At 32.4% G+C, this 72,089-nt stretch overlaps 3 protein-coding genes and 1 pseudogene across 12 annotated transcripts; 3 read left to right on the top strand and 1 right to left on the bottom strand.

Annotated features, from left to right (window-relative positions):
- The first annotated feature begins 11,717 nt into the window (after positions 1-11,717).
- On the top strand, positions 11,718-51,652 carry LOC134280981 (coronin-2B-like). 10 transcript variants are annotated; one of them, XM_062763432.1, is made up of 19 exons: positions 11,718-11,983; positions 23,385-23,490; positions 24,639-24,755; positions 32,878-32,937; positions 34,694-34,888; positions 35,915-36,031; positions 36,286-36,435; positions 38,097-38,261; positions 38,727-38,852; positions 39,288-39,392; positions 39,511-39,607; positions 39,926-40,038; positions 40,249-40,362; positions 40,638-40,694; positions 41,074-41,261; positions 41,856-41,982; positions 43,506-43,610; positions 45,940-46,029; positions 48,038-51,652. In XM_062763432.1, the coding sequence occupies exons 4-19, from the start codon at positions 32,890-32,892 to the stop codon at positions 48,194-48,196; spliced, it is 1,956 nt and encodes a 651-aa protein (XP_062619416.1). In that variant the 5' UTR covers positions 11,718-11,983; positions 23,385-23,490; positions 24,639-24,755; positions 32,878-32,889; the 3' UTR covers positions 48,197-51,652. The 10 variants fall into 10 exon arrangements, with proteins under 10 accessions (XP_062619416.1, XP_062619415.1, XP_062619418.1 ...); XM_062763431.1 differs by having other exon boundaries at positions 23,385-23,510; XM_062763434.1 differs by lacking the exon at positions 32,878-32,937 and having other exon boundaries at positions 23,385-23,510.
- Positions 51,653-55,475: 3,823 nt separating this feature from the next.
- Positions 55,476-57,556, bottom strand: LOC134280970 (E3 ubiquitin-protein ligase TRIM45-like). The gene has a single exon (XM_062763418.1). It carries the CDS (start codon positions 57,453-57,455, stop codon positions 55,587-55,589), a length of 1,869 nt encoding a protein of 622 aa, XP_062619402.1. The 5' UTR covers positions 57,456-57,556; the 3' UTR covers positions 55,476-55,586.
- Positions 57,557-58,301: 745 nt separating this feature from the next.
- On the top strand, positions 58,302-60,271 carry LOC134280969 (probable E3 ubiquitin-protein ligase MID2). The gene has a single exon (XM_062763416.1). The coding sequence runs from the start codon at positions 58,302-58,304 to the stop codon at positions 60,180-60,182; it is 1,881 nt and encodes a 626-aa protein (XP_062619400.1). The 3' UTR covers positions 60,183-60,271.
- Positions 60,272-62,093: 1,822 nt separating this feature from the next.
- On the top strand, positions 62,094-64,244 carry LOC134280975 (probable E3 ubiquitin-protein ligase MID2; annotated as a pseudogene).
- Positions 64,245-72,089: the final 7,845 nt, after the last annotated feature.

Raw genomic sequence — 72,089 nt, 5'->3', positions numbered from 1 at the left:
CAGAAGACATACTCTGCCACTGTCGCCCAGAGAAATCTTTAGATAACCGATTTGTAATTTTTCATAGCAGTTAACATAATCCAAAAATTAAAGAGGGCGACGGTGGCTAAAGGAAAATCAGCAAAGAATTGAGTCATTTTGAAGCTTTTCTGCATTAAACTTAAAAGTGTACCAAATTAATGACGTCATATATCCTGAACGACCCACCTTCGTGTCATATTCTTTAACGATCTATCATATTCATCTACTCAATGATTGTTAAAGCCAATTTCACAACTTTTTAAGAACATTAAATTTTTAGGGCACAATAAAGCTCAAACCGTACTTTCTTATAAGATCAGTGAAATGACATTGTAACAAGGTCTTGTTATTAGAGATTAGATTCCCTAGTTTCTCCTCTTGTTTAAAGAGAAAATCCTTATGTTTGGTACATGTATTAACAAAAATCCTTAGATACTCTGTGACAATTTTGACAAAAAATGACAAAAGGTTCTTAAAATAATATGACTATCAAAAAAAAAAATGCAGACCACAGAAACTGCCATATAGAATACGCTCTTTGAGTCTTCGTCTAAAAAATTAAAAGTCTTTGGACAAAATAAACTTGTAGATGAAAATACAGGTACATTGTCAAAGACTAGAATTAGGACAATCAGGAATTATTTTACAGAACAATTGAAAAGATTTTTAAAGTTTTCCTATAAATGACCTAAATATCTATATTTCGCCATTTGATACTAAAAATAGAATTGGGAAACCCCCTCAACCATTGTCCACACCGACTAATGGTGTCCAGCTTTTGTCATCTCAAATTTTAAAAAATACTTCCTAACTATGCAGCTATGACATCTAAAAAGTGCCAGAAAAAGTGCAATAATGTACATTTTCTCGATTATCCCAGGAGTCTATTTTTAGACCATTGTTGCTTTAAAAAGAAACAAGAGTTCATCCTCAATAGTGTAGCAATTATTGTACAAACAAGTGTTCATTCTGTTGGCATCTTGTAGAAAGCATTATATTTATAAAGACATTTTGTACAAAGATTCAAATTAGCATAAAACTGCAATTTTCCCTAATATTAAGAGTACTTCATATCTATATTACGCCAAGTGATACTAAAAATAGAAATGGGAAACCCCCTCAATCATTATCCACACCTGCTAAATGTTGTCATTAAAATCTAAAATTTTACAATATACCTCCTAAGTAATCAGCAATGACATCTATAAAGTGCTTAAAAAGGTGCAGTAATCTACATTTTCTCCATTATTCGAATAATCTACTTTTAGACCACTGTTGATATGAAACAAAAGTTCATCCTCAATATTGTGGCAATTATTGTACAAACACATGTACATTCTGAAAACATGTTGTAGAAAGCTTTATATTTGTTAGGACTTTTTATATGAAGCTTCCAATTAGAACAAAAATGCCATTTTTCCTAATATTCAGAGACATATCTATATTTAGCAACCTGATACTAAAAATATAAAAGAGTAATTCCCCTCAACAATTATCCAAACCAGACAGTGGTATCCAGATCTTGTCATTAACATCTAAAATTTTACAAAATAATTCCTAATTATGCAGCAACTACATCTAAAATGTGCCTGAAAGGGTGCAATAATCTACATTTTCTCAAATTATTCGAGTAATCTATTTTTAGACCATTGTTGCCATAATTAAAACAAGAATCCATCCTCAATATTGTAGCAATTTTAGTGCAAACACATGTACATTCTGAAAGCATATTGTAGAAAGCTTTATATTTGTTAGGACTTTTTATATGAAGCTTCCAATTAGAACAAAAATGCCATTTTTCCTAATATTCAGAGATATCTCTATATTTAGCCACTGATACTAAAAATAGAAATGGGAATTCCCCTCATCAATTATCCATATCTGCTAGTGGTATCCAGATCCTGTCATTTACATCTAAAATTTTACAAAATATTTCCTAATTATGCAGCAACTACATCTAAAAATTGCCTGAGAAGGTGCAATAACCTGCATTGTCTTAATTATTCGAGTAATCTATTTTTAGACCGTTGTTGCCATTAAATGAAACAAGAGTCCATCCTCAATACTGAAGCAATTTTTGAACAAACACATGTACATTCTGAAAGCATTTTGTAGAAAGCTTTATATTTGTTAGGACTTTTTATATGAAGCTTCAAATTAGAACAAAAATGCCATTTTTCCTAATATTCAGAGACATATCTATATATAGCCACCTGTTACTTTAAATAGAAATGGGAATTCCCCTCAACCGCTCTCCATACCAGCTAGTGGTGTCCAGCTCTAGTCATTAAAATTTTGAATTTTATAACATACGTTCTAATTATGCATTAATGACAATTTAAACTTTGCCAAAATTTGATTTTTCACATTTTTCTAAAATATATCTATTTATAGATACATGTTACTAAAAATAGGAGCAAAAGCCCACTTATGTTTTTTCATGAAGTGACACTACTTATTCCCAAGTATAATAACACATATAAGATTTGGGAAATTTCCGCGGACAATTTTTCTTATTTAGCCTCAAAGATCTCAAAAAATTCCAATTTCCCCATTTTTCAAAATTTAGAAACCATGTCAGTTTGCATGACCTTTTTCTTACAGGAAGAATATTTCTAGAATAAACGATTATATGCTCTGTGTACCTTAAAATGTCATGTTATCATATGATCTAATGATTTTTGTCTGAGTGTATTAGATACCGATAAATATTCATTCACATTTCATCAATTTTCATGTTTTCATTTAGTCAAAATGGGCCAAAAATGACCGAATTCAATGGATCCGTCTCCATGGCAACCAAGTGCACGTGTGGAGCTTCCAACACCATATTTACTAGTTTTATACCAAGACACACCTATGGTAAAAATTTCATCAAAATCCGAGACAGGTCGTTTCCAAGCCCTATAGTAAATTCGTTGGTGCTTACAGAGAATGTGTGTTAATAGATAAAACATTTTAATATTAAGTGGAGACAAATTAATTTCTAATAGAAATTTGTACAAACACAAATTTTTGAGGGATTAAATTTCGTTTATTAGTTTTCAGAAACAGTTTCGTGGGCACAAAATTTCGTCGTTCAAAAAATAATGCTATTCAATGCTTTTGCAGTATTTCTGTCTATCTTTTAATTTTTTTTTTTTTTTTTTGGCTTATAGAGATTTTTTTTTTTGAAAGAAGAAGGTATGGTTTTAGCTTTATTGTGCCCTAAAAATTTAACGTTTTCAAAAAGTTCTGAAACTGGCTTAAATATTAGTTGAGTTGATCAAGAAAGAATATGACATGAAGGAGTACCATTCTGGAAATATGACGTCATTAATTTGATGCATTTCTCTATTTCAAACAGAAAAGAGTCTCAAAATGAAACATTTCAAGGGGGATTTTTCCTTAGAAAACGGTGTCCACAACCGTCGCCCACTTTAATATTTGGATATGTTGTGCAAAATCCAATGAAAAATCACATATTTCAAATTCTTTGTGGGCGATGCCTGTGGACAATATTTTCTGAAACAAAATTCCATTTAAAATTGGTGTCTTCTGCAACTTTTTTACGAAAAAACGAGAAAATGCACATGTTTATGACGTCACAAAAAGCATTTAGAAATGCATGTGATAAAAATGATTTGTATAATTTTCATGCATGTAATATCATTGATTCAGAATACATGAGTTTTCATATTTCACATCAGTTTCATTTTTAGGAAAATCACATGGCAAGATTTGTATTGAAACTGAACCTTCTTCTTTTATTTTCTAATAATTGATTCCTAACAATATACGCAAATGGAAATACATTTTGAAGTTATTGAATATACGATGTATTTATGGTTAAAATATGATCTGGAGTTAGTTCATTTTATACTCTATATTTGAAAATGTGCAACTTTAAACAATATTCGGTACACAATTTACTGTAAAACACATGGATAGTGCGATATCACGGATGGAAAGACATATGTACAAATATCAACCTCGCATTGCCTGGGATCCTGAGTCAACGTCAACACGATGCCAATCAAGGTGTTGAGTCAGTGCCCCTGGCATTCCGAGGATGGTTCATACTGATAGAGACCCTTTGCTGTTTCAAATTTGATGTTGTCACTATTATACTGTCTGTGGCCTTTCTGTACGTACAGGGTTTTGATATATCCTATCATTCACACTTTTTTAGATAAGGGTTTGACATTTGCGACTTTTTGTGTCGCATGTGTGCACAATATCTTCTGATATTGACATATTGATTAAGTATGTAATAGACCTTAGTTTATCTTTATAATAGGTGAAGCATCTTTCAAAAATCGTGAGTATACCAAGTCCTTTACTTTTTAATTATTGATGACCAAGGTTAAACTCTAAGCTCAAGGTCAAAAAATATTTATACCCATTGAACGGTTTTATTAGTATCACAATGAATATAAGTAGGTCGAAACGTAAGGGCCCAGGGTCACGGGTCAAAAATCATGTATTGAGAAAGGATTTATCATACGTAATATACATTTTAAGTGTTAAAACCATATCTCTTCTTATTTAAAAGTTATGACCAAGGTTAAATTTTCTGAAAAAGTAGGTCAAACTTCAAGGCCAAGGTCACTAGGCCAAAAACATATCGTATTTAGAAAGACCTTGTCACAAGTAATACACCTGTATAATATGAAAGCCCTATCTCTTTTATTGAAAAAATTAAAGTGTATTTGACAGACGACAGCTACATGTATTTAGACAGATTTACAGACGAATCAGATTTAATGTCCTCTCGATTTTGCAAAAGTGGGGAACAATAATCTTTCTCAGTATCAATTGCCAAGGAGAGTTTTAAAAAGGATATGTTTATCTGTAGAACGTCTTTTGAATAAAGATAAGACTTCCCCAGAAATTTCTTGACAAGCAAAAAAAAAAAAAAGAGAAAAAAAAACTTAAACTCACCCAAACGTTAAAAACCTATTGATTCGTGGTGTTGTTGTTGTTGGTGGAGGGGGGGGGGGTGTAGTCGTTGACTTCTAATAATCCAAACCTCCGACTGTTCATTCCAATTTAACACAATTTCGCGTTTTCCAATTTAACACAATTTCGCGTTTTCCAGGGGGGGGGGGGTCTGCGTTTTCCAGAGGGGGTCCAAGATCACTTTTTACTTGCTTTAGCATATGCATTTATAACCTTGCAAATTCCAGGGGGGGGGGGGGTCCAGACCGGATAACTTCAAACTAGACTGTTGGTATTCTTGTTTCATCAGCTTCTTTGTCAATACGACGTCGGTTGATCTAAATGTCAAGTTAAAGGCCACAGCAAGTGCATGTTTTCCTGTTTCCATGTGTAGGATTTTTAACAAATTCTGCTTCATATGAATACAAAAAATAGGTCTGTTTATAACGGGGAGCTTATAATGGGAATTCCAATGGATGGTTTGACGACTTAATCTCCGAAACTCACTTAAGGAATAACTGTCTTATTTTTCGAATTCATGAAGTGATCAATGGATTGGCTTGTGTGATAATTTGCATAAACGCCGAAGGCGTTTATGCATAAAATTATCACACAAGCCAATCCATTGATCATCTTCATGAATTTGAAAAATCTGACAGTTATTCCTTATATTTACATGCTTTGATTCCGCCAATCCACGGGCTCCAAGCCTGCTTCTCTCTAGGTGTTGTCCCGCCCTGCACGTGGTTTTTTTGGAACCGCGCCAAAACATTCATGAGGAAATCAATTACATTTACAATTGGTAATTTTATCTCAGACAAAGACATTGGAAATGTAAATATATAGACATCAATCTGTAACGAAAGCATCATTTAAGGAATCACTGTCTAGTTCGCCCGTTATGCAAATTGTCTTTCACTAATTAACAATTTTCAATTGCCAATGAGTACATAATTATTAGTCATGTACTCATTGGCAATTGAAAATTATTAATTAGTGAAAGACAAAATTATCCCATGTTTCCCACTATCGTTGATGTCCCTGGCATACTATACGAACTAGACAGTGATTCCTTATATTTCCGTTTCACTGTGAAATAAAATTGTAGATTTATATTCTTAAAATGTAGACATAGACTTAAATTATATGAAGACTCCCTTGCCAATTTCCATAGCCCTCTCCCACTGACGCCAAACACAAAGGCAGTCGTACGAGATTTTCATGCATATTTGGCATTCTTAGCGTCAGACACAAAGATAAATGCGCACGAGATTTGCATGCATATTAGGCCTCCATAGCTCCTGACCTATCAACCTGTCTAATTTACATTCCGGGAAGTTTATCAAGAATTTAACTCCGCTAAGTTTCAAAGAGTTATCACAGAGACAAAATAAGAAATGGAAATATTAATCGTTAATTCCGTCCGTCTGTACGTCCGTCCGTCTAGCTGTTACGCTTTGAGGTACCCATCTCTTATCCGCAACTCCTCTCATACCACTGAAGGAAATTTAATGAAACTTTCACAGAATCTTTATTGCATATTGCCATTGTGCACCTCCTATTTTGCTTTTTGATCTGACATATATTTTGAATTTTCCAGAGCAAAACATGGGTACTGCCATTATATTCATATGGGAGGCGGGGGGTATTATTTAGTGAGCTCATTTCTCACAGTACCTCTAGTTTTAGCTTGAGTTGAAGATTAATACAAAAAAGGAACTGTTTGTTATATTGTCACATTATAATGCTAATATAAGTGATTGTTATTGTACACTTCTCCTTAACCAAGTTTGAAGAAACAAAATATCTGTGTTTAATAATTTTTGCATATCAGTATTTTTCGTAGACATCGTTGACAACTGCTTTTTCCTTAAAAATGGAACTCATAAACTTTCTTACATGTACTTTTTCGCTGGTCATTTGTAAAATTACTTTGTGAAAGAAAATCTGATTGTACACACGAGTTTAATCTAAAGTTGATATCAAAATATTTCCATTTTTAATTTTTTTTCTCTGTGATTACTGTTTGAAAGTTGGGAGAATTCATTTCTTGATAATTCTGCCGGAATGTAAATTAGTCAGGTCGATAAGTCAGCAGCTAAGGAGGCCTAATACGCATGCAAATCTCGTGCGCATCTGTCTCTGTGTCTGACGCTAAGGAGGCCAAATATGCATGAAATTCTCGTGCGGCTGCCTTTGTGTTTGACGTCAGTGTGCGATGTGGCAACTCACTTTGAAAAAATTACGCACTTTGAAAATTTTTTTCAAAGAACGTTAAAATTGGGACAAAATCAACGCACTTTGAAAAAAATTTTCAAAGTGCGTTAAATTTGGGACCAACTCAGCGCACTTTGAAATTTTTTTTCAAAGTGCGTTAAGAGTCTACATCAATATAATTTACCATGGAGACACTTGACGCACTTTGAATAAAAAAAAAAAAATCATTTTTTAGTCATGGAAAGATTTTATTTGTTATTTATCTTTCAAAAAACAAAGCCTAACCCTAACCTCAAAAATGAATTGATTTTACTCCCGTCGAAAAGAGGAGAAGACGGGTATAAGACCCCTAAGTCCAAATCTTTATCTTTTCAATACATAAGTGTCGGTAACAAACGGGGAGGGGAGCAATAAACCTGAAAAGGGTACGCTGCATTTTCAATGCTAATACGATGTATATATCTTTCCAAAATAATTGGGGGGCTTAGCCCCCCATCCCCTCCCCTGGCCCTTCGCCCAGTCTCGATGTCTATTCTATACTCAAAGCATTCATATAATTATGTATTTATCTAACTGCTATGACGTTGAAAACTTTCAATAATAAATGAGTTAATTGAAACAGAGGAAAACTAGAAATTTTTAAGTACAGTGAAAAGTATGAGAGAGAAAGAATTTTCAAAGTTTTGAACAATCAAATTGGCCCCTTTTTATTATGATAAATGCTAAGTTGCTTGAAGCTGTTGTCATGTTGTAAATTTTGAATTTACCGGGTGGCAGTAAATACAAAATTTACAACATGACAAAGTTGTCATGTTGTAAATTTTGTATTTACTGCCACCCGGTAAATTCAAAATTTACAACATGACACTGTCCTCTGTTAGTGCACCCTATACACCTTTACATCTACTTATCAAAGACTAGAATTAAAAAAATAAATAGAAGAAGAAACGAATTTATGAACTTAAACAATCGTCACTCTTTTTTTCAAGACCCTTTCATTTTCCCTTTATTTTATCAAAACCTTAAATATTTAAAACGTCAATATCTCAGGTCCTACAGTGACTTTATCATAAAAAAGTTATCAAACCAGAATCTGCTATTTATCATACCGATTATTTGAAGGAATATTGATCAATCTTTACATTTTTTTCAAAGTGCGTTAATATGGTCGATATTAACGCACTTTGAAAAAAATTTTTTTTTCAAAGTGCGTTAGCTTGGTCCCAAATGTTAACGCACTTTGAAAATTTTTTTCAAAGTGCGTAATTTTTAAAAATGCGTTGTAACAGTGCGAGGTCTATTGAAATTAGCATGGAAGTCCTCGTGTAATTTAAATCTATATGTCTACATTTTTAATGTCTAAGTCTACAATTTTATTTCACAATGAAATGGAAATATAAGGAATCACTGTCTAGTTATGAGAGTATGCCAGGGACATCAACAATAGTGGGAAACATGGGATAATTTTAGCATAACGGGCTTCGCCTTAACTATATACCCTCCCGCTTTTCAAGCGGGGGGGGGGGGGGGGGGGTAAAATGACGATAACGTTCTAACTTTACATTGCGTATGTCTTTCAAAGGACATGATACGTGCATGATATTATATAGATCTAATTTTGTGGGCTTTAAAATGACGAAATGTACATTAAATATCAAGCATTGAAGAGTAAAATGTTAGGATTTAATTAAGGATTTAATTTATATTTCTAATAAAAGAACTTAGAGGAACATAACGAAGGGAAATCTTGCTGGAATCCCAGTCTGGAATGTCAGACACGACCTGGGGGAGAGTGCACAATGCAGTACGCTTCAAACGCGTAATTAGATGAATGTCCATGGCAGGATTTTTTTTAATTCCTGGGAGTCATTATGTTGTACATATTTTAATATGTAAATAATAATAGTAAAGAGAATCAAATTCTAAATACAGAAAACATTTACTTTATTACTTTTTTCTAGATTGTAACGTTTGACTTTATCCAAACGCATCCAAAGAGCGATAACTCTTTGAATCTCTCAGATCGAATTGAATACATGTATTAATTATCTTGACGCTATACTTTTAAAAATATGTTAAACATACAATCAAAAAAAAAAAAAAAAAAAAAAAAGCCATAGGCGTCGAACCAGAAGGCCACTTTTTTTTTAAAGATAGACTTAGTATAGACATTGAACACTGCTGCGTAGGTTAACCCCCTCCCCAACTTTCCACAGACACGTTGCGGTATACAATGTAGGTTTAAAGTGGGGAAAGTGATGGTGTTAGAGAGAAAAATTTTGGTACTGAAGTTCGAACCTAACCCCCCCCCCCTCCCCCCACATACCCCCTCTTTTTTTTTTTTGCTTGTCAGGTTTTTTGTAGGTATAAAAAAAATTCTTATAATTAGCCCCCCCCACTTCCAATTTGCTTCCGACGCCAATGAAAATTATCTAGGAATGATTCGTATGTACATGCATGATGACCTTAAGTGTCGAAAAAATCAATATCAGATATTAAGGTTTGAGAGGTCCTGATTTGAATATTACAAGGTCAGATGGTGTTCTTGAATTGGATAGTTCATGTGCATTTCGCTCTGGTTAAAGCGTTTGCTCTAGACTAGTGTCACAGGTTCGAGTGTTCTGATGAGACCTAAACGAGGTCAGTGCTGAATATGAAAATAACATTTTATAATCTAATTTAAGGGGGCCGACTATAGTTTCCATTGCGCAATATTTCGCGCATCATATTAAAATGAAGCGTATTTACTGTTTTAATGCAACTTTTTTCGCTTAATTATTAAAATTAAACGAAATTAAGAAATTATAGGTATAAAAATGTAATTACAATTTGATATAACTGATTTTTTAACCGATTTTGCAATTGATAGGTAGGTTGACGTCGTTGCAATGTGTTTTTGACGTTATGATAATCTGTAGCTCTTAAAGAAAGGGGTAATGAAAATATTATTGAAGAAAAAGTAATAAACATACGCTCTTGAAAATTAAAACATAAAATTTGAGAATATCTCCACTATTGTTATTATGTTTTCAGGTGAATCCATTGCGTACGTCTTATTTAGTGATACTCTTTAAAAATAGTAAAATTTGCTAATTTTTTGCATTTTGAGATGCCCCCTCTGGTAACAAGACGGTAGAATTTTGTGTTCCTTATATATATTAAATAATATAGTATTATTCATCAAATATTATAGTTTGAACAAAATGTCTATTGTAGTATTTGTATAATTTGCTTTAAAGTGCTAAAAATTGGCATTTCCCTATATAATCCTGTAGTAAATGTACCTGTATTTTGAGACGGTCCCTCAAAAATACCTGGACGGTAGATTTCCGCCAAACGTTGCATGTACACTGAAGTTAATGTAAACTATATATGGTATAAAAAGGAAGAGTTTCGCTATTGTAGTTTTCACACAATAAAACTATAGTCGGCCCCCTTAATTCCCTTGCAAATTATTTTGTTCCTAACCTTACACTCCGGCCCTGGACTCGCGTCTAGATTTTTTATTTTCATGATCATGCTTTAAGTAATAAAGCATGACATTCAAAGGATAGTTTCAAATTACAATTAAAATTTCAAATTTCAATTTTTTTTTTTCATTTCATATGCCATCTATGTGCCTGGGCGGATGCTGGATAGTAGCTGCAGATCTGTAGCTCTCCGGAAAAAATATATTGATAGTCCGGTCTGTCAATTTATTTTTTTCGGAGAGCTACAGTTCTGAAGCTAGCTGGATAGATGATTGCGAGTTTGAGAACGGAAAAATAAAACTATTCAATTAGAAGCACAATACTTGTAGTATCATAGGCGTAGTTACAGGGAGGGGGGCAGCGGGGGCACTAGCAACCCCCCCCCCCACTTTCAGATCGGGGGGGGGGGCAAGAGTGTGTCTGTGCCTCCCCCCCCCCCCCACTTTTTAATGAAGAACAGAATCACAGTAATATAGTTGTATAATATAGTAATGTAATATAGTAATTAAATCCTCAAGACCTTTTGTGTTCACCAGGTTGGGATAGGGAATGCTGGTCAAATTGAATTGAAAGTCCCCCCCCCCCCCCCCCCCCCCCCCCCCCCCCCCCCCCCCCCCCCCCCCCCCTACGAAATAGGATTTTCGATTTTGGGAAACTTTTTTTATTTTTATTTTGCTGGTCAAAGAAATTCTGGACTTGAACCCCCTCACTTTTAAGTTTGTGACTACGCCTCTGAGTATACATATTTATCAGTACATATTTTGTAGTACTGAGGTTTCATTGATTTTTCCTCGTTTTAGGATGAGACACACCTAACACCGGCCCTCCTCCAATTACATATCACAAACTTTATTTATTTTAAAACAGGGATTAAACCATGTTCCCGATTCTAATATTAAAAAAAAACAGAGTCCCCTACCTGAAAACACAATAAAACAGAGTTACATAATCTGCGTCGTATGCGGTAGACCAATGCGCGCCAAATTCACAAGCACAAGAAGATGTTGGATCCGCTCATTTTAAACATACGACGTCACGCATGAAAAGAAGCGGCTCGCTACCTGTACAGGTGTTGACAATATACAGCGCACTAGACCATATCTAAACCTCGAGTAAACAAACAATTAACTTTAACAGTCCACCAGGATTTCCTTTTTGTATTGCGCTGCAGGACGACGGAAAAATTTGCAGCCCATGACACCGTGTTTGTTGGCGGATTTATTGACTCGAGTTATCCCCCTTTATGCAGACTGTTGAATGGTGTTATTGATTCTGCGTGTGACGAAAGAAGAGATCGAACGGTTTTATTGTCTGTGAGGATTAATAGACTACAGGACATTGAAGACCAAATCTAAGTAAGTACGATTTGATTCGTAAATATGGCATGTCGAGATTAAAACAATATATTTCCTAGCGGGTCATAGACTCAAAGACTTGCAAGGACCATGTAGGCCTACACATTTCACGTGTGCATTTTCAGGTCAATATTATCATTCAGGATTATGAGCTAGACCGCACCCGAGTAGACATCACAATCTCTCTCTCTCTCTCTCTCTCTCTCTCTCTCTCTCTCTGTATACTTAGGTTTTGGTCATTTATTAGTTTCGAAAAAAGTCCCACTTCTTCATGTTCTTAAAATATATATATATATATATATATAAATTATTTCGACATGTTCAACCTCATGCCTGTATCCTGTATCCCAATGCAATATTTTAGCAGTTATAAATTAACATTACCCCCCCCCCCTTCTCCTCACTCACACACATTTACAGTGTACCTGGTGTACATGTATGTCATCCCAAAGTATTCAGATTGACAACAACTTAATGGGCATGATAGATTCTGAATCAGCTTCTTCCAGAATAATGTGTTTGTAATGGATTTTAAACATATTATAAAACTCAAAGGATTATTGCTTTAAAAATAGGATCATAGCAAATCAGGCATGAAATATTCAGAGTATGTAGAAATGTAAATAGAAGAAATAAAATAAAGCAAAAATGTGCATAGCTGGGTCCTCCAAGAGTCCACAAATGAACCACATCATCAATATATAAATTGCTAGCATTATTATTATAATCATGATAATGTTTCGTGATATATGATAATAATTTAATAATTTTATGTACATCGAACATTGTATGCCGCAATGCATGTATATTAATGTATGCATGTTGTAAATATATACAGTCATGTACATGTAATTTTCTAATTGACATTAATCTTCAGTACATCTAATTACTACATGTGGAGCTAGTGTAACATCTATTAGTCAAGAGAAGATCCTGAATGTCTGAGTAGAAATTGTTAGTGTTATGTATACGTATTAACTGATGTCATATTACATGTTGAAAATGTATCTGACTGCACTCATTTCAAGTTGCAAATTAAGAGTTACATATGTACAGTAATGATGAACTATACTCATTTATACCTGAACTTTTCACCTTCTCTGTTTATACATGTATCATTAAATATGGATGCACATTGACAATAACAGACAAAAGCATTAAATAACATAATAACGGTGCATTTTTATAGGTCTGTCTATCTGGAGGGTGTCGTAAATACACAGGTATATAGAGGAATTCACCTGTTTACCTGTCTACACAGGTGTTAATTGATTCTTTTATTGACAGTCAATTTATTTTATCAGGTAGATCTCCTGTTTTTTAATGCGTTCGTTATTGTAAAATTTTCAAGAGTTTTATAATGGGTGAAACAAATTACTTTAATTCTGAGGTTCCTCTCTTCACACCTTTCTCTCTTATTTCTCGTAATCTCTTAACTCTTTATTCCTACCTCCCAAATTTTTCCACATAGACTTGCTTCCCTTCTTTGTCTCCCTCCACCCCCCAACCCTACCCCCCCTCTCTTACTCTGAGACAAGTAGAATAATCTATTTTCATTTTAGCCCTTTTACTTCATAAATGCATTTAGCCACTTAGTAATTACTATAAAATCTTAAAGACTAGCCGTATGTGTTTTGAAAAGGGTGTATATTGCACATGCAGATATCTTTTTTGCAGCCTAAACTTTTAGATATCACAATGCCAAGTGTTTTTAAGAACCCTATATTATGCTTTATTAAGTAATCCAATTCAACGTGAGAAGATTAATTAACTTTGAGTTTTAAAACTTGAAATTTTAATCCCTGAAATTTAACACTACCAGTTGACTGTCACATTATACCCCCACACTTTACAGGGATTGAGAGGACAATGCCCCCCGCTGTGTGCAGTCAGTAACCAGAACTCTTGAACTAGGTATCAGTTACTATTTATGACCTAATTTGTTTTTCTTTAAAAAGCTTCTCTGTGTGTATATTTTGAGAATTTACTAATGAAAGTGCAGACAATGCTGATTCAAGGACAGAAATTTCTCAAAATGACCTATAGGGAACTTAATTATTGAAGTTCGCTATCCTTAGTATTTTTAATTTTATCATTCATGGACATGAAGGTCTAAAACAATCGGTATGTTTCAATATATTGTTAAGTTTGTAAGAAAAATATACAGATCGAGGTATACCATATGGAAAGAGTGTGGGTCTGTCAGCGCAAAAAGTTAAAATTGGTTCAAAATAAACGAATAAACAATCCTTTTTCCTACATGTAGATTGTATTGGAAAAATGCATGTATAATCAAGGGTGATTTAAACTGATATTTCTAACTAATGAGGTTAATTAACAAATTAGCAATAGATATCTTACTTAATCAGTTGTTTAAAGTCTTTGATTGTTAATATACAGATATCCAAGATATAGACTGAGTTATATTTATTTCTGTTAGTTGACATGGATTTTAAAGTCTAGTATTATTGTTGGGTGTTTTCTTATGTTACTTGGTTCTTGTGTAAATTGTCACATTATTACAGCTAGTGGACGCTAGCTAGGATACATTTTATGGTATGGCTATACTGAATTCTTTCTTATAATGAAATTTATAAAAAAAAATAATAAATAAATAAAAAAAAAAATAAAAATAAAGTTAATTTTTCACATGTACAACACCCCACCATCACCCAAAAAAGTTAAAAAAAAATATTATGAATAAAGATGGAAGATTAACATGATTAATGAGGTTCATCCGTTTCTGCAGAACTGTGTTATACTGTATGTACATGCAGTATGTGATGTGAACATAATTATGTAGCCGAATCAATATTACTGCTGCAAATTTTTGATTATTCTTGACTTTACGTGCATGAGGATCTTTATGATCAGAGCTTAATTAATTTATGTATTGTACAAATCTATGCAGGGTACCAATTAATGCAACCAATGTGCTACCAACGAAATTGGCAGTTGCAAATCACAAATTTTCACTGCATGCAGACAGGAATTAAAGACTGAAATTGAATTTTTGAATGAATGGACAGTGAAACACTCAAGACTTAATATAACAAATTGTCAGCTAGGTGCGGGCATTATTTAAAATCCTAGGAAAATGAAAATAACTTTGCTGTAAGTGTCAATTCATTGATTATTAGCATGATTTACTGCATATGTATATACAAATATGGCAGGACTGCAATTTCAAGATGACAAATGAAAATTTACTATGTCCTAAACTTTTGAAAGTTACTGTCATTTTTAGACAAGGACATGGGGGTCCTCTCAGCGTTTATCAGCCCTGTTTTGTCGGAAGTTAGGAGCAGTTCAGGGAAGATAGCCTGATACATCTTATAATTGGAATTAACTACCATTCCTTGGTCACCAAGATCAAAAGTAACTTGGGAGAAAAAAAAAACTGTATTTGTTTAAAAATTGGGTTTGGAATTTCTTTGGAGGCTTGAACATCATGTTGTCTAAGTAAAATTTTTTTTCCATGATATTGAAATAGGTTAAGTATTAATGATAAGATTGTATAAAAAGATAAGTGTCATTTTATCAAAGTAAAATAGTTTTAACTGTGATAGTTTGAGGAGTATTTGAATTTAAAAATTTAATTTAATATTGATGTTATATAAATTAAAAAAAGGATGGCGGAAATGTATTTCATGGTATTTTAAATGTGTTAAAAAATGGAGTTTTTTCACACTTTTCAGAAGTTTGAGTCAGGCCTACTACTTACACTCAGATTAATCAATGCCAAAATGTGGGTTTAATTCAATTTCAAGTTCAGTTGCCATGGAGTAATTCATGATTTATGAAAAATGTTGGCTGACATCCCTTGATCATGGATAGGCATTATTTCAGATCTAGCTCAGTCACCATGGTTACATGAATTAGTTTTTTCTTTTTCTTGAGTGCATATTCCATATTCTGTTATATATGTTGCATATTAAAAGTCCAAGAAAAAAGTTTTCAATGTACTATTAATGGAAGGGTACTAGTCAAGTTAGGCCTAAAAAAAAATATGTTTGTTTCCGCTTTCAGGCTGAAAAAATTAGGGTAGGTAGGTAGGCAATTTTTTTTTTTTTTTTGAAAATTTTTTTTTAATAATCAAAAGGTGTATAGAAGGAACATTAATGACAAAAGAAATGGTGTTTTCAAGCATTACTGTGACTTAAACTTATAATAAAAGGTCCAAGAAAAGCTTGCAAGTTCCCTGGGTAAATCTTGCACTTCATGAAAAAGCTAAAAAAATTTTTAGGGACTAGGTAAGCGGAGTTTTTTTTTCTAGTTACTGTTTATTATAATTAAATGATTTTTTATGCCCCCAAATCAAAGCTTTAGAGGTGTATAGTTTTTACCTATCCATCCATCTGTCTGTTGTCTGTCTGTTTGTCTACTGTGACAAGGTACCAACATGCTTGACCTTGACCTTGGATTTTGAATGCTTTGCCTCTATCCTATAAATATTAAATTTCTATTTTAAAATCCACCAGTGCCCCTCGAATTCTCCAAGTCATAAACCTGTCTTGAGAGTTTCTCATATTTGGAATCTTTGTGTGACAGGGGATCATCTTCGGGTAATGTGAAGAGGTCTTGTTTACTCAGCTCTCGTCAGATGTGTATAACGAGGAATGTAATACGTACAGGAACCAGGGTGAATCGTGGGTAATTTTAATACGACCCTTTCTGAGCACGTTGTAAAACAGGACATTGGTTTGTGAATGATATTAGATGCTGGTCCTACTTTAAATTTCTCAAACTGATCGAGTTTGAATATTATTCAGAGTTTGGAAATTTTTTTTAAGTTGAAGCTATATTTTAATCTTGATGCAATTACAGAATTTTGAGTCTTGATGTTTATGACTTGATGAAAGTGCTGCTAATGGGACTTATAAAATTAAGATAGTAAACAAAAGGGTGTGGAGAGAATTGGATGACAGTTGTTTGTAAGTATAGCCAATCGCATTACTGTTTGCAGCTTTCAATTCACTTCAAATTTTTTATGGTTTTTACAAATGTTTACAATAAATTTATTCTTTCATCCCAATTATTAATGGCACACATTTTTCATTTGAGACTTAAATAATATTAAAGTTTGCAGCAATTACCTTTTTTATTCTTAATTTATTTTTGAATCATGTATTATTCTCTGCTAAAATAAATTAATGTAAATTACACTAAAATGCATAATGCTTATTAAAAATTAATTTAAATTTAAAATTTGTGACCTATGTGGAACTGATTCTAGATCTGCAACTGGCATGATTCAAGTGATTAGCATTAACTTTAAATTAAAGTAACTTTTTTTTGAAAGGAGGTCAATTGATGAATTTGATGTATATTAAGTCAAATGTATCCCAAATGATAAGATACAAAGCACTTTAGATAATATTATCAGTTTTGCTTCTTTAAGCCTAGTCTGACACACATTGTTTTTAAAAATTTGGATGATTATAATTTTGACTTTTATTATATGATATTATTTATAAAATTCAATCCTTGTAATTTGAACATGTCAACATGAAATGTGTAAATAACTAAATATTGTAAAGGATGTTTGTAAACCTGCCTGATATAATCAGACTTTTATGTATCTGCATACATAGATAATCAATAAATTAACAGGAAGTGTGGCTTTGTCAACAGGAGAGGTCACGAAAGGTCAAATCTGAGACAGCTAGCTCTGTTTAAAGAGAGACATTGAGGGAAATCATAGCCAAAATAGAAGCTGACTGTGCTTAATAATTGAGCGCACAAGATCTTGAAGACAAAATGATCCTATTGATGATGAAATATTCCTTAATATTAATGATTATTATGAAAGCAGACACTTAGTCAAAACTCGGTGAAGGTGACATGCAGACTTGTACATGTTTTTTCTGAAAAAGATTATAAGAAACTTTTTTTGTTTAACTATCAATGTTTAAATCATAAAAAAATGATAAAGATTTGAACAATTTTTCCTGGCAGAACTTATTTTTACTTATGTACCTATTTTAACATATATTACATGTTCCTAATAGGACAAATGCTATCTAGATTTGATTTTGTCCTTGACCTGTCATAAAGTACTGAAAAAAATTAAATCAGCAATTTTGTTCTCCATTCAGGTGCATTCTTTATTTAAAGATAGAAACTAGCTTTTCAAAATTGAAAAAAACCATTACATTCCTTGATTGTGATTTTAAATAATGTTCCTATATATGTGACAAATGCTATCGGTTTGATTTTGTCCTACAGACCTTGACAAAATATTTGATGGCACTCTTTGACATCTGATCTGTACAACCTGTTTATAAAAGTTCAAGGTTAAAGTTTTGTATAATCATGAAAAAAAATTTTAAATCTGCACAGTTTTGTTTAATTGGACATGTTTGAAATCTTCATTTAAATATTAAAACTTAAGCCTTTCAAAATTGAAAAACCTAAAACACAAATTAGGCGTAAAAAAATTTGATTTTGGTATTTAGATATCTGATCATGTTTTTTCGGACAAAATAAACGGTCAAGATTTTGTTGGTACAAAAAACAAAACCAGCGATTCTTTTATTTGCAATGGCTGTTGGTGCATTTTCTTTGTAAGGTCATGTGACCTTATACCTGTCCATAGTTTAAATTACATGTTCACTGTGTATATTTAACCTTAATGGAAAGTTGTGAATCTCAAAGGATGTATAAAGGCCTGTGTGTTCAATCACAAAACAACCATTCCGTGATTTGTGAAGTAAGTAAATTGGGATAAAGTTGAGGTTAATTACAGTTTTGTAAAACAGACGAAGATCGTTAAACAACCTTTTTAAATGTAACCAAACCTGGAAAACACAATTTAAAGGGTAAAATAAAGAAGTACACCATTTAGTTAATTGAATGACTCACTACGTACAAATTAACCAAAAAAAGATTAAAGTATAAGCATAAATGTATAGTTTCATTAAAATAATCAGTTATTTCCAGGCCCTCGTGGTGCAGTGGTTAGAGGGTCTGGATTTGATAATAAATATTTTCTCTTTAAAGTTAAGAAGTAAGGATTTGCTTTGCTGGTTTAACTATATAGATGTTTAAATTAATTCCTGTAGGACTTTGAGACTGGTCCTTTGGATGAGACCGTATATCGTTTTTGCCGTAAGTCCTGTGTTGCATATCAGGTGCTGGCACAAAAATTTTGTCACTGCACTATGGCTGTAAGTGCCAAGTAAAGGAAAATTTTGCAGCTCTACACTGGCTAGTAATGGCATCTCCACATGAGTGAAAATATTACATGCAGTAGGGACGTTAAACAACGTACAATGATCAAATCAATTAGTTCTTTACATGAACTTTTTGGATCACAAATATGACACCTCTTTCTTTCATCAAATGTGGACATTTAATATGCACTATCCACAAAGTTCCAAATACATCCCTTTTTTTCAATAATAAATTATGACGTCATGAATGTACATTGTATCGATTTTTCAGTCAGCAAAAGAACCATTTAATTGTTTAATTCTGCCAATATCAGACAAATTGAACTACATATTAATTTCCTTTCCGATCAAATGCAGACCTGCCTACCTTGCAAGCTTTTGGCGTAATTCTTCCGCTTTTTACCACAAAATTACGCTATTACGCCACTTATATTAAATTTACGCTTTATTTTGATATTTTGGTTTAAAATCCATCTCTACCTCTTTGTCTCTCTTTAGAGTTACACATTTTACAAGAAAAGAATAACTTATCAAAATGAAATGAATATAATTACTTAGAGAAGTTATAATATGAGTAATTAATAAGCGATCGAAGTCATTCCGGTTTCGATAGGCGCTTGACGTTTTTAACCTTTCTCTTTATAATATACCTTGTTGTTACATGTAAACCGGTATTTCGTCAAGCGAGAAGGCACTACGTACGTTTAATATTAAATGATATGTGCAATAAGTACAGCCATTTCTTATGCTCAATTTTTAGTTTATTTTAACATAGCTTAGAATAAGATACTAAGAGAAGTGTGAGTGTTAAAAAGATAAAATACAATGTTATAATTTATATACGATGTGTGTAAACATGGAACAAATGCAATTCTTCAATTAGTGATTTGATACGTTAGATGTGGGTCCAAATACACAGCGGTACGTCATTAAAATACGTACGGTATTTACCTTCTATATATAGCCAAAAAGATACTGGTATTTTACAACACTTTTTGCCATTAGATGACTTAATTTTTAAAATTGAAACCGAAAAATTTCTGCCAGTTTGTTTAGTTATGTTGTTTTGAAAGAAAATAAACTATTATAGTAATAAATAAATTACACTAAATAAGAAAACATGATGTGATTACGCTTTCAAAATTCGCTGAAATTCCACCAAAAAATGTACTGAAATTACACTGTTGCAATGAAAAGGGTAGGCATAAAGGCCTGCAACATGTAGAAGGATCAGGTTAAGGAAAATAGCTCAGTACAGTCTAACCTTGCTGGTCTCAGTACTTAATGGTCTGAAATAAAGAGTTTGGTGGGTTTTTGAGATAATTAAAGATGCAATAAGGAATATACTAAGTTTTTAATTCTGTGGTGTTATTTTATGGTTTTCCTCAATCCAATTTCCTCATAGAATCTATTAACTAAAGTACTGCTAAATTAAAGTATAAATTGTCTCATAAAAAGTTTATGAAAAAGGTGGATATATCAATTGATTTAGTAACAGTTAATATAACTCCTGAAGAATCAATTTGACGAGAGGTTACAAACATGTCTATATTGATGTTGACTCACTAAATCCTTTTTACAGCCTGTTGTACTATTTAGACTAGAACAGGTTATGGAATATGGATTTTATTAATGAATGACTCACAGAGTCTTGTTTTTCAAAACAATGAAATGAGCAGCCATGTGTAGAGGTGTTCATTCCTTAAAATAAAAAAAAATTCCTACTCTTGTATTTTATTTCAGCTTTCAGCAAAGATAATTTATTGAGACTAGAATGAAAAAGGTAGTGAATTTTGACCTATAGGTAAGTTGATAATGTTGTATATTGTTATTGTTGCATAATGCAGTGGTTAGATGCTAAAGTCAAGGCAGGGTTTGACACATGGTGCACGAGCCGGAGGCGATTGACCTGTGTCAAACCCTGCCTACTATTTAGGCATATAAATTGCTGCATAATGCAACACTAATTATTAGCTGACTGTTGTAATTATTTATGTAATCTATTTGACTTTTTCCTGAAAATATCGGTGCTTAAACAGCGCACTTGCAAGAACTCAAAAATATTCATGCTAAAATTGTTTGCAGCTTAGTTATTTTGGTGACTAGTATTTTCTCTAATATAATTCCTGAAGCAACACATCTTTATTTTCTGTTATGAGTAAGCCTTATTTGTTTGCAACGTAAGTTCTCATATAATTTTCTGTTACATCCTTCAATCAAGCGTCATATAAAAAAGCGTTTTAATGACCCTATAAAATCAGTTCATCTAACGATCTGTATGTAATTAGTTTGAAAGTTTGTTGTACACATTAATCTAAAATTCCTTAGAATAATATATTAATGTTTTCAAATAATATTTGTCTATTTTCTCCTTCTTGTGTCAATTGTATAAATTAAGTTTATATATTTAAAAAATTGACCAGTCAGTGATCGTCTCTATGGCGTAATCGATGAGGCATCGGACTTACAATATCATGGTCGTGAATTCGATCCCCGGCATGTGCAGGAAGAATTTTATTTGTAAATAAGAGCCGTGCACTTTTCGGCATAGTATGTTTGACGCTATATAAATCCTTAGACCACTATGCGAAATAGTAGGGTATGGGTTATATAGAGACAAACTGACAGGAAGCATATATTATGGATATCAGAATGCCATTTATACTTTTTTGGGACATATTTATTTTCATGGTTTCCCTCCTTCTTTTGCTCTTTGGATTACCTGCTATCAATTTACTGTAAGGCTTACTGTGGAATCATCAATCTTCAGTGGGGACCAATGTTTCAACTTTGTGGATTTTCAGGGTCACCCTTTTCCATGAATTTACATCTCCATGAACAACTATTTCATCAACATATTTATCCATGGATTTTCCTTCATTTTGAGATGCATTGTACCCATGAAATTACAACGTTCCATGAAGCCAAAAATTTTGCCTACCCAGGAATTTTCAATCGACAGTACAATTTAATGCATATGACTTAATATGGCATCTGTTGCTTAGTAGTAGATCAGCTTGATGTGGTTTTGGATTGAGGAGGGAACAAAGAGAGACTCAAAGAGAGAGAGAGAGAGAGGAGAAAAACAGATATATGAGGAAAAAAAGGGGGTTAAATGAATGATAAAAAGGGATTTGATCCTGGGCCTGGTCTGCTCTATTTTTTCACTTATTCTGTTATATTGACCTGGAAGTGACATTTGAAAGACCTTCTAGGGAAGAGCCATGGTTAAGTTTCTTTGTGGGGGAAGATTTTAAGGAGAGAGGAATGTGGTGGTTGATTGCCGGTGGCCAGATAGCTCGGACAGTATTAGAGCACCTGACTGGAGTTTCAGGGGGCCCGAGTTAAAATCCCAGTCTGGTACATTGCATTTTTCTCCTCTTTCAGTACACATGGATTATTTTGCAAGTTTTTTTGTTTGATTATGCTGCATGCAAGAACTGGGGTTTTTGTTTTAAATAATTATCATAAATATATGTGTACATGGTTAAAAAAAAAACCACAAAATAATCAGCTGTTAAGTACGGTGAATACAGGAAATAGGCCATGATTCCCAATGTTTTGAACAAAAATACCGTATAAGTAGAATTTTTAGCAAGGATTTAATTTTGGCATTATTAGCGAGGGTGCTGACATCTCTAAAATCGAATTTCGCTAAAAATGAATTGCGTATTATTTGTAATAGCTACTTTAGTAAGCATTTAAAAATCGCTAAAATTGCTTCTCGCTAAAAATAAAATACCAGATTTTGGGTAGATTCTGAAATCGCTAAATTTGTGCTAAAATTTCCACTTATACGGTATCATGGAGCATTTTTGAAGTGCTGTGTTTTAAAAATTCATTTATTACAAATGTCACCATTTTAAACTTCATAAAGGGTTTAAATTTCTCAATGTATATAACATATGTATTAAGTTACCAGGTATATTTAGATAAGGGCATGAATGGGCATATTGTTGCTTTATTTACTCCAATAGGAATCAAGTTTTAAGGTTTAAAAAAATATGTCAATTTGCTAACAGTTCGGTAATCCAAAAATTTATATAATGTGTATTAAAATGAAGATATTTTGTTATGCAGCAAATTTTTAAGATTTCATCATGTTCATTCAACATTTAGGTGTTACATGTTATACTGCAGTTTTTATAACACCAGCTTCTTGCAAGTTTTAACTTCAAAGGATATTATAAAACTGTTCACAGTAATTATTCAGGATTTCTTTTCAGGTATGCAACACAGAAGTGGCTAGAATGTAAGACAGTCTCCATTAATTGATGTTACTAATGTGAAGTTCTGCTGATGCCTGATGAAATTGATGCAGAGATCAATCAGGTTCAATTTATTCTTAAAAGGTTTGTTGAAATTAATCTTGTATGCATGCAAACTCTAATGTTTTGAATTTCTTTAGCTATTAAATGCACTAAAGACACGTACTCAACATGCTCATTATGAAGATTTATTACATACTTAGTAATAAATACAGGTTTTTTGCATATGCGATATGGCTGACGTCACAATAGCCGTATCAGCCCTGGCTGATATGGATTTGCGGGGCTGATAACCTATATCAGCCCTGAAAATCAATATTAGCCCTGCTGGGGCTGATACGGGATTTTGTGACGTCACCATCACACCCTTAGTAAATTAAACCACAAAAACAGTATTTGTGATCATACAAAATTTTTGGTGGGTTCATTTGAGAGAGAGAGAGAGAGAGAGAGAGAGAGAGAGAGAGAGAGAGAGAGAGAGAGAGAGCATTATACCGATTCTCTTAATTTTAACTTTTTGAAAATAAGGTAAATCTTAATTTACAAATACATGTAATAGATTATTTTCAAATTACGGATCGAGTGCATTGAAATAGAAGTAGAAACAAACCCAAATCATATGATACAATAGACCATGTATATGTATGAAAGAAGTCCATGCATGGTTATTTACTTATTTTCTTCTCAACTTAATGCATGCTGTATTTTATTACTAAGTATGTAATAAACATATTAATACATACCCTTTTCCACATCACATCCTGTATCAGCCTTCGACCAATATCAGCCCTCGGGCCTTCGGCCCTCTGGCTGATATTGGTGTCTCGGGCTGATACAGGATGTGATATGGAAAAGGGTATATGTATTATTCTCTATATATTTTATGTGCATTGAGGAAAATGAAAAGAAAAACATATCCTACATGTATAGGAGATTTTGCAGCATGTTCCTTCAACAAATATAAAGAATCTTGATTAAAATGGAAACGAAATTCTAAGTCTCACTGATTTCATGTTATAACCAAGTACTATATCACCATGTGTATATCATACAGTATAATAGCTGAGATTGACATTTTTTTTCCAACTTCTGAGAAATTTGTTTTTTGGCAATGTTTAAATTTACACAATAGGAACACAAAGTATAAAGTATATTTAAATCATCATAGTACATGAAATGTATGGTATTATATAATGATGTCATTGTTTACAGTCAAAACACTACACAGGAGAAGTCCCTTAATGGTGAAAATCTGATAGAAGATTGCCTGAGTACTGAAAGTTCCTTTTGCTGAGTGAATTTATGCCTTCTTAATATTTTAAAATGCCGGTAAGAGACTACATATCTTTATGTTTGTTGTTCAACAGGGGTTGCTTAATACTCCTAGGCATCTGATTCCACCTCTAGCACTCCCAGGGGTCTGTGGTTTATTATTACCCTATTTAGATATTTGTATTGTTTATAGACACATCAGACAGTTTGGTTCTTGGGTCCGACAAAACGTATGTTGCCCTCCAACTCAGTCAATAAATGTATATTATTCAATTCTTCATCATCAACTTTTTCATTAACCATTTCTTTGGATCAATCTAGCAAGGTTTTGAATCTGTTCAAAGGTCATTTAGTGAAACCTAAATGAAGTCAGCCACTAAAATATTCTGCGTATGTATTAGGATTATTCAAAGAGAGAATTAAATGGCAGATTGTATTTAACTGATCCAGCAATGACATATTTAGGAATAGTTAATTCACATTTAAACTTTTTAAATCTGCATGCCACAACTTTAAAAACTTTTAATGAAGTCTTTGACTTATAGTCTTCATATGATTTGCAAAGTAGGAGGGATAGATTTAATCAATGAGTCTAGGTATATAATCTTGTTTCTTTTACAATTTAATTGTATAATATGCAGAAGTAATTTAACACTATAAGCCTGAATAAACAGATTTTCCATTTGAATGGGGACGCTAATGTTTGTTTGGCCAAAAGAAAATAAATAGGAATTTTATCAACAGACCACTTTTAAAGACTACGAATAGCAAGGAATAGCTTACATACTAATATACAGCATAATGAAGAGAAGGAAATATTTGAGTTGAATAATTAGTCCCCCCAGATGAATAGCAGATGTAATTTCAGATGGTCAAGAAAAATTTCCTGATATCTTCACTTTCTTTTGTATAACATGTACAGTACAGCTCACGAGTTTTCCGCAACGCCCGGTGGAAGAAACACCGCGTGAAATGCTCTGTGTTACACCGTGTACACGGTGTGCCACGGTGTGTGTATATTCTCAATATACAAGAAGTCCACCGTGTCCCTCCGTGTCCAGGAAGCTCGTCCATTATACCCTCCGTGTTGCACCGTGTCGGTGCCCGTGTTACACCGTGTCTATTAAAGAAAGTTAGAAATATATCGCTTTTAATGTTTAGAAGTTAAAACATGCATGTAAATTTTAGATGAAGGAATAGGTAACGATGTTGCAATTCTGCTTTTAAGTCTATTTAATGAAACAAACCTTTAGTTTCCTATTTTTTTTCAAGATTAAATAGTAGTCCGTTTGCCTGAAATATGAAAACGCTATTAAATCTTCAGAGTTCTCAAAATAATTTTCTCAAATAATTTTATCGTGGCAATAACTCTTTCAATATGTAGAGATTTATAATGACCTTTTTAAAACGAGTGTCTTTGGCCTGTGTGTAATAAAAACACAATGGTTGTCGAATTGACATCAACATGTACTGCTTTTCATTCATAAAAAAACCAAATAATGAGTAAACGATACATGCTGCAGCAACTTAAAAAATATTTAGATTATAAACAGATTGTATTTTCGATACTTAGTTCAAGATATTTAGAAACAATTCTTTTTGAATTGTGAAAAAATAATGCTTATTTACAGATAAGAACATACACGGTCTGCCGGTAAATTTTTTTAATGTAATTAAACGTACTTGTAATTCTTCACTATTAATTTATCACTATCAAGAAAATTCGATTTACATATTTTGTTCGATTTTACGTGTAATTTAACAAGATTTATTAAATGATTTCTGTAGAACACTACTTCACCGGTAAAAACTGGATTTCTGAACAGATAACAAAATCGTGAAAATTAACCTTGAAAACCCGAAACAATTAAATTTCCAATTTCTTAATTTACATCCACGTGCTCCACCTGTCAATCAACTGAGGTATATATATCGGTCATGGATCTGAACACTTCTTGTAGAAAGGCATTGTCCACCATATATCCCGTTCATCAACGTTACTCCCTATACTTCCCATCTTAACAAATATTAAATAAATGTATTATGTTATAGAAGTCCGACGAGTGTAGATGCACATGCCACGCTGCTTTGCTACTTGGTCGCGATGGAATTATCAAATTTTACGCAGTTTTCCCCAAAAAGTAATGTGAAAAATACATTGAAGTAAATAATCATAATCTACATACAAAAAGTCCACATAAACAAGGAATAAATTTAAAAAATTTGCAAAAAATCTAAGACCACAAAAGGAATACTGTTATTTCCTCTTGGCCATGACCTTCCCACTCTTAGCCCCAGGTCCCGACACCTATGCTGTATACATGTATTTAATAAACACCTTACGCAGGAAAATATTAAAACATTACTACTAAAATATCTCACTGAGTATTCGTTGGTTGTGAATCAGTGTTTGACCATGCATTAGTTGCAAGTTTTTTTTTTTTTTTGTCGATTATGAAAATATGACATAGGCGTCGGAACCGGGGGGGGGGGGGTCCCCCCACTTTTTTCCCAAATATATACTTAGAAGAGACATTGAATATTGCTTCGTAGGTTTAGCCCCCCCCCCCTTCAGAAATAAAAGCAGAATTTTCATGTTTGGAAATGTACTTTTTTGTTAATTACTGTCCTACCCTATTGTTTTCGCTCTCGGGGAGGTTGCAGTGGTGTGAAAATGACTATGTGTTATACTTTGTATTTAAAAACAGTCTTATTTTAACACATGCTTGAAAAAAAAAATCCCTGGCAATTTTTTTTTAATCTAAATATTAGTATTATCTTTAAAATAATTCAGAATATGAATTGAAATTAACTATGCGTAAATCAAGTTTAAATTTATGTGTTGAATATATCTATCCCGGTTCAATTAAAGAATTAAAATTAATTAATCATATCTGTACAAGTCATATAATTAATGTTACGTGAAGCTGTCACCCATCCAAGGGTTAAACAGGCTTGCCGTTGCTTAACTTGCCTGAAATAGAGGGAGACTCTACCGCATCACCAGAAAAGCTAGCTCACTATATATAAGTTCCCTATATACCGCTACCCCTGTTACCCCTGTTTAAGATTTCCGGTTTCATTTGCTCATACTGGAGTTCCCCTATTGAACAGTGCAGTGCTCAATATCTAAACTTGTACTATGCCTTGTTAATTTTGTCACTTAAAACATTATATCTAAATGAATGGTTGGTTGATCGATGACGCAGGGTTCATAAGTACTCGATATCTGTAAGTCCGAGACTAATAAATAATTTTCAGACTAGTAATAAACATTCATGCACTATAGCAATTATAGTAATCTTAAGTAAAATATTTATATTTACTAGGTCAGCGGTAAGAATAATATTAGCAGTAGCACCATTTTTCTCCAATATTTTTCTTCTCTCTCTCTCTTAAATTCACATTCAATTTGCCGAGGGGATTGGATCACTATTTATTAGTTTTTGAACTTAATTTTAAAGTATTTTTTTAATCATGATTCAATTTTAACAAAAATATAACATGTTTCATAACTTCCAATTTCCTCCTGTAGCTATCGGTGAATTGGAATTAATTTAATTTTATGTGCTGAAATTAAATTTCATCTCATTAAAGGAGGTAGGCGTAGGGGGTGTTATGATGTTAACGTAATAAAAAGGTAGAGGATGGACTTGTCTGGTAAACTATTTTACGAAGTAGTGAAATTGGAAGTCATTAGTCAGTCGAACCAGTGCTCAAAAATATTTATTCCGAACCCTCTAGCATACATGTATAACCCCCCCCCCCCCCCCTTACACACACGTTACACGAAAAAGTATATAGTACACCGGTACTTAAATATAAATTTTATAAAAATGTGCAAGTTTTGTGAATGATGCAAATTTCTTTGTCCATTTGATCAATTTATACCCGTAATCATTATTAATTTGATTTATGTTTCATTAACATCTTTCCTTTTCATAAGAGTGAGATTATTCGCTAACTGTAGGTGCCCATTATCTTCCGTGTTGAGTAACCATTCATCTCTCTCTTTCGCTCACTCCTCTCTTTCTTTTTCTCTCTTCTCTCTCTCCAAAAAATCAATATCGACCAAGGCAAAGTTTAAAATATATTTAAACTCCAGCTGTTTTTTTTTTACTGTCATAATATTCAGCATATAAATTTTGTTTGATTTTTATTCTTAATTATTGATAAAAAGTTGAGGAAATAAACTATGAAATATTTTTTACTTGATTTGATAATCAAACAAGTTCCTCACTCAACTGTCCCACCACACACACACTATCACGACTTGACAAAAAATATAAGGAATCAGTAATTTTTACAAAACTTTGGATGTAATGTACATATTTATTTTTGCTTACATCTTTAAACAATTTGTGCCTTTCCCCGGTTGGTTTTTACATCAATCTTCTTTTTTCATTAATAGTTAATTTTTTCTTACGTCGGTATATTAAAAAAATATATTTATTTAATGTAAGAAGAAGTTGAAGGTTTGTAGACTGCATATTACGGATGTGTTGGTGTTGAATTTCTCAAATTCAGTCTGTCTTGAAGAAGAGTCTACCTGTCGCCGTAATGTTGCGTAACTAACTTCCAGTGAAATCCGGCGAATGGTCTTCTGTGTAATGCTGCAGTGACACCTATTGTCCTCTTTACCCGCTACCGTACACACTCGGATCGCCTCAGACAATTTCTTTTAAACACAGGTGCTTCACCAAGTTTACGATTGTATGTTGAATGATTATGTAATTCGGCTGGATACCAGCTAAACGACTTGAATAATTTTTGACGAATAAGAAGCACAGTGTTACTGTAAAATCATGATACTGGTTTCGATACCGAACAAAGCTATGAAATGTCGATTTATTAAGTTAATTTATTATGTTTACTTTAATTAAATTTATTAATTTTTTTTCCTAAACAGATAAAAATGAGTACAAACTAAACACGACAGTATAAATTGTGTGTTCTACTTAAGTAAAATAAATAAGGACGTGTTCATCGTTCTACATTTAATTCGCACTAACCCCCCCCCCATTTTAATTTGAAAAGAAACTAGATCCATGTGAACGTCTACCGATACTCTAATTGGAAAGAACATTGATATTAATTTCTATCAAAGTTTTGTTTCAGGAGTATGCATTAGACAAATGATGATTATATAAAAGGTCATAGTTTTACATTTATTTGAATTAAAATAACACTTTCAGGTGGGGTTCCAGAAAATCCAGATTCGAGAATCAGCTAAAAGATGTACATTATTTCAAAAGAATAATGCGGACAGTAACAGTGTAAGAGATTAAATATGTGATTCTAGGAATTACATACGCAAGAATTATTATTGGTTTTGGGTATGGATATTTTCCAGATTTGTGTTTGTATATTTCAGAAGTAATTAGGGGGGAGGTATCAAAAAAAATTAATTTGAAAAAAATAATCTACCAACAGAGTGGTTTTACACTCACACACACACACACCCTTACATACACATAAAAAAAACAGAAACAAAGATAAAACAGAAAAAATTAACATTTGTTTTAACTTTTTTTTTTTAACTTTTATCATCGAATATAAAATGATCTTGATTTAAACTACTTTATTATAGACCACCTTTTGCATAATCAATGCAATACAATGATGTGTTCACGTAATATATTTATTTAATAGACTCAGACTTCACTATAATCCATAAACAGCCTAAGGCATGTTACCTGACCAGTTGGCTGTGTGCGTTCAAGTTTGAAGCGATTTCCTGTCACGAAAACATACTTTGGATGCATTAAAAGCATCTGAAAATGAGTTGCAAAAATAGGATTATTCAGTCTTGACACTGCTAGGCGATTTATTTATTACTTTAAGGCAAGGAAAAAAAAGTCACGCAAAGCTAGCTGACATCGGATATTAAAATAAAACTATAATTTGTAACACATGTTCGTGAGTTTAAAAAATAGTAAGATTTCTTGGTCATAAACTCCGTGCGACACGGTGGAGACACACCGCAACACTCTGTGGACACACCGTGGTGCACCGTGGACACACCGTGCTACACGGAGCGCTGAAACCGCTACTTCAAAGGTGCCGACTATTTTCAAGGCCCACGCTAAAGCGTGGGTTCTCGGTCCACGGTGCCCCGTGTTTTATGCGGAAAACTCGTGAGCTGTACTGTATAAGGCAGCAATGTTGAAAAGTACACATCGATCAAAATATACAGTGAAGTGAAGGGCGGTGGTGGGGGTTGGAGGGGGGGGGGGGTACAGTCTCCTGCAAAGTCCTGTAGCAAACTTTGAAGGACAAAACACCTGGAAATCTACCTTATATGGGTCTGAATGATGTGTAGCATAGATTCAACCTGCATTCACTCAAACAAAATGTACACCTAAACTTCATTAGTAGTGCATCCTCCTACACTCTTTTCATAAACAACACTTAATGATGTTTTTTCTGTAACATTTATAAAATGTATATAAGTCAGCTCCAGATTCTGAAGAGTTATTTGCCCTTTTGCAGATATAGTAAATTTTATTTATTTCTATGCTTACATACCTGTAAAAATTTTGTTAAACATGTTAAATTAATTTGCAATAAAATCAAGTCAATTAAAGGCTATATATATAACCTGTAGCTATTAACAATGGACAGCTACTGGATTTTAAGAAATTTTACGAGCACAAATTTTATTGTGTAAATAGGTCTCAGCCATTAAGTTAAATGTTATGACTGAAATTAAATGATACTTTAAACTTAACACTTGTATAACTAGAAGATTCACTGTGTTTAAACAAAATTTTTCACTGTTTCGTGTCTTGCTGAGAATTGCCGTAAACATTTAACATTGCTGGCAGACCTTTTGACACTTAGACCTGTCTTTCACCTGATTGTGTAAGTGTTATGTCTGGGTATTATGACTGGGAAAGTCGTATTTGAATAAAGAATTGAAAGATTTAACACCTTTATGAGGATTTATCTCCCATGAATTCGAGCTGAAGATTACCTTATATAATGGCATTTGAAAATGTTAGATTTTTCTCTTCTTTTTTTTTCAAATTTAAGATTTTGGTATAATAGGTGATTTTGGGGCAGATCAAAAAAGATAAATAATACAGTAAATTTTGTTCTAGAGTCACATGCAAAAATTAAATATCCTGTTAAACTTCACTCATTTCCATGTAAATTCTGTAGAAACACTATAGTTAGGACATTCAGAAGACTACCAGGTAGTGTTGCAACAAACACTTAGTCCATAAGTAGCTGTAATTGTGGAAGGGCTTACTATAATACAGTGTATAGACTTTGTGTGCATAACACTGACTGAGATGCCCTTACCAAATGTAGTGCTTGTAAGTGAATACACTTGAAATACTTTATAGGCTACTTGAAAAATGTTCATAAATTTCATTATCTGTGTTACTATCAGACATATAAGTTTCCTCGTCATAGAAGAGTTTTTTTATAAACGGGGACCCTTATAGTTCCTTGTTGGTTGACAGTGATTTCGATCAGTTGTGATAGATAGACTACCAGACCTATATGTGTGTATTTTGTGTGTGTCATTCTTTTTTTTTCACCTGTCATATCACAGCATAATGAGATACAGACTTAATGCATGCAAGATGAGCAATTACGTATGTCGTAACTCCGTAATATTACACAGGAAGTGGGAAGACTGAAATTGTTATGGACAGTTCTCTCAGTTGTTGAATAAGGAAGCACTTAATTAATTTTTTCCACTAAGTGTTTGTAAATTAATTCAGTGCCAAAGTTTACATTTAGAAATTAAGTACTGTGGAAATCATATTAAGTGAGATGTAAAAATCGTTTTCATGGAAATGTTCTCATCACATGACAGACTAATGCATGCAATATTGGAATCAAGATAAACACTGGAACAAATTGTTCATGGATTTCATTGTAATTCAGAGAATATAAGGGTTTGACAAATTTAATTGGACTCCAACACCTTTGAAATCTAGAGAGAAAAAGATGAATTTTAGTGATCTGGATCGGAATTAACATACAAATCCTTTGATCCTGAGCTGTGGTGTGAAAATTTTCTTCTCGACTTTGATTATGGAAATGTTATAGGGAGTTTTCAAAATAAAACATTATGTCACTGAAGTAACAAAATTGTTTCTCCCAGTGGTTCGAAAAATCAATCACTATTGGATTTTAAAATTATTTCTCGGGATTATTTTAGTTGTGAATCGCCATGGATAGCATCACCTGTCCCCTTAGTCCAAACTCCGAAAGTAGACAGGTAGACATCATTAATGATATGCAGGCTTTTAATTATTTTTTTTCCTCTTTAATTAATGTTTGGTTATGACAGGAGATGCATGCTATATGTTGTATGCATCAATTGGCAGAATACAAATAAGAGAATGCTGTTGCTTTAGCTTACCATGACCATGATGACGGAGAAGAAATTTAAGTCCAATTTGAATGTTTTTTTTCTGCTTCAAGTCTTAAAGCATGGGATCTGAAATGAATGCATTATTGTTTAAAAATTTTTACACCTTTCACATGAATATATAGGTCTCAGTACATGTTGTGCAAACTTCCTGACTGAATATTGAGAAGTCTGACAGATTTTAATTCATTTTGATATCAATTTTGAATCTTTGACGAGGCTTAACATATAAGTTTTCCCAGTGACATCTTTATGATGTGGCTAATTATATTGCACCAGATGCCCTTTAAGCTTATAATAAAGACATCTACCTGTATGGGCAAGTCAGCTGATTGTATGAATTGTAAATAAATGTATTTATTAATAATAATAATGAACAATATTTTGTATTAAGGCTACATAAAGACGAAGATTAACTGTGACACAGATGTAATTATTGATGATAATTTATGCAAATAGTGCAATTTGAAGATATATGATTATGAATAAATCTTGATCAAATGATCATTATCTGGGATCATATTTCAATGATATAAATGCACAATAAATTAAAAATTATTAATGAATGTCATAATCTCCAAAGCCCACCACAGTTTAGTGAAGCTTGAAGCTCTGGTAAGGAAAAGAGCTATAAATAGACTGAATTTCAGCAAACTGAAGATGTAAATTTATTCCACTGTAACCAGGTGGAGCTTTCTTGAAAATCAACCAAGAGACATACCGGTACATGTATAACATAGTGAACCATCATTCAAGTGCAATGCTAATATTAAAAAAATATCATGACAAGAGTACACGGCGGGTGTAAATGTTTGACAGGGGATGTTCACTCCTCCATGACACCTGATCCCACCTCTGATGTTTTAAATGTTTATGTTTGCTTTTCTCCAAAATTTTAATTGTTTAATAATATTTTGAGCTTGAATGTTTTTCATTAACTCTAGCATGTATTTCATACAATAAGTGCTGATAAAGAATATAATACAAAAGCATGACAGAAAAGAATGAATCACTACATGTAGATGTAAATGTCATACATGTTGCTTTTTTGATTTTTAAGATGTTAAAGCTTGCATTTGTTAAATTACAACTTTTAAGTAAAAGATATTAAATGAGCTCAGCTTAGCTTAAGCATACTGTATACAGGGAAATTTTCACCTCCGTTTTATTTTTGCCCCTTTCGCCCTATCCTCATTTGGGCGAATTTAAAACGGGGCCAATTCAAATAATACAGTATAATTTCTTGAACAAAACTATGATTGAGCGAATTTAATTGGGTCTAAATTGTTTGCGAGTATGAAAAGGTGAAAATAACACGGGGCGTAAATAATCCTGTGTACAGTATTAAGGAATCAGAATGAAAGATTGACTGTTTCTTTTAAACTCTTGGTCCAAAGAGTGACAGATTGGTAACTATTAAAAGTGGATGGGATGAAGAAATGAATTCTAAAGTTTCAAACTGAAAAAGATCAATTTTTCTGTTTGTCTGTACAAAATAATAATTAAGAATGTAATGTACTTAAAGAGATATTGAATTACACAGTTTAAATAAATTCAAAAGGAAACTGACACTATATAAAATAGATTTATTTTATTTTTTCAGATGGCATTTAAGATTCGTTCTTCCAAGTACCGGCACATCTATGGCAGCATTCCAAAGAAAGAACTCTGTTACGAAAATGTTAAAATCACCAGAAACACCCACGACAGTAACTTCTGTGCCGTCAATCCCAAGTTCCTCGCTGTTGTCACGGAAACTGGTGGAGGGGGATCTTTTCTTTGCATTCCATTAAAATCAGTAAGTGACCTTTGACCTCATAACGGAGGTCATCCATGAATGGATACAAAAGAGTCAAGGACACATACTTTAAATTACCACAAATCCTTAATGTTTGTTGTGGATAAGGCTTTTTTTCTCAGTGACAAGTGTATTGAATATTTTGATGTTATGTTCTAATTCGTTTCACTCAAACGAACATAAATTATTTACAATCAAAACAAGAACACTTGTCTATATAGGAATGGAAGCGCTTGCTTGCCAGTATTTATTAGACGTATACATTTACAAAACACAAGTCTTCAATGGTACCGACTCTCTACCTTCCTTCTACAATATATCAAAAAATAATTAATCACACATCACAGTACAAAATGCATTTTAACACAATGCTTTTAGAACATTTCGACTATATGTAACTATTATGTTCCATTTTACATAAAATTATTTAGAGCGACTTAGCAAATTGTTTTCCATCTTTGACAATTAATCTGTTGTGTACAAAACTTTTTATTTTCTTGTGATGAAAACATTTTTTTTTTTTAAACTTTCTTTATTAAACAAAATACAAGTAAGAGGGTGAAGAACGAGGGTGGTGAGTGGGTGTGAATGTCGCAAAGCAAAGCCTTCGAATGAGTTAAAAGCATGATTGAATTGAATACCTGTTCACCTGTTCTACAGGTATTGGCCTTTAAATACTAACCAATCGCTACTGTCGCTTTTATTAGCACATAATAAACAAAAGCACGTGTTCCTAGTACATATGATAAATTAATATAAATTGCCAAATAAACATGATAAATTGAATCAATTATAATGAAGTTTACATGTAATACTTGCAATCAATGCATATTCAATCATGATGATGGATAATGAAAATGCCACTGTTTGATTTTTTTTTAGCTTTACAAGATAGTGAATAGATAAATCATTCGCATTGTGCAATCACAATTAAGAAAAATAAATCTCGTTTAAAGTATTTCATGAAATTTCACTGTGTGAGAACATTTTTGTTTAGTGTGATAAAGAAGTTTGTGTGTTTTGTAGAGTGGTCGTGTGGACCCTAAAACCCCACACGTCTGTGGACATGCTGGGGTGGTGCTGGACATCAAATTTAACCCATTCAATGATAACATTATAGCCAGCTCATCAGAGGACTGTACAGTGAGTTACTATTAATCAATATTTTATACACATTCAACAATTAACTTTCAAATATTTATGCCAGATAAAACAAAATTGATAGTAACAAAATTAATATGTTAATGAAGGGAAATGGATCAAGTTGCTTAAAAGTTGCAGGCATAATCATGACATTAGTAACTTTGAAGCCATTATGTTAATCATGAATTCATTATGATCAGTCAATTCTCAGGAAGAGTAAAATTAATTAAATAATGATTTGTTTCTATCTTTAGGTTAAGTTATGGAGGATCCCAGAGGATGGTCTGAAGACAAACCTAACAGAATGGCTGGTGGATCTCCACGGACACAAGAGGAGGGTAGGGTACATAGAGTGGCACCCCACAGCCGAGAATATACTGCTCAGTGCCGGCTTTGACTACAAGGTAACCAATCAGAGAGCTAGTACATTTAAAGAGGCTAGGGGGTGGCAGCCATTTTCAGACTATTTCTATCTCCTTTAAAAGAAGAGCTCCATATAAAGATATACAAACATGATCAAATTTTAAAATTAAAATGTATTAATTTTTTCTTTGCCAAATGATAGTTGACAGCTTAAGATACCATATCTAAAAAAAAAAATTTAAATCTGGTGGTTAATTTGTGGATAATTTGTTGACCCCCCAGCCTCCTTAAACCAATCAGAGAGCTTGTACAAGGTAACCAATCAGAGAGCTATTACATTTAAACCATTCAGAGAGCTATTACATTTAAACCAATCAGAGAGCTATTACATTTAAACCAATCAGAGAGCTTGTACAAGGTAACCAGTCAGAGAGCTAGTAAAAGGTAACCAATCAGAAAGCTTTTAGGGAACTTACAGTGTAACCAATCAGAGAATTGATATATAGGAACCTGAATCAGAGAGTGTATACAATGTAACCCATCAGAGAGCTTGTACAAGTTAACCAATCAGAGAGCTTGTACTAGCCTAGGAGAGCTTTTGGAATGTAACCAATCAGAGAGATTATGCTATGCAAAGTAGCCAGTCAAGTAAATATAAACAAAGCAACCATGGCATGCAGTCAGAGAACTTAATAAGCCTAGTATCCAAACACAGAGTTTAGTTTCTATTAATTTATATATAGATAAATAATTATTGCTAAGATTAGGACAAGGGTTCTGTATCATTGTTGAAAAGGTTGAATGATATTGAGATTTTGTGCACTAGAAACCTAAAATTTTTATAGGAACATGAAATTGTGAGTCTTTTCACATCTCAAAAAAAATAAATAAATACCCCAATGGTAGTTTGTATTCTTATTTTATGATCAGTGGAGTCAGAGAGTCCTAACTAAAAATACCAAAAATAGATAGATAAGCAAGATTTCTAGTAATGAGAATTTGGGCCAATACATTAAATTATTGATGTGTGATCAATGTCAGAAGCTTTATAATGATGAATGGTTAAGGGATACCAATCATTTTATTCGCTTTCGTAATTTATGACAGTCCACAAGACATGTCTTTAGCTTCCCATGGCTTAGATTTCCAGGTTTATGATTGATGAAGGGTCAAATTTTTGTTGATATGCATTAAGTTTACTTCTATGATTGAGTATTGGTTTAAAAATGATGATTAAAAGGCCAGTGAAATTTGAAATTTTTGACATTTGTGAAACTGATTTTTTTCTTCAAAATGTTCTGTTTACCCCAATATAGATTTCATATATATGCTTGGATTTCAGTATTCAAAAATTACAAATTTTTATTATTAAGTACATGAATTTAGATAATCACATGCCAACTATTCATCATATGGTACTCAATATTACCTTGTACATTATGCATCATGTAAGACATTAAGGTTGGTATGTTTAATTACTTTTTATTTTGATTACCGGTATATAATTTTCACTGTTGCAAGAGGAAGTCTATATAGTATTACATATATTATAAATAAAGACTGAATTATTCAATTTACTCTATAAAAGAAATTAATGTTAACTCCTGGACTTTGAAGATATTTAATGTCTGCACATCTTGACACTGCAATTCCAAATTCTTTAGTAAATCTAGTCATATATCTTGTAGTTTCTCTCTTTCAGTGTGTTTTGTGGAACGTAGAACAAGCGGAGCCGGTGAACGTGATCAGTTGCCACGAGAACACGATTTTCTCCATGTCGTGGAACCAGGAGGGAAGTCTGTTTGCCACGTCCTGTAAAGACAAAAAACTACGGGTGATTGACCCCAGAATGGCCAGGGTCGCAGCGGTAAGGGATAAATAATTAGTTATTAGTGTTGATAATTTAATAAAAATTAATGTAGATCTAGAGCAATGTCTTATACCTGTCTTACATGACCATAATTTAATAGCATAAAAGGTGATTAATAATATGAGACATGCATGTAGCAGGGAATTTGAAAGGCCAATTTTTCATGTTCACATGTCCATGATAATGAAATGCAGTCTTTCTCATAAAATAAAGGAGAAATTTATTTAAAAATTAATGATTTAACAAATTTCTTTCAGACATGAAACTTATTAGTTTAAAAATACACGTGAGAATCTTCCGCAATTTTAACCTCAAGGTGTTGGTCTCCAGCTTTTCTTTGTTTAAAAATAGACTTAAAGACAATTATCTTAATCAATGCAAGTTTTTTTTTTTTATTTTGTAAGTAAAATAATTAAATTTTTAAATTAAGATATGTAATAAAATTTTTCATATATTATTCAGGAGACATCTACGCTGGACAATCTGGGCTCGCGAGCGTGGAAGGCTGTCTATCTCGGTGACTCAGGGCGAGTGTTCACGTCATACCACAGCAGATACTGTGACAGGGAAATCGCTGTCTGGGACATTGTAAGTTATTAGTAGACAGTAAATACTGTGACAGGGAAATCACTGTCTGGGACATTGTAAGTTTCTAGAAAACTTGGGAGAAATATTTAAATCCAAATTTCTGTCTGACAGTACAATGTATATAAACAGCTTCACTCCAATAAAAGGGAAATAACTCTTAAAATGCACAGTACACAACTTCAGCACAGTATGGATAGCATGAACAATGTTTGCTATTATTTAATTCATACTTGGTTAAGACTATATACAACATATAATTATATGAAAATAGAGCTTATTCTACCCGTATAGCATTAGATTTTTACATATTTAACATTCTACATCTGATTTAGTTTTCAAAAGATTCCATATATTTCATGTAGTTAAGTGTGTAATGGATATTTTAAAAGCTTTGTTAGAAGCATTATTTATATATATGTATATTTTTTGTGACAGAAAAACATGTCCACTCCTATGAGGACAGAGGGTATGGATAACTCCAGTAGTATAATCCTACCTTACTACGACCAGGACACCAAAATCATGTACCTAGCAGGCAAAGTATGTTTTCATGATGCATCTCAAAATCATTGTAATACAAGACTATGTACAATCTGAAATGAAATTCTTGAATAGGTTCATGATAAAATTTTGAGAGACAAGTTTTATTGTTTCGTAGGGGGATAGCAATATTCGTTACTTTGAGATAGATGATGAGGACCCATACACACATTATCTCAACTCCTTTATCACATCTTTTCCTCAAAGAGGATTTGGTAAGTCTTTGGTACTTTAATGTACAAGCATGTGCCTTAATACTTACATGTACTTGTTGGATATAAAGTTAGAAAACATTGTCATAGGTCTATTAAAAAACAATCTGAGAATAAATTCAAAAGTCAAGAGTGAATTGCAAGTAGTCGCTCCATTTTCAAAGTTGTTGCCTTAATATTTTTTTTTCCTTCTTACCAAGGAAGATATATCAGAATTCATAACAACTATAACCATAATTTAAAACATTTTCCATGAAAGTACATGTATGCTGGTACACATGGTTAAACCATAGACGTAAAGCTTGCTTTATATATTTGTAGGTGTGATGCCAAAGCGAGGCTGTAACACGGAGAAGTGTGAGGTGATGAGGTTCTACAAACTACACGCCTCAAAGAATCTCATAGAACCTCTGTCTATGATTGTACCTAGAAAGGTATAAATAGAAATGTAACTGTGTAATGATATAGAACCTCTGTCTATGATTGTACCTAGAAAGGTTAATACAGTCAACTGTAATTTAAATGCATATTAAGCCAACAAATCGCTATGATCTACATTTTCTTCACTAAAATGGTATTTTGAGAAATATATATTCATTTGTACAGTACCATAAAGGCAATTCTTAATAGTATTTTTATTGCAGTCCTCCGTTTTCCATGAAGACATTTACCCCCCTACAGCTAGTCTCATCCCCTCCCTGTCAGCTGATGAATGGATCTCAGGACAGACAAGGGGTCCCATACTTATGTCTATGCTGGTAAGTCTTGTGGTGGATCTTATGGTTAGTGTCAGGGGTGGATATCAGGTCAAACCAGGGGACCCATACTTATGTCTATGCTGGTTAGTTTTATGGAATGAGTATCTGGACAGGTGAAAAAAAGATAGTGTCAATGAAAAACTTTGTTACATTTCTGTGAATACAAGAAAAATATCAAAAGTATGGTTGTATAAGAATTTTGAATGATGTAAGTTTGTTAAAACTGATATGTTACTTGACAACTTACGTATTTATTTTTTTTATTCTTTCTTCAGGATGGACATGTAACCAATTCACCCAAAGTAACCACAGCCAAAGCAGCCCAGAATAAGGTACCTAGTGATACAATGGTTAAAGACAAATTAAATCATTGAATATCCCTGAAAAAAAAACCTTACAGACATATTTATACTATATTTGCTTTGAATGTCATGAATTGCATTATATACAAATGCTTAATTGTATATTATTTTGAATGACAAAACCAGCCCATGTGTAGTTCATCTGAACCATTTTATTTCTTGATTGGCAGTGCTATAAAAACAGGTCTAAATCAAAAGATATATAGATATATATTTGTACATGCATGGATAATCAATATTTTCTTTTTCACATGAAGTTTCTACAAGCTAAAGACTCTATATAATTTCAAATTTTTCCTTAGGCAAATAAAGTGTACACTTTACATCCTTTTTTCCCCACCTTTTCCAGGACAGTAGTTTATCTCAGGCTCCGACCATCACGACATACAAAGCTGTGAACCGGCCCCGCCCTGAGGGTAGTGTCTCCACTCAGCCCTACGCCGGGGAAACTGCCGGGGTAACCAATCACAGAAACATCCCGGCTTCACTGCGGAACATCAAACAACTCAGCACCAATGAGGAATTTGTCTCAATCAAGTAATTTGCATGAATATAACGAACCATTCAAATTATTTTTGTCTTAAAGGAATTCTTTGGCAGCAAAAGATTTGTTTTGATTTAGTTATGAAAGCATTATTCTTTTTGTAAATCATCCTACTTGTGACACATTTTCTTCTAAATGGTTATTTGATATTTGTGATGGAGATTAGAATTTTTACAAATATTTGTTATGACTACATAAAAAAGACATTTTGATTAATACAAATACTTTCTATTATCTCAAATCCAATGGGACTGAGTTAAAACTTCAATTAAAGTGTTGCTTGGAAATATCAAGGTTAAAAAAAAAATAGTGGTTTTTACTTCCAATTTATTTCTATATTTTCATGCTATTGGTTATACAGTAAAACTCATTTAATAGAGTAGAACAGGTATATTGCAAATTTACAGATAAAGTGAAGTTGTCTTGGATCCCCAGCTTTATAAATTTAACAAATTCCTTATACAGGTATAACAAATTGTGGATATAGCGAAGTTAACTTCATAAGTCCAAGTGACTTCATTTTAACTGAGTTTTACTCTATCTTTTTTAAGATAACAAAGTTTAACTGTAAATATTTTGCATTTCAGTGATAACACTTCCAATGGAGTGGACCCAGGTCCTGTCAGTCCTGCGGATCAGAGCACGATAAAGAAGGTCTGGTCCCCCTCCTCTCCAAAACCAAGCACTAATGGCTTCTCTGGAGGAGAAAGTGATGTAAGTTATCTCCCCTTTACAGTGGAACTCTTCTGTCAGTGTTAGGAAAGCATGATAAAATGTTGTTATCTCAGATGGTTGAATGTTGTGGTACAGTGTTTTGCTACTGTGTGTTGTGAACAAGTTATATCATAGAATATTTTTATACAGTCAAAACTTTATTAACTCAAGGTCAAGCAGTTTGACCCAGCAGTGTTTTTCCTATGAACCGGCAACCGGACAAATTGACCACTTCAATTGACAAAAATGCTGCTTTGAAATAAAAATTTGTTGTAAGGTCCACAGAGATTCTGTTCATAAACCTCATGCCCTAGCCTGTTACACATGATCTCTTACCCTTTTCTTTGAAATAAAGGGAAAACACTGAGCCAGATATATGATTTAGGTATGTGGGAAGTTCAACAGTACTGCATGTAAATTCAAAAGCATTATTCATGTTGTTGAATCAATGTGCCTGCCATCAGAGATTTTCAAATGTAAGAGAATATCTTGATAAGATACAAAGACTTTTACTGAATATAGCATAACCTTACATAACTATTAGGCACACTTAAAAAGAAGTTCTTTGAAAGAAGCTATTTGTTGAACTAAAGGGCTACGTAGAGAAATAAATTGACATTTAATAAATAGGCTGAAGCACATGTGTATATAATCAGTCTTATTGCTTATCCGGTATACAGGGCTCGACATTAACGCTTTTCCGCTTGTCCAGTACCAGTGAAAAGAAAATACGGAAAAGTGAATACAACTGGGCACTTGTCCAATTGGACAAGTACATTTTAATGTAAGGGAATCTATAAAATAATAAAAAGAACGACTGTTGACAGCTTATCAGTAGTTTCAAGACAAAAGATGTACATAAAAACCAAACTTCGATCCTGATTTGTATCGCTATATCAATATTGATTTCATATTCAATCGGGATCGAAGTTCACTAATTGCATGCTACTGAAACAAAAGTCATGGAAGATACAAACCGAAGTTTGGACTGTTCGATGTCGTCAGGGTCTTTTGTGGACATTTATGTTATTGTCAGGACAGAAAGCCTATATTAAATTTCATTTCGTAAATGTGTTTGATGCATTTATCAATATGTTACAAATCAATCAAGCACAAGTCATGTGTAATGGACTTTATTTTAATTTTCAAATTGAAACTATTCGATCTTTATCTAAAAATTTTTCGGACAAGTGAAGTTGAAGTTCAGACAAGAAAATGTCTTGGTCACTTGCCCAAATGGACAAGTAAGAAAAAAAGTTAATGTCAAGCCCTGGTATATAAATTTTTAAAAAACACAAATATCCCTTATTCAGTGCATTTATTCATCCAGTACTTACTAATGACCACATTTACAATTATTACATAATTCATGTATGCATATTTGAAAAGCAAAAAGAGTAAGTGCATGCACATTGCCACATGCAATGATAACAAGTACATGTAGCAGAGTAAATAATATTCTATATGTGAATGTACATGTATATACCTAGAGGTCTAATATAGGAATCGATATATATAAACAGATGTACCAGCACAGATTTGGTCGAGATTTTTTTGAGGCTTACCTGATAAGACGAGATGATGGGAATGCATCCGCACATGGTTGTCATAGTAACAAAAATAGTCATGTGAGTTCATGGCTTCATGGCTTATACCTTTAAAAATGTGTATTTTAAATTATATAGGTTTGGAACTTAAAAAAAACAACACTGTAACATACTTGCCTAGTAACTGCTCAGATGGATTGGGAAAAAAAGAAAATAAATGTTTAAAATTAGAGATGGAATCTTAATACCTGTTTAACAGAAAAATGTAAATTTGAAATGTAATAAGGCAGTTACTGGGTTAACAAAAATTTAAAAAATATAGATTGAAAAATATTTAAAATGTCTGAGCATTGTTTTAACAACAGTCTTAAATCAGTCTTTAATGATTAAAAAATATATAAAACTCAATCGAAAGGGTGACTAATTAATATAAAGCTATCTAATTAAAAATTTCTTTAATAATCTAAAATTAAACCCAGTTTTTGTTGCTATGTACAGCATTTTACACTGCTGGTGAAGCAAAAAAAAAAAAAATTTGTGTAACATTTACCCTGCCAGCCTTAGTTAATTAGAGCAACTTTACTTCTCTGCTGAATTAAAAAATCCTTTCTATTCTAAGCTGCATATATGTATCTAAAATAACCACTGCTATCATGTATTATACAATTAGTAAATTCTATTTTATTTCTAATACAAAAAGTATATCAGATTATCTGTCTTATCCAGATGCTATTTTCTGTAATAAGAATATAAACATGTACTAATTATAAGACATTAAAAGATTAACACATCAACATTTTTAATAAAATGACATACAGCCTACTTGATTCTTATAAAAACTAGTGTTCATTTTTTTCTATTCATTTTTAAAATAAAATATGCCATGATATAAAGAAAAATGCAATCAAAATTTCTTATAATAAAATGTTTGCTATAAATATCTGTAGCAAGACATATATGTAAAGGCCAAGTAAATCATTTTAATTTCAACAGGAGGTAGTGCACATACCCTTTAATTGTTATGTGTTTAACTTAGTATGTTTATGAATTTGTTTTTTATGTATGAATAATTTGGTTATTATGAGCACTTGTAATATAAATATATACTTATAATACACTGTAATATTTATGTATTGATTTACATGTGATGTAGTAAATGTATCTTTAATCTCTCCAATTTTCCTGTTCTGCTGAGGAAATCCTTGTTATGTCTTTGTTAGAAAATATTTTCCTTCTTTTAACACAGATTCAGTAAATTCAAATCTTAAAAAATTAAACTGGGACAATTTGGAAATGATGTTTAAATTCTTTATTATATTTTTGTCTTTCTGTCATTTTCTATTGCTTGTTAGAGACTTATGTATATAAAGAAGATTGAAGTAGTACACTTGAAACCATCAAGCCACATGATCTGTAAAATTTCAGAATTGCAGTTTCAAAACTGAGTAATTCCAAATGAATATGATTTTGATCAAATAACACTCACCCCACTCCACCCTTTCCCTTATATTAAAAATCGTTTTTTCTTTATTTTACTCTTTTTGAATTTGTTTTTATTTTTTTTTTAAATTAAGTTATCCCCCCTCAAAAAAGGAAGAAAACCAATCTCTCATTCATTAAACTGATTTGTGACGGAATGTGTACTGAAATGGGACTAAATGGCAGAGCTCCACAATTCAGTGACTTTTCCCGTCCTTGTAGCCACAATTCAGTTCATCAGGACTAAATGGTGTAAATTTATCCAGAGTAAATCTATTTTTAAAGTATAAATATACCGGGGTTTCCTCATTCAGATATTTCATTTAGAACCATAGATGAGTAATTTAGCAATATAGCATTAATACTGTATTTGTGATATATGTAGTATATTTAATATATTATTTCCTTTTACACTTTAGTATTATGTATTTTTCACCATTGATTTTGATATGGGTTTTGTGAATGTGTAGATTTGATGTTAGTATGCATTTGCCATGGTGGTATGAAATAGACTAAACTGAAATATATCTTTTTAATTTTTTTTCAACATCATATAAAGTTAATGAGGTGAAACTCACAATTTTTTTTTTTTCTGAAATTATCAAAAAACTTAATATAAAGTTATTTTGTAAATACATTATGGAAAATAATTGTATGCAAAAAAGAAACACTATATACGGAAAGTTCAATGTGCAAATTTACTTTCAGGAAAATTATTTTTTTTCGCACATTTCCTTTAATTTTATAAGACGATGAAAATTATTAATTGATTTACCAATATGTAACCAAAACAGAAATCACAAAATCCATATCATAATTTGTCTTTTCCCCCTGTCTCTGTTATTTATATGTCTCTTTGCTTCTGTGTGTTCACCATTATGTACTCATTTTGCTTTGGTTGCCCTGGCAACTGTTTTTCTGTGCTTTGTAGAGTGTAACTCACGTGAAAAAGGTGTGGTCCGCCCCACAAACCCCCGTATCACCGCTGTGGTTTGGGGACTCCCCACCAAACGAGGCAGAGGTGGGTAGTTAGTTGGTAATTAACCAAGTGTTTGCTGTTTTTTTTTTTACACCTTTCCCTCCTTTTTTTCCCACAATGACTGGAGAGTGATGCAATAAATGGTAGTTTCTTATAGCAGCAAAGCCTGATTATCTCCCCATTCTATCCTCCTTTTTTATCTCCCCTTTTATCCTACCCTCTGGGAAAAAAAAGATACCCAGAGATGCTTAATGTATTATTGTAGACCATGGTGTATTCAATCAGAATCATTTTCAATTTTAGATCAAACAATCAGATAACCTGATTTACATTTTTTTTTCTTCGAAATTCCCCTAATTTGTGTATGATTATTGTTAAAAGAAAAAGTAAAAACAGAAGGAAAATTAGCTTTCTTTTTAAAACAGGCTTTGTTGATGATGATGATGTGATGAGTTTAGAATGATTGCGTGTGCAGTGAATTAAAAGCTAGAGGTGTACATGTACCAGTAGTAAATTAATACATATAAACAATATTAATGCCATGTCACTGTTTTGAAAGTAAAAAAAGTTTTTAATCCCGTATTGTGCATGTCATCTCATGAAGTATATATTTACATTGATAATAGTATAGTCTATATATCACTGCATGAAAACTAGTACAGATACTTTAACACATATTCATTCAGTATACATCTTCAAATCTTTAAAAAAGGAAATTCCTTTTTTTTTAATAAAAACAAATCTTGATGATCTTACATCAGTAAGACAAAAAAAAAAAGAACTGTTACTTATACAGTCTAAAAATAAGGTGGTTCAAGAGATTAATACTTGCAAAGTCAAAGTTATATACTAGACAGTTATCAGTTACCTTTCAAAGACGTATTAGCAATGTCTATTGTTTTAATTTTTTTTTAATTGTGGATCTTAAGCATAAAAAAGAATCTGAGTGTCCTTTAATGTTCACAGAGAGCTTACCAACTGTCCTATTATAGCATCTTAATTGGTCATTGGGACTGTAGAAAAATGTATTCCTGTCGGGGTACAGTTATCCTCACATACAGAAATAAAAAACGAGGGGTGGGGGTGGGGAGGGACATGAAGAATTCAAAAGACTTCTTTCGACTCAGGAAGTTCTTAAAAGCAAGTTGGACTGTTTAGTTATATTTATTAGATCTATGTTGAAGGTAAGTAAGCAAAAAAATTGTCCAGAAAGAAAATCTTTTGTTCTGACTGATATCTCCAACAGCATGTATTTACTTGTATTTACATGTGTGGCATATAATTAGGTTGTGGTGTAAATTCATCCATGTGTAACCAAGATTTACTAACAGGGAATGTGCTATCTCAGCTGCAGAACTGCAGCCTTATGGTTTTGTATTTTAGTCTTTGACTATAACGCTACAGATACTGTAATGTAAAGAAGTGTGTAATTTACGGCACAAGATTCTTTGCGCACAGTAGAGGCAACTATAAAGAGTTGAAAGGAGGATAAAATATACATTTTGGTCTAGAGTCTAAGAATGTGTCTGGAATTAGGGGGTGGAAAGTATTTGATTTACCAATGTTGGAAAGGGGAGAAATTTTCCAAAACAGTGCGCAAAAAATCTTGCCCCGTATATTGCACCTTTTGTGCATTAGGGGACCTGTAGCATTATGGTCAACGTATAACAAAACCATAACATGACAGTTCTGCAGCTAGTGCTATCGATGTTGTTGGCCTGTATGCAGTTGTTGCATAATGTAGTATGTTATGTCTTCTATGTCATATTCTGCCAAATAACATATTAAGATAGGCATACAATTAGGTACTTTATACAGGCCTGTTTCAATGCTAGAAGTTTTTTTTTTAATCGGAAGATTTGAAAATTTAATCTAGGTTGACACATATTGATTTTTAGTAATTTTTGATACTATTTACACAAGGGTAATTCACGTATACAATTGATGCGTATTAATTCTTCAAAACAATATAAAAATCTTTGCCTTCTTTCAGGTCAACCTAATTGATACATTGCATTATAAACTTATTTTCCTATGTTTATATTCCTAGCTGAGAAAGGCCTATTTCAAACAGCTGGAAGAGATATATAGCCTAAAGGAGCAGATATCCCTGAAGGATAAAAGGATCAGGCAGTTAGAGGAAGAGATATCTATGTTAAAGCTACCAGTTACTAGAGATGATACAGGGCCAGGACAGAGTGACTGTTAACTACAGTGGCCACTAAAAGTCTGTATAGATATCACTGTTAAAGTTACCAGTCAAGAGGGACGACAAAGGGCCAGGCTAAAGTCACTGTTAATGACTGTGGCCACCTTAAGTCTGTATATTATATGCTAGTCCTTATTTCTGCATTATATTACTCCTGCCAGTACGAGTGTGTGCAATTCTGTTTTATGGATCCAGGCTATGTACATGTATAGGAAAGCAATGTACCTTGGTTTTATTGAGTGTTATGAGCAGTAGAGCTTCAGAGGTGACAGAGATTTGGTTCTTTGGATCAGTTATTGAAGGTTTTGGTTGAATTGTGTTCATTTTCTGCATAAAAGGGACAATCAATTTCAATGGACACTGGAGCATATATATTCAATGGACAGTTGAGCAGACATTTGAATAGCCAAGTCAAAGTGTGTTGCACTGTGACGTGTTGCCTGATATTTTATGGAAGCTGTGCAATGACATAAACTAGTTAACATTGAAATGTAGAACTTTTAAAATTTAGTATGGCTTTTATTGTTTTCTTGAAGAACCTTATTTGTAGGGAAGTTGTACATGTAGATGGCATGACATTAGACACATAGGATACAAATGGATTGATCTTTGTAACGTGAACATCAAACTTAAGACAAGATTTGATTCTTGTAACATAACATGATCATCAAATGAAGAGTGATTTCAATTTCCAGGTTGATCCTGCAAATAAAACGAACTGATTCTCTATGGAAAATTGTTCATTTACAAAACAAGTGATATTGTTAAAATATATGAATGTGCATTCCATAAACCTTTTGTGAAGATTTTACTTTTGCTTTTTATATGAACATGTTTATTGTTGCATTTGGAAAGTGCAGGTGTTTTTCTTATGTAAATGTATATATTAAAATGCATATGTTATATATGTTAACCTCGGAATCAATAATTACATGTAGTTAAGTAACACAATACATTACCAATTTTTAGTGCTCTTTCTTTTTATGTGTTCTGCTTTAAAATATTCCTTTTAAAATTATTCCACAAATACATTCCAACCTCTTTAAGTTTGCGGGGCCAAGAAAAAAACTTATAGATTCAGGAAGTTAAGATAAGAAGGGGAAACAAATTTTGAAAAGTGGATTGGAATTTGAAATAATTTTGACAACGTTCAGAAGTATTCATGAAGTAGTTTAAAAATTTTATTAAATTATATCTATAATGATAACACTGGTTTTGTTTTCAATAAAGCTGTTCACATTTATATAACTGAAAAAAACATTATCCTAGCATTTCTTTATCATGACATGTACAGCACACCTGAATAGTTGGTTGTGCAAACAGTGCTTCATTGTACTTAACCTGTGATTTTTATGATTATACACTGTATTTAAATTTATACATTGTTGATGTGCTTTTTAATCAGTATTTTTTTATCATATGTAAGAGAAACTCACTTTATAATATTTGAGCACAATTTTTACGCCTTTCTAGCATAGAACATGATGCTCTGAGGTCAAAACACAGCAAGCTACCAAAATACACACTGACAATAGCTAGTTCACAAATCCCTGTCAGTTTCGTCTTGAGTGTTCTTTTTTACACTATAGAGGACGCTAATTGTACTTCAGATGAATATAAACTTGCTAACATATACAGAGCCATGTGCATTTATTGACATAATAGTGCTTACAATTTTAAAATTGATTCTGCAGCAATACATATCTGCACAAACTCTGATTTTCACCATTAAGTTAGTATTAAAATCATTTCAGCTTGTTCTTCGCATGTTTTAAGGTGATAAAGGCTTCCAATCAATTTAAATCAATGCATTATAGTTAGAAAAAAACTATGGACATTTAATTTGCAGGTGCATATTTAACGTGTTCAAGTTGATGCCGTAAATATAAATATGTTGTGGGCATTTCTGATATTTTTTTCAGGATGGAAGTGTGGTTTTTTGTCAGGTTAACGTAGTGATTCAGAATTGTGATTATAGAAGTTCTAGTAGATCTGTACCTTGAAATCAGAGTGAATTTTTTTTTTATAAATTTGTTAAGATATGAGCGTGTTTCTTTTCTGATTTTACCAGATTTAAATAAAGATCTGTGAACATGAGTTTGGGGTAAAGGATATCTTATCAAGTTTTGTTTTCATACACCTGTCTTTGGCAACAAAATACACCCTAACCAACTGTAATCTTAAACTCTTTTCTAGTAATTCTGAAGAATTTGTCTTGATGTCTACATACATCATAACATCCATTTTTTTTAAGTGTGTTTTCCGAGAGGTATCGGTATAAGGACATTCTCTTTTCTTATTCGGTAATAAATAGACAAGTGTTTAATTTTTGAGAAATAATATTTCTTACATCTTCTTAATTTTGTTCCAGTTAATCATTTCTTTATTAGTTTTATTTATTTTCTTTATATGGACACCAAATTAACTTATATGTAGCTATTGTACAATATTATAATTGATTTTGTGTGCCGGGTAGCTGGCATTTCATAAATTAAATTAACTTGTAGCAAAAATATACAGATTAGAACTTTTTTTTGCATTGAATTAAAATAGTAGTTCATATATTCCTTTTTACTATACATGTTCTAACGGTACTTCATATAAGACAATGTAATATATGCATGTATCTTCACTGTACATGTATTAGAATCTCTGTCCAAGCGTTGGCTAATATTTCTTTATTTTAAGATCTGTCTCAATTTGACAATTATCATTTATTTAATGGTTTGTAGTATCAATTTTTAAGTCTTTGAAATTTTGTATTTTTTTTTTTTTTTTGCATTTGAGCCTTAGTTTTTATTCAAATTTAAAAAATATATATATTTACATGTATGTCAGATTTGATTTTTTTTTCCTTTAATCCTGTAATTAGTAAATTAGTCTCATCCAAAACAGGCATTAGGAAAGGATTCGATTTTAAGATAATGATTGAGACTTGTGCATCACAATTTATGCAATTTTTATATCGTGTACCATTGGACTATAATCAAAATATATACAGGAAGTTAAGATATAGAGACGTTCTTTAGATTTAGTTTAAGCCAATAAATGTGGAATTCATTTTACAGTCTAACAATAAAATTTTATGCTTATGGAAAATGCTGTTTTATGAACATGTATATATAGTGTCAAAATTCCTTAAACTAGACATTAAATGTTTTTTTGTTTTGTTTTTTCGATTTTTTGCCTATAAAAGGCAGATGTGATGTTATTGAACATAAATTTGAAAAAGGAAGTAAAAAAACAGAAAAAATGTCCTTTTCTGGATTTACTGAATACAAAATGTCTGGAAAAAATATACAAAGTTATATAAACATTTTCTAGTTCTTAACCAATTGAAAAATGTACAGCAGATTCGTATTTAATTTCCATGTCATTATAAAACTGATTTACACTGACTTGTTTAATTTTGCAATAGATGACTATTGATTGCATACATATTTTACACAATATTGTTCAAAGTGTTTTGCTTCATAATTGTTTAATTATGACAATAAAACTAATAAAGACAGTAATGTTTTCTTTTTCTCTAAAATGACTGATTGTTGAAGCACAGTTAAAACTTGATTGGGAGACAACATGAATTTCATGATACTAGTAAATGAGGATTGGAGATATTCAAGTAAAATTCGGCATATCCATTGTATGTCGAGGATAGGTTCCACTGTAAAAGTATATAAATGAGTGACGGACACGAATGTTAACATAAGGTCTTATAGATATGAACCCTGTTAAACAAGAATTTCTACAGAACCTGATAAAATATTGATGAATGGATTGTTAAATGATTTTGAAAACTTCAACAATGAAATATAGGCAGATAACGAACAGTATTTAAGCTGTGAAATCCCCTGCCGACCGGTCACAACCGCCTTGTGCTCCTTATCATGACGGGGAAATGGCGGGAAAAAATCCGTCCTCAAGCCAGTGTGTAAGTAATGGACTAAAATTAGCATGAAAAACGCCAGTCAGCATTTGACGTGTTCAAGTTGAGTTGATGGCGATATGTACATGTATAAATATATTGTGGGCGTTTCTGATAGTTTTCACAGATTGGAAGTGTGGTTTTTGGTCAGGTAAACATTGTAGTGATATAGAATTGTGATTATAGGAGTTCTAGGCCTGTAGCAATGAGTAAAATTATTTTGAATTTGTTTAGATATATCTTTTTCACTTTTACCAGATTATAGATCTGTGAACATGAGTTTTGACTGTAGAATCTTAAATTATGAAGTATCCATATCATAGTTTTGTCTTCAGCTTTTTCTCTTTAACTATGTACACATTGAATAATCATTTGTTTTATAATCATTCAGTAATCTTGAAGAATTTGTGTTAAGGTGTTTTTAAGATATTTTTTGCTTGAAATATATAGGAAAAATCTTTTAAAATCTTCTCAAGAACCACTGGGTCAGGAAAGCTGAAACTTAATGTGGAAGCATCCTGTGGCAATGTACATGTAGATACTTAATTGTTCAAATAATGACCCCTGGGGTAGAATGGGGCCACGATAGAGAATCATTGAAATATGTAGGAAAAATCTTCAAAAAGCTTCTTCTGAAGATCCACTGGGCAAGTTAATTGTAAAAACCACAGGGAAGAGCGGAGCTACAATAAGGAATCCAAGTTTTCCATTCAAATATTTAAGAAAAAATAATAATATTCCCAAGAACCACTGAGCCAGAAGATCTGAAACTTCCATGGAGGCATCCTCTAGAAGTGTAGATTTGAAATTCTTAAGATGTTGACCCTGGGGGTTGAGTGATGCCATCAAAGGAAATTCAAGTTTTATATTAAGATATATAAGAAAATCTTTGAAAATCCTCTCAATAACCATTGACCAAGAAAAGTTGAAACGTATGTGGAAGCATATTGGGGTAGTAAAGAATCAAAATTGTTCAAATGACACCCCCCCCCCTCCAGGCAAGGGGGGGGGGCGCATTTGGGAATTCAGATTTTACATTGAAATATAGAAGTTGTTTTTTTTTAACTTTCTTCTCAAGGACCATTGAACCAGAAAAGCCGCCAAAAATTATATGAAAACATTCTGGGGTACTGTAAAGCTTAAATCATTAAAATTATTACCCCCGGTTGTAGTGAAGGGCCGCAATAAGGATTCGCAGTTGTACATCGCGATAAATATAAGAAAAGAAATTAAAAATCCTCTTCCCAAAAACCACAGGGCCAGAAAAGTTGAATTTTATTTTGCATCCTTGGATAGTGTAGATTCTAAATTGTCGAAATCATGACCCCTATAGGGGTAGTCCGACTAGAGGTATATGGCACTTCGAATCTGGAATAATACCAATAGATAAACCTTTAACTTACATTTGTTTGGTGGTCAAATATATTTTCACTTGTCTTTAGTGTGTAAAAAAAATTCCAAGTTTTCTAAAAATTCAATTAACAAGTTAAGTGCTTTAAAGGCACATTAAATGACTATGTTGAAGTAAGTATGGTAGATTGTGAAAAAAAAGTCAGACAAATATACCTATATAATATAAAACACAGTTAATAAAGAAATATAGAATTTTGTCAAGTAAAGAGTTACTATGAACCCCCAAAATATAGTTATTTCCAATTTGCACTCATCATTTAGGCGATGTAGTGTTAGTAGCGTATATACTTCTGTTGTTTTAGTTCAACAATGGTAATATTTCACGTGAACACTCGGAATCAAATAGGTCTACACTAGGGATGTCAAAATTGTCAATAATTGATATTCGAATATTCGATAGGAGTATTCGAATATATTCGAATATTCGATGAAATAAATACATCTTGCATTATACAATATATATCTTCACTCTCCTGTTAAGCAGTATAGGTTTTATGCATTATTTTGGAATACAAACTCAATGGACATGTAGAGTTTGGTAAATGCACCGAAATTATATACATTTTTTTTAAATTATCATTATGAAGAGTATACATCCAAAATGTAATTTTTTTTTTTGAAAATTCAAAGATTCTTAGGTATGTTCCAGTTTAATTGATCGTCTTACTATATTCTACACTCATAACTCCTACAAATTTATACCAAGCAGAACAATTATCTAACGGAGAAAAATTAAAAGCAATTATCTTCTGCGAATTAATTTCCTGATAATTATTTTAATGATATTTATATAAACAAGGGATTGATGTGTTTACTGTTAAGCTGTGTCTTAACAACAATACAAGCTAATAGTAAGTACTGGGCACTATTATACCACTAATTAAGTGAACAAATTACTCTAATAGATACACTATTCAAACTTTTAAGGTAATCTAAGAGGAGTGTCTTTTAATTTTGTACTTTGATTCAATTTCTAATAAGACTTGCTAGGGTTTTCTCTCTTTAAAATGCTTGTACACTTAAAAACGAATATTCGAATCATAAAGAACTATATGCGGTATTAACCAACATTTGCCCCCCCAAATCAAACTTTGATGGAGTAATATTTAATTAAGTCCTTAAACAGAGGAGTATATGCTGACTTCAAAGCACTGAATAATTTCATAAGTAATGACGTCATATGTACGTAATGACGTCACAAATATGACGTAAATTTCAGTTTTTTATGAATTTTGCAGAAAAATGTACATATTTCGTCGATATTTTAAATGAAAGTCACCAAGCGCATGTGTGTTCAGGATTAATATTTTGATATAATGTGTAGAATGATAATATCAATGAAATATGTCAATATTGTTCCTGAACACACATGCGCTCTATAAATTCTAAAGCTATAATTGTTGAAATTTTGTCCATTTTGTCCTCTTTCTGAAAAAGGATATAAAATCGGACTAGTATGTGACGTCATAAAAACAGAAATTGTGAATACACTGCTCTGGATCTATAATATTTTCTGTTAACTTATATTTCTCGTACAATTTATTGAATTCAGCACATTTCAGGAAGTTTTCAAAATTTGACTTTTGTGGGGGCAAACATATGCAATATACCGCATATTGTTCTTTATATTCGAATATCAACTCATCGAATGAATATTCGAATATTCGAATATTCGTTGACATCCCTAGTCTACACACATGTATAAATTGCATCTTTGTTTTTTCCCAGGAAATATTCATCTTCTGAAAGAACCTTTTGAATAAAAAGTAATTTTTGAAAGAAAGTCAATTTTTACATTTATTACCTTTTTTTCCTCGTGAAAATACAATCCATGACATTTGCAGAATTGTGAGAACATTATGTCGAATAGTCATGTACAAAAATGTATGATTTTCCATCCCTAGCCTTAACAAACACAAAAATGCATAACTATGGTAAATCCAGAATTATTTCAAAGAGACAATATATCTTTTCATTATTTTTTGAATCACAAACAGGTAGTCTGGACCACATCTCGATATGTCAACGGTATAAATCTACAAAGTCATGGCTCTATTTCAGTTCATAAACTCTAATCTTCTTATATTCACTGCATACACAGCATACATTTCTCTTTTCATTCATTGCTACAAAGACTGGTTTCGACATATAACTAATCACTCTAATGACTTCTCCAGCACAGGACAAAACGTGAATATTCCTACTCTGTATACCAGCAATAAAAATGTTTTCAGCATTATCCTTTTCCAGTCCATATGGTTCCTTCAGATTGGATGCTTTGTATTCCCATAGAGTATTGCCATTATCATTCATTGCAATCACAGTGTTTGTCTCCTTGTTACTGTAAACTAGATCTACACTGTTCAACACAAGAAGGTGAATAACACAAGAACCCGTTTTATATTCTTTGATTTTGTACCCATTTTTATCTATCTTTATAATTTTCTTTCCACATGCCACATAGAGAGTGTCATTTTTACAAGCTATTCCATAAACGTATATATCTAGCTTAATATTCCGTTTTTCTGTGTAGTCATCAGATGAGAAAACCATAATAGATTGTGTGTTAAAGCAAGTAACGAACAATTCATTCGCATTTTCCGCGACTGCAAAAGGGTGTCTCAACCCTTTTATTGTTTTTATGCATTTGAAATCCTCGTCATATACATTACACTGACCTTGAAGCTTATGATTTGCAACAATAAATGTGCCATTTGAAAGAAAAGTCCCACTGCAAATATTGGAATTAGATATATTAAGTTCCTGTTTAAAAGACAATTCTTTTTCATACACACGAGTCACATCTTTTTCCATACCAAAAGCTTCTATCTGTGACAGATTTTTCATGTCTTTAATTTGTTGTGGCATTTCGGATTTGTTTTCTAATATGCTTATATATTTTTCTGTGAACTTAAAACAATTCATATGCTCTTGAGTGGCTCTTGCTGCGTAATATTCCACCAGTAATTGAACATCACTACCCTTCTCCATGGCTCTTTCAACTTTATCACCGCAAGATTTTGCACATGAAATTCCGTCAGTGACAATCTCTAGACTTTTTCTCAACTTTTCTTGGCTAGTTTTACCTGCCTTAGATATTTCTTGTAAAAGATCATCTTTCAGCTTTTCCAAATGTTCAACTAGAGTTTGCAGTTCTTTTTCTGTTGTTTCTGTCATGCTGTCGACACTATCTTCTATTTCTGTTATGTTTTTCTCCTGTCTTGCCTTTGATCCAGTCAGTTTCTTCTCTAGATTCTTTACTTCAGTTAATAGACCGCTAAGTTTTCCACTTTCACGTAAAGATTTAGCAGCTACTTCAACAGTATCAACGCTGTCACATTTTCTATGCTCTGTGCTAACACACATTGTACAGCATAGTGCTTCGTGGTCGTTGCAAAATAGTTCTATCTCTCTGTTTTTATGTTTTGAACAGGTTAAGTTTGAAACCGAATCGGAAAAAATGTTAGATGATTTCATTTCACTTAGTTGGTATACCTTATGGCTCTTTGTGACCAAGAGTTTCCTATGACATTTTGAACAAACTTGACATAAATTCTCCATACACGTGGCACAATAGGCGGTAGCCTCTTCTTCCTCGTTGTCTCTAAGACAGGACTCGCATTTCAACTGGTCACCTTTCTCAAGAATTTTTTCTAGTAGGTAATTTTCGGGAAAAAAGTTTACAATATCCTCGGGCTTATCAAATGTGCCTTTACAATGAATGTATTCACGGCATAGCGGACAGTGAAAACCCAAACGAGGTTCCGTAGACGTACGCACGCTGGCAATGTAGGATGATAAACAACTATGACAAAACGAGTGAGAACAAGGAAGATACCTCGGTTTTTTGAATTTCTCAAAGCATATTGAACACAGAGTCACATCCTCCACGATGGAAATTTCGTCTAATGAGGTTGCCATAGTCTGTTTTGATTGCTGGGATTTTCTCCTACTTTCGATATTGTGACGCCTGACGTCATGTATGCAGTATGGAAACACAAATGGCGATAATTTGATACGATCACGACAAACAGTAAGCAAAAGATATGGAGGCACTTTATAGACACTGCACACATTGTATTTGTTTGTGTAGCTATTTTTTTTTCAAGGTCACACCCCCTCTCTGTTTGAACCTGACACCTGCCCTCGAGCCCTCCCACTTTTCCAACACTGTCGGTTTGTTACAGAAGCCAAGCATAGAATTTGATTATTTCTCTACTTGAATCCTGGGCACATCGCGTACACCCTACATAATTATTCTAGTATAAGAATATATCTATATAGATTATCACGAGTACGTGTTTTAAAGCTATAATTATTACAAAATAAAATAATCAGGTCATGTAAAAAAAAAAACAAAAAAAAAACAAAAAAAAAAAAAACAAAAAAAAAAAAAAACAAACAACTGATGCATCAGATCAATTTTCAGGGTTTCTTCAAGTATCATTATGAAATTATAAAATTGATTTGAATTACAAAATAAACATTGATTAATGGAATTTGAGAAAATACAAATAAAAAAAATAAATGTGTCGAATCTTTTGAATGTTCATGATTAATATGGTTATTATACATGTTATAAGACGCTTTAACATTCTGCAATTTTTAAGCTCTAAGGCGTTATTCATTTATCTAGAATTGATTTGTAAACTTAAAAAAACAAACAAGGTTTCCTTTTGACCAAATCAGCTTTCCATTGTAAACACCCTTTGCACGATCTGCCTCTTTGTGAAAACAGTGACACTCATATATAGGATTCAATGAGTTATGGCATCAGGATTTAACATTGACGAAATCACCGTGTGTTCAATCTGCTTTGAAAAGTTCAAAATTCCGCGATATCTACCGTGCATGCATTCTTTTTGTCACGGATGTTTATCCTCTTACATTCTTACCGCATGTAAAGCTACGGAATCTCGTTTGGGTTTTAATTGTCCATTATGCCGTACGTTTATTCCTTGCATTGGAGAGACCAATACGCCAGAAACGTGGGCGGAACTCTTTCCTGAGAATGACATTTTGGAAAAATTATCAGTTAAACCAGAAATTACATTTTGTCAGGCGTGTTTGAGAGAAAATGAACAGGAGAATGCTACCGATTTTTGTTTATACTGTGTAGAACGTTTGTGTAAAATATGTACAAAAAGTCATAGAAGAGGACTGACAACGCTTGATCATGTGATGATACCAATAAAAGAGATGAATGGAATGTCTCTTACTCCAAAGGCCACTCATGGAAACAATTGTGCAAAACATCGAGATAGAAAGTTGGAATTATTCTGTAATGATCATGAAGCACTATGCTGCACAATGTGTGTGAGTTTGGAACATAGAAAATGTGACAGTATTAATACAATGGATACAGCTGCAACTAATGTAAGGAAATTATTGACCAAAAATTCCGAAAGATTATTGGAAGATGTGCAAATTCTAGAGAACAAATTATCTGATGCGAAATCGGAGCAAGAAAGATTTGTTGTTCAACTGAATAACACTGCCGATTTGTGTACAGAGACAACCGAAAGAGCCTTCGACAATGCCATTGATCATCTGCAAGGCTTAAAAAATGATTATTTAACAAAAATGTCTAAGGCTGTAAAGAAAAGTAAGGAGAAATGCGAGAAATGTTTAGACGCTTTCACTGACGGCATTCAATGTACAGATTTCTGTACAAGAAATATCGAGGGAGCTAGAAAAGAAGTGAACGATGTTAAATTGGTGAGGGCGTTTTATAAAAGCAGAAAGACATTAGATGAACTAAAACGTTACAAATTTAACCAGATTAGAGTAGATATTGTGGAAACAGAACCACCTATCCTGAATGAAATTATGAATTTGAAAAGTCTTCAGGAGGCAATCGTTGCCGAGTCAGAACTTGATGTTACATCTGACCTGAGGAAGATCCTGTTGTCTCTCGTTCATGAATTCAGCATAAACACGGGATATGTTCGCGACGGAACCTTTCTATCAAATAGAGAGTTTATTCTCTCTACCAGAAAAAGTCACCGTTCAGGAACTTCCGATGAAACATGTTTTGTATACAGCAGTAGTTGGGAATGTATCAGAGAAATAAAATCATCATATAAACCTTTTGGTATTTTACAGAAGGGGAATGAAGTGTATTTAGGTTGTACATCTTCAAAGGTTATTGAGGTGAGGTCAATTCGTACGTACGAAAAGATAAAGACAATACGTGTACCAAAAGACATCTATGGAATAGCATCTTATCACAACTTTCTTTTCGTAGCATGTGACGACAAAATTTTACAGCTAAACCAGTATGGAGTGAAAGTCAAGGAAATCAACACAGGGGCCAGTGTAAAAAATATTATACTCATAAAGGACGACATTGTCTACAGCAACAGAAAAACGCACACGGTGACGCGTATTAACAGTGTTGGAACACAATTCTGGTCCTACAGTAGCGTGAGTCTGAAATCTCCATGTGGTGTTGAGAAAGACGCAGAAGACAATATCTATGTGGCGGGTAAAGAGAGTGACAATGTCCACGTGTTATCCTGTGATGGTGAACTTATAAGAATCTTCGAGGATATTCCAAGGCCGGACTTTATGAAAATAGACAGAGACAGAAAGTTGTGTTGTGTCTGTAGTCAAAGGAAAAACATTCAAGTCTTTGAACTGAAATAATTGCTCTAAAAAATACTTATCTTTTGAACTGGAATGAAATCCAGGGATAACTTTTAAATGATTCAGGAGATAACTATGTAGTGACATGAAACTCAACAGTAAAATGTTAAATATTTCAAGAAGAATAAAACAGAAATATAATTTTGACAACAATAAATTGTACAGTGTATTACTTTCTACAGTTTTGCATTTTTTATGATTAACTGAAGAGGTAATGGTGAAAATATAAGAAAAACATGAAGATAACGAACAGTGATGACAATTTGGGAGGAAGTTCATCGTTTGTAAGGAATTCTATGGCGTTTTTGGAATACCGTATAGGTATTATAACCCAATTTTTAAAAATTGTTTTGAATATAAAAATTACTTCTGAAAAACTAAAGAATGATTTTTGAAAAAAGAATTCATCCTAAGAAAAATATGGGTAAAAGTAAGATAGCCACTTGCAGAATAAAGTTAAACAATAAAATTTATTTAACTAAAATATTTTTTGATAAATGAGAAGTAAAGGTTGTATATATCGTGTCACTGCTAAGTTTGTGCAAAGTCAGGTAGTTATATTAGCCTGAAAATCACATGACAGATTAAAATTAGAAAATATTTGTACAGCTAAAAAGACCATGCAAGTTAAACGATTAGCGGACTAATTTTACTCTGAAATATTTTTTCTTGAGAAACACGTAGGGTGAACACTGTCAATCAGTTGACTGTATATAGATTTTGCCTTTTTTAAGCCAAAGTGCTTAGAAGATCAATGTGGCTGATGGGCTTTTGTTCTTTCATTCTATTTGGTATGATTGGTGCACATTTTGTTAGTTTAACATGCATAGTTAAATTACAGAATAAAGCTGCATTGCACAACTGATTCCCAGCATAATTCAAGATATTATTAATTTCTTTAAAAAGTCATTTCAAAATTTTCAGTGAGGCGGATTTCATTGAATTTTTGAGTGTTTGTGTTCCTCGTTCTAGTACCTTTAACAAGTTAACAAATTGAACACACCCGCAAAAAGGTATCATTATCACATAAATTAAATAACAAAACTCTTGCGCCGTTTATTATAACATTTACGTTTCACGGGTGTGTTCAATTTATAAAACTCATATTATATTATATGCACATATCCCCGAACAAGGAATAATTTTACCGGTGAGTTGTTTTCTTTCTCAAATTTCTACTCCGAATTTTATGGATTATTGTTCTCATATTTTTCTACGAAACACAACAAATGTTCCTAACTTTCTTAAGTATTGGGGATAAAGTATATTTCGTGAAAGTGCAAGGATGTGTCAATAAAACATTGCCGAATTCGTGGTTTAAGTAATTTCCAAATAAAAAAAAATTATCATATTTTTTTTTGAAATTAAACATCAACATTAAAAGTATGATACTATACGGAAATGTGGAGAAATATTGACTTCAAACCTGTGTCTTATCCTCTTTAAAGTAACTGTTTGTAATCGTAACATTTCAATATGTAGACAAGTAATCAATTTTTACACTTATGGTTGAATGCCCAATCTTAAATTGACTGAAAAGCATGCTTGTAATTAGCAAAAGGCATTTTTTAGAAGAATTATATATCTTTAAATATGGCCTATAAAAAGCATTTTGTCCCAATAGAAACAAGACATGAATAAGAATATTACTCAACACGTTTGACAATAAAGCAGATATATCACACCTAGTGATAAAAAGATGCAAGATGCAGCAAAAAATAAAGTGCAGACAATGCAATTCAAGTCCCTTTAATTTTGTCCCAATAGCAGGCTGTATCGAAGGGTTGTTTTTGCATCGTTTCCATAACAAGGAGTATCGAAAGCATACACTGTTTTGAAGGGTTGTTTTTGCCTTGTTTCCAAAACACGGATTTCAAGCCGACCGGAGGGTCACTGTTATAGAGATATAAAATGGCATCGGGGGTTACCACTGATAACGTTTTTATGTGTTCAATATGTTTCGAGAAAAATTCAAAACTCCGCGATATCTACCATGTTCACATTCGTTTTGTCATGATTGTTTGTCATCTTATATAATCGGTTCATGCACAGGTACGGAGGGACATTTGGGGTTTAATTGTCCGTTATGCCGTGAGTATATTCCTTGTTTTGGTGAACTAAAAAACCTAGAGGATTGGGCAAGCCTTTTCCCTTTAAATGATGTTTTGGAAATGGTGTCAGTGAATGCAGACAAAAGAAATTGCCAGGCCTGTTTGCGAGAGAACGAAGAAGAGAATGCAGTAGAATATTGTCTCTCTTGTAAGGAATATTTATGCACAATGTGTATAAAATATCATAAAAGGGGACTTACGACTAAAACCCACAAATTGATTAAACTAGCTGATTTGAAAAGCACGCGTATTGCACCCAATGCTGTCAGAGAAAACACATGCTTGATTCATCAAGATAGAAAGATAGAATTATTCTGTAGTGACCATGAGGAACCCTGTTGTACAATGTGCGTGAGTATGGAACACAGAGAATGTAAGAATGTCGACAAAGTCCAAAAAACTGCCCAAAACCTCAGAGAATGTTTGAAAGAAAATGATGATATCATACTTGAAGACCTAGAGATTCTGAAAAACAAACTGTCAGATGCAAAGAATGAGCAGGAAATATTAATCGTTAAATTACAGAACAGAGCTGATATTTTTGTAGAAAGTACTGAACAAGAATTCAATGCAGCTATCCAGCATTTAGAGTTTCTGAAAAACGAACATTTGACAAATATGTCAACCGTTGTGAAGAAAACAAAAGAGAAGTATGACAAATGCATTAAATCGTTTTCTGATGGAATTCAATGCGCGGACTATTGTACTCAAAATTTTGAAGAAGCAAAGAACAAAGCCAATGACGCCGAATCAGTTATAAAGTATTATAGAGGAAAGAAGATAGTTGCTCGACTAAAAGATTATAATTTTTCACAGATGAATGTCGAGATTGAAAAGGAAAAGCCTTGCATTTTGAAACAAACATGGACTTAAAAGGCTGAGAGAAGCACGCCTTTTCGAGTCAGTTATGGACGTTATTACTAATATGAAAAGAGTTCAACTGAAAATAATTACTGAATTCACAATTGATGTCGGATATGTGCGAGATGGAACATTTCTTAGTAATGGACAATTTATTCTTTCAACCAGAAAACCACAAAGAAATTCTTATGATGATGAATGTTTTGTATATGATAAGTATTGGAAATGTATAAATGTAGTCAGATCAGTGTCCCAGCCGTTTGGCCTTGTACAAATGGATAAAGACGCCTGTGTAGGCTGCACATCATCAAATTCGTTAACAGTTTTATCGCTACCTTTTATAAACAAAGTGAAGACAATGCGGGTGAACATACGGACTGATATGGAAATATTTGGAATTGCATATGTACATGGTTATTTTTATTTAGCATGTGACAATAGAATTATAAGAACTAAAGGTAACGGGCGGTATATTGACGAATATAGAACAGGATCTGGCGTAAGATATATTATTTCTATAGGAGGTAGAATTGTCTATAGTAATAGGAAAACAAACGAGGTGACAGCAAGGAGTATTAGAGGGTCAGTAATATGGACATACAGCAATCCTCATCTAATATCACCATGCGGACTTGACAAAGACATTGACGACAACATTTATGTTGCAGGTAAAAACAGTGACAATATACATGTCCTTTCTAATTATGGTAAATTAATTCGACTCTTTGAAGATATTCCCAGACCGGATTTTATGAAAATAAACCAAGACAGAAACATTTGTTGTGTGTGCAGCAATCGAAGAAATTTTAGAGTGTATGAGTTGAAATAACTAGTTGGTGTAGTAGCTGTATATAAAAGTATATTAAAATGGAGCATTACTTTCACCGTTATGCCGTTGTCATACAGATTGAATACATTTTAATATTTACATTACTGAAATATATTGAATCTTTGATGAATATTTATTATTTTAGTTTTTAAATATTTTAAGCCAATTTGACCATATTATTGGAATTTTGAAGCCAATATATTTGTTTTTATTAATCAGATATTACTAAGAAATTGAAATAAAATTTTAGCAGTGTCAAAATAGATTTGCTTTATCAATGTTTGGCAAACATACTCCTCCTTGGCACCTGATCCCACCTCTGATGTTTTATAATTCGTGTTTGCTCAGTACCAATTTTGTAATTTATTAATGGACTTTTGAGTTTAAATGCTGTTCGTTATCTCCACACATTTTATGCAATCGTATCTTTATATTTATAAATAGAAGCAATCTTTATTTTTTTAATATCCATTAACCTTTAAATGCGTATAGGTGTAAAGAATTTTTTATGATGGGAAAGGATAATTGAAGTCTTCAATAACATAAAGGAAATTTTTACGATAATCAACCCTTTAGAAAATCAGAGACCATTTAAACTGTAAGGTCTATTTACATGTGTGATATACAATGCAGAACATTCATAATGCATTTAAAAAATAAACTGCATGAAAGGCATAAGGCATTTCTTATTCTCTGCGCATTTTTCAAATTTCAGAAAGCATTGCCATATTTAGAGTATGAAATTTCAAGGGTGTGAAAGGTATATTGACATTAAAATTAGCTTTTGTAAACTTTTTACTTGCAAATCAACTAATTAAAAGTACACGTGTATGATTTGATTTATTTACCTATTGCATTTTCGGGAAAAAAAATCCTGAAAAATTATGTTGTCTATGTGAAATATTTTCTAGTGCTCATAATTTTTTATAGTAATATTTTTCTTACCATGAACAGATGGCATTACAGCAGCGATGAAATTGACATTTTTTCATTCTAAAAACACTGCAACAATGACTTTTTAAAAGAGATTTTATTTTCTAGATGAATAAATGCATGTACATATTCAATACTATATTTTAAAAAAAAAATCGTCAATACTAATGATTTTGTTTATGTTAATAAATCTAAAATTGTATTTTTTTTCTATATATAAAATGATTTTATGATTAGCATCCTCAAATATCATTAGTGCGCACTAATAACATCTAGAGTATACAGGGGGCAACGAAATAAAGACGATTGTTTTAAATTTATTCAAGTGTACTGATCCCTACTTACAAAGTCTTTTGTTTGTAAGGCTCATTGTAGTGTTTTAGAGAAACGGGGATTTCATTCAGCACCTGGTAATCTAATATTTACCCAAAGCTTCCTCTCTTAAAGAAAAAGACATTCAATATTATCAATATTTTCCAATTTAAATATATAAAAAAAATTTTCAAAAAACGAAATTACATTCAATTGTCTTAAGCAAACAAGATTTCTAAACTATACAGTGTAAATTTAAATCCTTACAATAATGATTTCACAGGTTCCAGTAATGTTAACAACCCCTATAGCTTTATTTTCCCATTGAGTATTGACAACAGAAAGTTAGAAATCAGAAATCAGAAAATAACGCGAAAATTCACAGACAATTTATTGAGTAATTAAGAGTAGAACAAAAAAGAATCAGTCAACATTCGACTCATTGAATTGTTTTTGTTGAAAAGGTCATTGCATCACTCAAAGCATTTTCCAAATGGTGACTTAAAACGAGACTTTTGATATTTTTGTTTCATCGACTTGTTGGTTTTTACCTAGCCTTATTTTAGATGTATTTTAGCGTTCATAACAAAACTTTCCCTTGCGTATCGAATCGAGTCGAGACAATAGTCCCATGTACAGACTTAAAATGCTATATTGCTTCCTACGTATACGAAAGAGAAGTTGAAAGAAAATTTAAAGTCGTCGCGCTCATGATAATGTACTCTTGTTAGGTTTCTATTTATAACTAAAATAAACAAATATGAAACAGATGTGTAAACTCAATGGTATCTTTTATTTTGAGTTCACCGGGATATATTGAGTCAACATATAGAGGAGGCGACTCTTCTTAATTGACATATTCATCAAACTGATGCGTTGAAAGCCACAGCAAGTGTCAAAAAATAACTTAAAATGGAAAATATTCTTGGAAATTTCAAAACAGTACAGACGTGGATAAACTATTAAATACACGATTAGATTAAGTGTCAATTTCATAAAAGAATACTCAATACTAATTTCTGGAGAATATTTTGAAAGCTTTCCATGAATTTAAAAGAAGTAGGGATATCAAGTTGGCAGGATTGTGCCTGCCAATCCTTATTGTATAAAAAAAATTCAAAATTGAAAGCCAAACAATATTCTCTGGCTTGGAATGTAAATTGAAGAAAATATGTAAATGATCTCTTTATTGAGAAAAGTAACTTCATAGCATCAGACGATTGTTTTTTACAATTTTATAATATGATAAATCCACTATTAGACTTTAATAGCTATATTCCATTTGTAAACATGAATTCTTTCATAAACCAGAAATTCCATGCAATATCAAAGTATTTGTGTTGACCAGAAGGTAAAATGGTATGTTTCGTGTGCTTACTAAATCAGTAATGTATTTTTTTTGGGATAAAAACACATTACTAAGTAAATAAAAAGAAGTTGGCGATATCATGATTTTATCCTTAGTTAAGGGAGAAGGGCATTTTTTATTGTAGTGTTACATAATCTTACTCATCGTGACTATGTACTCAGTTGGTTGAATAATATATTTAAAGAAAACAGGATCTGATTTGTATGATAAAATCGAAATGTTTGAGTCTTGTGACTTTAATACTATATAACCCCCTCTTCAATCATTTAAATGCATTTGAAAAATCCACGAGAAACCCACTCAAATGTCTTTATAGGAAGAGAATATATAATATTTTTGCTTTATTTCCTTTGATTTTTCGTAGATACATAAATGATGTTTCTATGAAATTCTGTTTCTTAAAAAAATAACTTTATGCATTATGAATAGGTACTAACATTTAATTCTTTTCACGTGTAGGCCTGGTAATTAATCTTTATTTTTTTATTCTTTTTTTTTTATTCATGATCCCATTTTATTTCCCTATGTATTTGAAATATGTATGAGAAACTCACTCAACATTCTTAGATTGAAGATGGCATGTAATATTTTAGCTTCATTTCCATTATTCTTTCGTTGACAACGTGTTTCTATGAAAAATTTCTCCCTTCAGGAATCTAGACAAAATTAAAACGATGCTCATATTTCTTCTTTCTCTTATGTTTCCAGTTAACGGAAATGAGCTGTGTAAAGGGTAATGATTGAGAAAGTAATTACATAGAATCGTGTGTTAAAAATGGTTTGTGCATTCTATAAAGTAATTAGTACATTGCATTTTTTCAGCAAGGGTCTCCCTTATCTTTTTTTTCAAATAGTGATCTTAGCAACTAATAAACCTTTTTTGTACATTATTTTTTTTCTGCTTTTGTTATTCCCAAAAGACTGTAAGGATCTTCATGCAATTGGTTACACAAATTCAGGAGTTTTCAAAATCTATCCCTATGGCACCATTACCAGCCCTGTCACTGTTTATTGTGACAAGACGACAATGGGCGGGGGATGGACAGTATGTATAATAATATAATTCACAAACAGTGTCTATGTTGTAAAAAGGATTTTTAAAAATATGGATATGTTTAGTTTTTTTTATTACATGTGTTGGTATTTATAAGATTTTATACATGTTAATGTTAAGGCAATTCAAAAACGAGTTAATAATTCTCTGAGCTTTGACAGGATCTGGACGGAATATAAAAATGGTTTTGGAGCCCCTGAAAAGGATTACTGGGTTGGTAAGTGTAAATCACTTTTAAGTCTGGTTTGTATGTTTTTAACGATACTCATTCATCGTGTTTAATTGAAATCTTACACAAAAAAGAAATGGGAGCTTACGGAATGAAAAAAAAAAACCCACACCGGAGTGATCTTTGAAACAAACTATATTTTGTATCAATGATTACAGCACAGGAAAATAATTTGATTTTTTTTTATCAAAGTATATTCATTTTCAAAATAAAATTAATAATATTGGTATGGACTTTGCAGATTATTTCAAATATATCTTAATACAAGAAAAGACGTAATCCGTCAAATGACCAAAAAAAAAACCCAACTCATTTCTCTATGTTACCATCACAATCCAGGATAGTACAAGTCTGCGTGAAATTTAAGATCGATTCTCGGTCTCCGACGAAACAGAGAAATACAAACTTTTTCTTGCAGGACCTGCCGCAGGAACCTTAGTTACATTGTAGGGAGAACGAGAAAGAAAAATGAAGACAAAAAAGAAGAGAGAAATATTGTAGAATCACTATTGTTTGCGGAGGACAAATGTTTGTAGACTTTGTGGATCACCCATACCCACGAATTCACACCTCCACGACCGTTTATATTGTAAACATATTTATTCATTGCACCATAGTATTTACGACTAATTAACCCACGAAATAACGTCCCAAATTACATGTCAAATTTTGCTCACCCACGGACATTGACCCCTTAGAGTTAAAATAATTCCACAGTAAATGGGAAGGGCGAGGAAAACATGATTATGGTTGTTATCATGACTAAAATATATTGTTTGATACATGTTATGGTATAAAAATCCACTTTTATAACTTTTTGTATAATCCATCAGGATTGTACAGTAAAATTTTCGTGGTTTGAGGAAAATTTCTTGATTCTTGGGGATTTGATTTCGTGGATCAACAATTTATGAATACTTATGCCTCGAAAACAACGAAAATTAAATCTCAACGAAAATTTGTGATTTCACAGTATTTTAAAACTTAATTGGCAAACTCAATGGTATATGCAATAATTGTTTGTAAAATGCATTGCCTCCATAGATGGAAGAATTTTCATACAGATTTTAAGATTAGTATTTGATACTGAGTTTTTACGGAATGTCATGATGATAATCTTACGGCCGAAGTGAACGGTCAACAAGGAATGCTTCCTCCCCCATTACACCTTAACACTTGTATATCAAAGTCAGTTTGCTCTCTGCTTTCAATTTATGATGTTTCATGTGATCTTAAATATAATTTCTGGTCTAATTCATACTTCTTTCAAAATCGGTTGTTACATTTGTCTAGTATTTCTGTTTGGGTGTTGTTTAACGTCCCATAGGACAATTTGTCACCCTAATGGACACACGTACATCACCACTGACCGGTGGAGTGCTGCCATCTTATACCTTTATTCGGAACTCATGGGCCATTGAAAAGTGAGGGATCTTTTTTCGTGGCAACAACGATCGCGACTGTGACACGGGACCACTGTTTATGCAATATACGGTCTCATCTAAAGGACCGGTCTCCATGTCCCGCAGTTGATTCAAACCCGCGACTCTAGAGCATACGCCCAAACTACTGCACTACTCGGGAGACAGTAGTATTTTTATTAATTCTAGTATTTTTAATAAAACATTTTTTTTAGAAACGGGGTCAAACTAATACTTTTCTTCTGATAGAATGCAAAGGTCTGAAACTCAACGATTTTCATGTTTCAAGATATCATTTATAAGTATAATTCAAAATTTTCATGGAATTTGTCATTGATAAGTATTTCAAATTTTTATGTAGCATACTCAGTTCTTTGTTTCCTTTGATCTATCGTTGCTAATTAGCTTGTATTTTTGACAATATTCAACAACTTAAATTTTAGTTACCAAGAAGTTTACAGCGCAAAATTAATAAGTACTGTCGACATGTTCTGGACAGCGTGGTGTTCTACATTTTTAAAAAGTATTTAAAGAAGTGTTGATAATCAAATGTTGATGCTTCTAAAGAGCTTTTGAAAATTTGAAATCAATTTTTCTACTAAAATCAACACATGAAAATATGACTTTTCTACTTTATGTACCACAATTGCCAACAATAAATTAAAGTCAAGAATATCTTATATCATTGACAGCTGCTAATTTTTAATGAAATCGGAATTCGATAATTTACTTAAAATGCCAGTGGTCATTTGCAACATTCTGATCATACACACAAGTATCCTGAAAGTTTCAGCGTCGACTGATGACACAATGTGGTGTGACGTCAAATGTTCTATTAAGGTAACACTAATAACCCGGGAAAGAGTGGACTAACACTATACAGGTAGGCTAAATACACTGACGACCGAACCCGATCAGAATTAAAAATAAGGTACGTGTATTTCCCTTTGATAAATGGCTTTAACCTTTTCTGGTTAAATCCCATAAAAAATATGCTTGAATTTCTGATTGACAATATCATAGTGACTTTTGTAGAAAAAGTATTTTTAAGTCAAAGCTTATATGATGGCTTTCATTCTTAATTTAAAAAAAATATTATTATTTAAACACTGTATTGACGATGAACTGTCCCAATCATGACATGGTGCACACGGCAACTGTAAACGGTTGGCAGGGGATGCTCACTCCTCCATGGCACCTGATCTCACCTCTGATGTTTTAGAAACCCATATTTGCTCTTCTGATACATTGGTATTGTTAAATAGACTAAAATCATTTCTTTATAGTCTTAATTATGTTATCCATGTAATACATATATTAATTAACTGAATATCTTACCTCTTTTTCTACATTTTGGAACAACATTAATGTTACTTATAACATTTATATGATATATTTATAATCATAAAAAAGATATACAGTGTATGTTGTGTCTTTGGTTATCTAGAAATATTACGTCAATTCTAAAACTCCATAAATGAATGTTTTTATTGCATGATATATATTTAAAAATTCATGTATATTTTTTTCTAAAAATTAATGTTTAATTCATTGTATGCAATATTTATTTTTTCGTTAAAACTGAAAAAAAATAGAAAATCATTTTTGTCTGTCTGCTCTTAAGTTGCAAAGTATGGGGTTCAACCTTACGTTGCAGGTCGTCCTAGTTGTGTTGTCAAAAACTTTCACATTTTCGTCTTTTTGTCATGAACATCGCCATTGTAGGGCAGTGTTCCCACCTCTGATGATTTGGTAATCCGTTTTTGTTCTGCTCCTGTTTTGTATTTTTTTTATGGACTTTTGATCTTGAATCCTGTTCGCAATCTCCATATGCTTCATGGAAGACATCGAACATTTAAGTACATGAACATGTTTATAATTGTTATTACCATACAAGGTGCATGTATTAAATGAAGTTTTTGTAAATGCCACACAATCATCGACTTTCGTGGTCATTTTTAAAGTCAAAACAATCCTCTTCGTATGAATACAAAAAAGTATGCTGTGAGCGGACACTCTCTTAACCATAAACTCACTTTTCAAACTTTATATTGATTTGTTCTATGGGGGTATTATTTATTCATTAGCAAAATGAACTGGAACATTCTATTCATTGTTAACCAAAATACGTAAAAGTCTACGTTAAACTATGAATATTTTAACAAGTCTATGCATCTGTTTGTGTATAGATAATTTTTAGAGAGACTTTTAAAGTAATTGCATTTTGATACCGGTCAGTAAAGAATGATTTTCTTTTAAAATGCCCCGTAAACGTTACAATTAGGTACATGTAAATGACATGTCTAGGTACATGTATTTAATTGCCATTCTCTGTAACCACTTATACTTCGTTGCCACACATGGTCACCGATTTTGATGAAACTTCACCCAAGCTTAGTACATGACACCAGAAACAAATATCAAACAAAATTTCGTTGCTATGTGTCTCGGTTGCTATGGCAACAGCCGTAAAAGTTTGAAAAATGGAGATTTTCACGCATTTTAAATCTTGACCGTGGCTTAATAAAAACTAGAAAAAGCAAACAAACCCTTCTCACAAAAACATGACACCTTGATGTTACTTATACCGTAAAGAAACTGTTTAGAATATATCTCTAAGTAAGTGGTAACCAAGGGTATATTTGGAATACATTTCAAATGCTGAAATATGCTAAAAACACTCCGTATTCACTAATGGTAGGTGTTACATGCTCAAACTCAATCAACGACATAGGAAAAACAATGAAAATGTTTGACCTTAAGTATATAAGTATAAGCAATATTATTC

Source organism: Saccostrea cucullata, unplaced genomic scaffold (assembly GCF_032062105.1).
Source record: "Saccostrea cucullata isolate Sc308-1 unplaced genomic scaffold, CSIRO_AGI_Scuc_v1 ctg519, whole genome shotgun sequence".
In the NCBI taxonomy this organism is placed as follows: domain Eukaryota; kingdom Metazoa; phylum Mollusca; class Bivalvia; order Ostreida; family Ostreidae; genus Saccostrea; species Saccostrea cuccullata.
The sequence above is the reverse complement of the archived record's forward strand: the minus strand, read 5'-3'. Positions and strand labels throughout refer to the sequence as shown.

What these genes read in the sequence shown, in the direction of transcription:
- LOC134280981 (XM_062763432.1), top strand. Translation starts at nt 32,890, where the DNA reads ATGGATAGCATCACCTGTCCCCTTAGTCCAAACTCCGAAAGTAGACAG. An exon ending in TTTGCATTCCATTAAAATCA is followed by an intron (nt 34,889 to 35,914) that starts GTAAGTGACCTT and finishes TGTGTTTTGTAG; the next exon opens with AGTGGTCGTGTGGACCCTAA. An exon ending in GTGCCGGCTTTGACTACAAG is followed by an intron (nt 36,436 to 38,096) that starts GTAACCAATCAG and finishes TCTCTCTTTCAG; the next exon opens with TGTGTTTTGTGGAACGTAGA.
- LOC134280970 (XM_062763418.1), bottom strand. Translation starts at nt 57,455, where the DNA reads ATGGCAACCTCATTAGACGAAATTTCCATCGTGGAGGATGTGACTCTG.
- LOC134280969 (XM_062763416.1), top strand. Translation starts at nt 58,302, where the DNA reads ATGGCATCAGGATTTAACATTGACGAAATCACCGTGTGTTCAATCTGC.